This window comes from Silene latifolia, chromosome 2 (assembly GCF_048544455.1).
Source record: "Silene latifolia isolate original U9 population chromosome 2, ASM4854445v1, whole genome shotgun sequence".
Classification (NCBI taxonomy): Eukaryota; Viridiplantae; Streptophyta; class Magnoliopsida; order Caryophyllales; family Caryophyllaceae; genus Silene; species Silene latifolia.
The window spans coordinates 171,395,902-171,467,990 of record NC_133527.1 but is presented as its reverse complement, the minus strand read 5'-3'; the positions used below and the strand labels follow the sequence as shown (position 1 = coordinate 171,467,990).

General features: G+C 38.2%; 4 protein-coding genes across 5 annotated transcripts; 2 read left to right on the top strand and 2 right to left on the bottom strand.

Annotated features, from left to right (window-relative positions):
* Positions 1–22,644: 22,644 nt before the first annotated feature.
* On the bottom strand, positions 22,645–25,118 carry LOC141641622 (uncharacterized). Its single transcript, XM_074450277.1, has 3 exons — positions 24,430–25,118; positions 22,941–23,503; positions 22,645–22,811 (listed from the first exon to the last, which is right to left on the bottom strand). Exons 1-3 carry the CDS (start codon positions 25,116–25,118, stop codon positions 22,645–22,647), a joined length of 1,419 nt encoding a protein of 472 aa, XP_074306378.1.
* Positions 25,119–25,620: 502 nt separating this feature from the next.
* LOC141643359 (transcription-associated protein 1-like) lies at positions 25,621–50,935 on the top strand. Of its 2 annotated transcripts, none has more exons than XM_074452492.1 (24): positions 25,621–25,988; positions 26,482–29,321; positions 29,943–30,911; positions 31,045–31,380; positions 31,744–32,002; positions 32,384–32,606; positions 32,701–33,076; positions 34,030–34,179; positions 34,294–34,515; positions 34,638–34,859; positions 34,989–35,636; positions 38,857–39,117; positions 39,212–39,559; positions 39,683–40,092; positions 40,210–40,639; positions 41,619–42,914; positions 43,128–43,388; positions 43,465–43,755; positions 43,860–44,288; positions 46,168–46,599; positions 48,012–48,290; positions 48,700–49,251; positions 49,736–49,942; positions 50,485–50,935. In XM_074452492.1, exons 1-24 carry the CDS (start codon positions 25,931–25,933, stop codon positions 50,602–50,604), a joined length of 11,619 nt encoding a protein of 3,872 aa, XP_074308593.1. In that variant the 5' UTR covers positions 25,621–25,930; the 3' UTR covers positions 50,605–50,935. The 2 variants fall into 2 exon arrangements, with proteins under 2 accessions (XP_074308593.1, XP_074308594.1); XM_074452493.1 differs by lacking the exon at positions 25,621–25,988 and having other exon boundaries at positions 26,685–26,772; positions 26,868–29,321.
* Positions 50,936–52,208: 1,273 nt separating this feature from the next.
* Positions 52,209–54,117, top strand: LOC141643357 (pentatricopeptide repeat-containing protein At3g42630). Its single transcript, XM_074452490.1, has one exon. It carries the CDS (start codon positions 52,535–52,537, stop codon positions 53,774–53,776), a length of 1,242 nt encoding a protein of 413 aa, XP_074308591.1. The 5' UTR covers positions 52,209–52,534; the 3' UTR covers positions 53,777–54,117.
* LOC141643358 (uncharacterized) lies at positions 54,090–55,886 on the bottom strand. The gene is made up of 3 exons (XM_074452491.1): positions 55,576–55,886; positions 55,034–55,470; positions 54,090–54,698 (listed from the first exon to the last, which is right to left on the bottom strand). The coding sequence occupies exons 1-3, from the start codon at positions 55,655–55,657 to the stop codon at positions 54,276–54,278; spliced, it is 942 nt and encodes a 313-aa protein (XP_074308592.1). The 5' UTR covers positions 55,658–55,886; the 3' UTR covers positions 54,090–54,275.
* Between the last annotated feature and the right edge of the window lie 16,203 nt (positions 55,887–72,089).

The following is a 72,089-nucleotide window of genomic DNA, read 5'->3' as shown; positions in this document are numbered from 1 at the left end:
ATGACTAGAATCCATTCCATTCCATTTCAAACCTCCCAAACAAACACCCCCTTAAGAGTGTTACAATGATATGAGTATCAAATTAGTAATTCAAAAAAGTCAATCATGAAAGCGTGTGTACGTGTATTAAGCATTAAAAGTGTGACACCCCATACTCCAAATGCCTTACCAGGACCACTTAAGGTATGAAAACGCCACCATCTCGGTTACCCGAGTCAATGATAATCATAAGACAATAACGAAACATACTTAAAAGCAAAGTACGGTTTAAAGTGATTACATGTCAACTCCAAAACTGTTAAACTGAAATACAAGATTCTCAAAACGGTCTACGGATAAAACTATCAAAACTACAAAACATCGTCTGACACAGCGGAAGACACTTCTAACTGCCACGTGATGACTCATCCCAGCTATCCCAGACGCGTCATATCATATCTGCTCAATAACTGCTCACCATCCCCGAATGGATCACCACAGTTTTTAAAATAATTAACGGGGTCAGTACTAGTTACATAAAACAAAGCCACAACGAAACAAATGCCAAAACAACTCAACAACACAACAATTTTCCAGTCTCCATAATCAATCTCCACACAACTGACTACACACTAAAGTGTGTAGTCCTGCCAGAGTACCCATCGCAACAAGTACTCCACACCGCTAGTGGGGGACCGCAGCCGTACCCACCAAATCCTCGCTCATCACCACTGAGTGATAAACCAAGTTTCCTTAATGTGCACATCCTCTCCTGTGGCGGGTTCCACAGAGGGCGAACCAAGGGCGTGAAGCCACTCCCGCAAGTGACTCCACTCAGCCAGGGACGCGCCCCGAAGATCACAGACAGTTATACAACAACAATTATACTACACTATCAACAACCACCAAATCAGAATCCAATGTCAATAGGATAAACAAAAACAACAGTAATCACCAACCACACTTATGTAATTAATACTGAGTAGGGAAAGCCCTACCTGGAAAGCAAACACCACAGACGGTCTTAGCAGCTAATCAGAATCTTTCCTCAACGAAACCTCCTCCTACAACATACATGTATACAATTACTACCATAATCACATATACCACCAAAACCCCAAATTACCCAATTAGGGTTTTAAAGGAACTCAACGAATCCCAACATAAAAGGTATAAGGAACTTACTCTCGACGCAAGGATCGCAATAACGTAAAGAACACGATGATCCGACTCTCATAGCCTTGGGAATTTGCTAATGATGCGATGAATCAACTTACGTAACTTGCTTCTCTCAATTTAGGTTTTTAGAATGATAAAAAGGTTTAAGAAAAGTAACAGACGTCTTTATATACCAATATCGCATCATTAACAACACCCGTCAAAACTCAACCCGTAAACTCACTTACTCGATCGAGTAAGGCACTTACTCGATCGAGTGCCCCTTACTCGATCGAGTACCCTACAGACAGACTACTGTTTTGCGTCAAAAACTACTTACTCGACAGAGTAAGCCCCACTCGATAGAGTACCCCAAGACACATAAAACCGTAGTATTACAGTCTTCTCTCCTTAAAAAGAACTTTGTCCTCTAAGTTCAAACCACAAACAAAACACAAACACACAAACACCAACCCGACACAACAACATAAACAAAATTCGACACAAAACTCCAAAACACACCTCCAATACAAAACACAACCCGACTTAAGGCAACTACTAACTATACCAAAACCAACATAAAACATACAAAACTCTATGAAAACATGCAAAAAATCTATGCGACCATCTCCTACCCCCCCTAAAAGAAACAAGTTACGTCCTTGTAACCATATATACCTGATCAAAAAGAGACGGGTACCGCTTCCTCATAGCCTCTACCGCCTCCCATGTAGCCTCCTCAACCTCATGGTTAGACCAAAGAACCTTAAGCAACACTGTCTCACCATGTCTAGTTTTCTTAACCTTCAGATCAAGAATCTGTTTTGGCACCTCAAGATAAGACAAGGACTCATCCAGCTCGATGTTCTCAACCTCTAACACATGTGATGGATCACTAACATACTTCCACAGCTGCGACACATGAAACACATTATGCACTCTATCCAAAGCAGACGGTAAAGCTAACCGATAAGCAACCTCACCCACACTATCCAAGATCTCATATGGTCCTATAAACTTCTGGCTCAGCTTCTCTTTCTTACCAAATCTCATGACCCCACGCATATGAGACACTTTCAAAAGAACCTTGTCTCCAACCTGAAACTCTATATCCCGGTGATGCAGATCTGCATAACTCTTTTGTCGATCCTGGGCCGCTCTCATCCTCTGTCTGATCAGCTTAATCTATTCCACCATCTCATGCACCATCTCTGGTCCTAAAACCACTGCCTCAGCACTATCGTCCCAACAAATTGGACTCCAACACCTCCTCCCATATAAAGCCTCAAATGGCGCCATGCCAATACTAGTGTGATAGCTGTTGTTGTAGGAAAACTCGATCAAATCTAACCGCTGTTCCCAGCTACCACCAAAATCCATAACACAAGCTCGCAACATATCCTCTAGAGTCTTGATGGTCCTCTCCGTCTGGCCATCTGTCGCAGGATAAAATGATGTACTCATCTTTAAGGTAGTTCCCATATACTTCTGCAACTCTTTCCCAAACCGTGAGATGAATCTCGAATCTCTATCAGACACTATGTCTTTAGGCACCCCATGCAATCGAACCACGTTTTTCCGATAAGCCATAGCTAACTGTGTCTTAGTCCAAGTATCTTTCATTGGCACAAAAAGTGTGGGTTAATATCCGTATAAAACCCTTTAAATTTAGGACTATAACGTAAATTTAAACATGTGATTATTGTCATAAAACATAAAAACAATAGAAACGATAAGGAACAAGAAATAACCTCGGGTCCTTTGATGCACGGCGTAAAGAACAGAAATCAAACGAGATTCCCTCCTAATTGTTGCACCCAAGACCTTGTCCGAGAAATGCCCTTGTGCTAGAACGTGTTCTCCGATTGCCTTGCAATATTGGGAGAACTTGTTGTGAGGTTTTCGAGATGTGAGATCTCAGTTTCAGAGAGAAAAATTAATCTCTAAAACCCTAATTAATTTCACTAATGACGATTAGGTAGACATCAAGGAGGAGGCTCTCCTTTTTGTTCTCCTAATTCGGCCAAGCCGAGTCCATGGGGAGGAAATGGGCTTTTCCATTTCCTCTTCTATTTGACTCGTAGTCCGAACCCTAATGGCTAGATGTATATGATGCGGTCTGATTATAAACTGTTATCGGTTATCGGAAATTAAGGCATCAGCTAATAATACGGGTTAGCTAAATTATTAATACGTGTCCGACAAAAACAGTATTGTATAATTATATTCAATATACATTTAATTAAATATAAATCATTTATATTTAATTTTACGAATTAACTGGTTTAATTCGCTTAGCCCATGATATTTAATCCGTATTAAATATAATATCTCAACATCACATATTTGACTAATTACTAGTCAAATAACTCGACTAACCGGTTAGTCAATTTTGGCATCTACATGAAAGTATTTTCATACCGTCACATCTCTCGAACGTATCCTATAGGTGTGACTTTTAGGGACCAGTTGATCACCGCCATCTGTATGACAATAACGTCAAACTTATCTAGCAAGCCAACCGTTATTGATAAACGTGGATCAACTGATAATAATACCAAAAGTATGCCCTTTGATCCTTTTAGAGGTTTATAAGTCCTTGCACTAATTGTTAAGGACACCAACCCCAACAAGCTCCCACTTGTCCGTACAAGTGTATGTGCAATGACGTTATCCGCACTAACTGGAGGACACAAGCTCCAACAAACTCCCACTTGTCCGAACAAGTGTATGTGCGATAACCGATTCTCATATTCATTTAAAATTTCTCCCACTCAATGTAAAACAATTTGCAGATCTGGATCCACAAAGGTCGTATTTTACAATCGATCTGTATCAAGAGTGGTTTCCCCGACTAGAGAGTAACTTAACCGATAAAACGAATCCGTATCCGAGCATGGCCATGCATTTCGATTCTGACTCCTCGAGTGGCCCTGAGAAATATCGAGTACCCGATAAAGGCTGAATATTTCCTTCAACTCGACTCCTTCCGATCTAAGCACAAAGCATGAAATGACCCGAAAAAAATCTACTTGGCCCCCTTGTTACGGATGACCGTGAGAAAGAAACCAAAGTCACCCAAAATCTGCCGTAGTCTCAAGAGACAATCGATAGTCAAAGAATCGACTCTTAGGATCACCATGGAAGTCCTATCCACGACCGGGCAGCGAATGTTATAAAACATTTAGGACTCCACGTCGATGTCACAATGGTGTCCTACGAAATATCCGTATAAATCGCCTCTCGTGATTGGTCGTCAAACCGGTTGACTTATGGCTCGTTGAACCCACCATCAACCAACGTCACAAAATAATTGCCAGAGTTATCAGCTCATGTGGGCAATTAAGGACTAACAAGATATGATGTTTGTTCAGTTCACTTTGTGGTGTTCAAAATTGTCGTACAATTCCACATGAAAAACAAAATATATATATATAATATCAAAACGATGATGTCGTATAGAGTACAAAAGAGAATGAATCTAATCCATAAAAGAGTACTACAACTCAGGAACACGTTTGATTCCCATGGAATTTACGTGCCTTTCATGCTTATCTTGTCGTAATGCTTTAGTGAGAGGATCTCGCTATGTTATCATCTCGTAGCAATCTTTTCTATCACTACTTCCTTTTGCTCCACGTAATCTCGGATTAGATGAGCTTTCCGTTGTACATGTCTAGATTTGTTGCTAGACTTTGGCTCCTTAGCTTGAAGATGGCACCACTATTGTCGCAATAGATGGTGATCGGGTCATTCGAACTAGGCACTACAGAGAGCCCATGTAAGAATTGACGCATCCATATCGCTTCCTTTGTTGCTTCGTGACGCGGCATAGTACTCGGACTCGATCGTAGAATCTGTGTAATAGCTTTGTTTCGAACTCTTCCGGCTGACTGCAGCGCCATTAAGAGTAAAAACGAATCCAGACCGAGATTTCGAGTCATCTCGATCCGTTTGGAAGCTAGCATCTCACAGAATCCGGTTGCGCATAGCTTTTGAGAGCCTCCATAAGTCAATGCCCAATCTTTAGTCCTCCGGAGGTACTTAAGAATGTTCTTGACACCACCAATGTGGTTCACCTGGATGTTGTTGGAATCGACTTGTCATACTCAATGCATATGCCACGTCCGGACGTGTGCATATCATGGCATACATGATTGATCCTATAGCCGAAGCATAAGGAATCCGTGTCATGCGCTCTTTCTCTTCCGGTGTCTCTGGTGCCTGAGACTTGCTCAAATGCACCCCTGGAGCCATAGGAAGAAACCCCTTCTTGGAGTTAGTCATGCTGAATCTCTCTAGGACTTTGTCTATGTAAGACTCTGATCGAGAGATAACATCCGTCGTGATCTATCTCGATAGATACGGATGCCTAGAATTCTTTGTGCCTCTCCCAGATCTTTCATCTGGAAATGGTTTTTCAACCATACTTTCACCGAAGTTAAGAGAGGTATGTCATTCCCAATCAGGAGTATGTCGTCAACATACAATATTAGGAAGACAATCTTGCTCCCACTCGACTTGATATATAGACATGGTTCCTCGATCGATCGAGTAAATCCATTTTCTTTTATCACTTGGTCGAAGCGATGATTCCAACTCCTTGATGCTTGCTTAAGTCCATAAATGGAACGCTTAAGCTTGCACACTTTCTTAGGATGTGCTGGATCGATGAAACCTTCGGGTTGTACCATGTACAACTCTTCCTCCAAAAAGCCGTTTAAGAAGGCGGTTTTCACGTCCATTTGCCAAATTTCATAGTCATGAAAAGCGGCAATCGCTAAGATAATCCGAATGGAACGCAGCATGACTACGGGTGCAAAAATCTCATCGTAGTGCAAACCTGGCACTTGGGTGAAACCTTTAGCAACTAGTCGTGCTTTGTAGATATCTTGTTGACCTTCCACAGAATGCTTTATCTTGTAAAGTCATTTGCATTGAAGGGGACGAACCTTAGCAGGTAAGTCAACAAGATCCCACACGTTGTTCTCATACATGGAGTCCATCTCGGATTGCATGGCCTCAAGCCATAGCTTTGAGTCAGAACTTGTCATGGCACCTTTATAGGTTGCGGGTTCACTACTCGTTAAGAGTAGAACGTCATCTATGTCATGTTCCTCGACCATACCAATGTATCTGTCCGGAGGAATAGAGACTCTTCCCGACCTCCTAGGTTCCTCAGGAATATTCACCGCAGCCGGGATTGAAGGAATAGGTTCCTCCAATAGTTGCTCGGTACTTGGCTCTGGAATCTCCGACAGGTCGAAGGTTCTATCACTCTTTGCATTCTCGAGAAATTCCTTCTCTAAGAATGTCGCACTAGCCGCAACAAAAACACGTTGTTCGGTTGGCGAATAGAAGTAATGACCAAGCGTTCCTTTAGGATAGCCTATAAAGTATGTCTTGACCGATCGCGGGCCGAGCTTATCCTCGTGTCTCCACTTGACATAAGCCTCGCAGCCCCAAACCCGTATAAAGGACAAGTTAGGGACCGTTCCCTTCCATAGTTCATATGGAGTCTTGTCAACAGCTTTAGACGGACTTCGGTTAAGTATTAGAGCGGCTGACATAAGAGCATAACCCCATAATGAATCAGGTAAAACCGTGTGACTCATCATGGATCGAACCATATCAAGTAGTGTTCGATTTCTCCGTTCGGACACACCATTCAACTGAGGTGTTCCAGGTGGAGTTAACTGTAGGGCAATCCCACAGTCCTTTAGGTGTTGATCAAACTCGTGAGAAAGATACTCGCCACCACGATCTGAACGTAGTGTTTTAATCTTTCTACCCAATAGGTTCTGTACCCTATTCTGGTATTCCTTGAATTTCTCAAAGGATTCACTTTTGTGCTTCATTAAGTAGACATAGCCATATCTACTTAAATCGTCCGTGAAAGTGATGAAATATCTATAGCCTTCTCGTGCGGTGATTGACATAGGACCACATACATCCGTGTGTATGAGCCCTAATAGGTCAGCAGCGCGCATTCCAACACCTTTGAAGGAAATCCGAGTCATCTTACCGATGAGACATGATTCACACGTGCCAAATGATTGAAAATCAATGGCCGAGATAGCTCCATGTTTGATGAGCTGTTTTACGCGTTTCTCATTAATGTGTCCCATACGGCAGTGCCATAGATACGTTTGATCTTTGTCACCAACCTTTAACTTTTTATTCATTACGTGTAATATTTCGGTGGTCTGATCCAAAACATAAATTCCATTCATGGAGACTGCCTTGCCATAAATCATATTGTGTAAAGAGAAAATGCAAGTATTATTCTCAATTACAAATGAAAAACCAAGTTTGTCAAGTGCAGAAACTGAAATAATGTTTTTCGAAAGACTGGGTACATAATAGCAATCATATAATGATAACTCAAATCCGCTAGGAAGCTGGATCACATATGTTCCCCTCGAGACGGCAGCCACTCGTGCTCCATTCCCGACACGCAGGTCCACCTCACCCTTTACGAGGGGTTCGATGTTTCGGAGCCCCTGCACATGATTACACAGATGAGAACCACAACCAGTATCAAGTACCCAAGTTCCGTAACTTGCGTGGTTAATCTCAATCATATGAATAAAAGTAGAAGAAGAAGACATACCAACAGGTTTAACACGACCTGCTTTTAAGTCCTCATGATAAACAGGACATGTGCGTCTCCAATGCCCAGTCATGTGGCAGTGATGGCATTCCATGTTATCTTTCTTGCTCTTTGTCGTGCCTGATGAGTTACTCGACTCACCAGGACCACTCTTACCTGAACCCGACTTCTTGAACTTCGGTTTGCCTACTGTTAGGCCTGGCTGAACTTTGCCCTTACCCTTGCCTTTGTTTGACACAACGAGAACATCCTGTTTCATGCTCCCACTGAACTTCATGTCCTTCTTGGTCTGTACGAGGAGGGAGTGCAGTTCATGGGGAGTCTTCTTCAAATCATTCATATAGTAATTCGCTCTAAATTGCGAATAACCATCGTGGAGTGAGTGAAGTATGCGGTCGATAACAATGTTCTCGCTGATGTTACAGTTAAAGGTCTCCAGCTTCTCGACATTCTCAATCATGCTGAGAATGTGTGGGCTAACCGGTTGGCCCTTCTGGAGTCTCGCATCAAAGAAGCGAGTGGTATGCTCATAGGTCACGATTCTCGGTGCTTTCGAGAATTCCTTAGTGAGCGTGGTGAAAATCTTGTTTGCACCATGGGCTATGAAGCGTTTCTGCAAATTGGGTTCCATTGCAAAAATGAGTACATTTTTAATCGCACCCGCTTCCAAGGCGAAATCGTTATACTTGTCGATCTCGTTAATTCCAGCCGTGGGGCCTGGGTTTGACGGCATGGGCTCAAGCAGAAATTTGAGCTTCCCGTCAGCAGCGGCAGCATTCCGTAATGCCGCCTCCCAGTCCGCGAAGTTTGATCCATCATTCTTCAGTCGAGTAGACTGATTCATCTGATTCATGAAGATCCGAAGCCAGGACTCACGGTCCAATGTGGCACTTGGCATTGGGTTATCACTTGAACCAGCCATTTGTTGTTTAGCAGTTTAAAAGTTCGTGATCTACACTGAAAAGAAAGAAAAACAAAACGAAATAAGCAACTCATCGAGGTGATTTAAGTCTATTTAAAATTCATTTTAACGTGTAGACTCAATGCACTTGCATAATTGATCTCCCTCAAGAATGATACAAGTGATCCCAAGACTCAATTTCTGTAAATTGATAAGCCAACTGTTTAGCTAATTCTTCCGGAAGAACTCTTGGTCGATAGATTTCCGTAAATCCTATCTATAGTCCACCATGATCACAGGATCGTACGAGTGACCATAGTGTTGAGATAAAATAGGTCAATCGGTTCCAACTTACCCGACGTAGAAGGGGTCATATTATGCCTACCGACGAAGAAGGGACTCATTGGAGTTTGACCTATAAAGACCGTTCTCAATTTTGGTTTATACGAGGAAGATCCCATCAACTAAGTTTTAATTCATTTTAAGTGAACGAATAACTAGCGTCTGACGTGAACGAATTAATTTAGATGATGGCTTTTAACGTGTGACATGAGAATGTCAATGAAAACTAACTCGTGACCTCTATATGTGTCAGTTTTCATGCAATAATTAGGTGGTTTGGTTTTTAGGCGGAAAATGATGCATATTATCGTAACGATAAAAAATAAAGGAATGCAATACGTAAACAAAAATTCCTAGTGTGGCCTATCCTAGTATAAGAACATAATACAACTTTGGAATCCACCGTTGGACCCGAAAAGCTTGTCTTGATGTTCCATCTTGATCCAAGTAGCGGGAGTGAGCATCCGGTCTCCATCTTTGGTCTTCTCAAAAATTACAATTTAAAATTACAAAATATAAACCTATTTACATTCTAATTAAAACTGTAATTACAAGTGAAAAATCCAAAACGGAGATACAAGATCTCAAAATACAACCAAGACCGTGTTCCATCATTACGGTAACACGTTCTACTAAGGCCACACTAAGTTACAACCGATTGTAAAATTAAATACGTAATAAAAGGCATTCACGGCATTCAAGATAAACGATAAATAAAAATGCATCAACTAAAAACAAATTCATTCGTGACATAATTCCGTAATTATGTTAAATTTATCCAAACCACCTTTTAATGATTAAAATTCATGTGATAAAACCGCTTCTATCATTTAATTTTAATCCATTACAATCCGTTACTTTAAATACGCTTTAAAATAACTTAATGGTACGTGTGTGAACCGTTTCACAATCATAGCGAGTGTACAATATCCGTATAAAGTACATATAAAAGCCAAAAGAAAATTTAAAGCAAAAAGAATAAATTTTCAAAGCTGTCAAAACATAAATCCTTCGATCCAGGGACATAAGTGCTCGATCGAGGGACAAAAGGGCTCGATCGACTGAATTGCAAATCGATCGAGAGGGTTGCCAAACAGAAAGTGCTCGATCGACTAAACTGGTGGTCGATCGAGTACCTTTATCAGCAAATCTACTCGATCGAGTACGAGGACAACTCGATCGAGCAGAAGGGTTTAGAAAAGGGGTCGATCGAGTACAACAGGGACTCGATCGAGCAATAGGTTTTGAAAGGGGGTCGATCGAGTACAACAGGGACTCGATCGAGCAAAAACAAGACAGAAAAACACTCGATCGATTAAAAACTTGTTCGATCGAGCACAAAACTTTCTGAACAACTCCAAACCCTCGTGAAAACAGATTTTCGAGACAAAATCAATTGCAATTTCGATCAAAAACGCATCAAAACAAATTTGACAATTGACAAAACATGACATATTGTTATAATCTCTGTATAAAACAACAATATGCATAAAAACAAGTCGAAAACTTAGATGATAAAACCGTGTAAAACATGTCACGGTTTCAACAAGAACAAAACCCGAAACAGCCGTGTATACATGGCACGGAATTCGAAGCAGAAAATCATCGTTTCAAAAACGTTTTATGAAAAACACATAGAAAATTTACGTGGCCTCGCTCTGATACCACTTGTGGGTTAATATCCGTATAAAACCCTTTAAATTTAGGACTATAACGTAAATTTAAACATGTGATTATTGTCATAAAACATAAAAACAATAGAAACGATAAGGAACAAGAAATAACCTCGGGTCCTTTGATGCACGGCGTAAAGAACAGAAATCAAACGAGATTCCCTCCTAATTGTTGCACCCAAGACCTTGTCCGAGAAATGCCCTTGTGCTAGAACGTGTTCTCCGATTGCCTTGCAATATTGGGAGAACTTGTTGTGAGGTTTTCGAGATGTGAGATCTCGCTTTCGAGAGAAAAATTAATCTCTAAAACCCTAATTAATTTCACTAATGACGATTAGGTAGACATCAAGGAGGAGGCTCTCCTTTTTGTTCTCCTAATTCGGCCAAGCCGAGTCCATGGGGAGGAAATGGGCTTTTCCATTTCCTCTTCTATTTGACTCGTAGTCCGAACCCTAATGGCTAGATGTATATGATGCGGTCTGATTATAAACTGTTATCGGTTATCGGAAATTAAGGCATCAGCTAATAATACGGGTTAGCTAAATTATTAATACGTGTCCGACAAAAACAGTATTGTATAATTATATTCAATATACATTTAATTAAATATAAATCATTTATATTTAATTTTACGAATTAACTGGTTAATTCGCCTTAGCCCATGATATTTAATCCGTATTAAATATAATATCTCAACATCACATATTTGACTAATTACTAGTCAAATAACTCGGACTAACTGGTTAGTCAATTTTGGCATCTACATGACAGTATTTTCATACCGTCACATCTCTCGAACGTATCCTATAGGTGTGACTTTTAGGGACCAGTTGATCACCGCCATCTGTATGACAATAACGTCAAACTTATCTAGCAAGCCAACCGTTATTGATAAACGTGGATCAACTGATAATAATACCAAAAGTATGCCCTTTGATCCTTTTAGAGGTTTATAAGTCCTTGCACTAACTGTTAAGGACACCAACCCCAACAAAAAGAGCTGACTTGGTCAGACGATCCACTATAACCCATATCATGTTATTACCATGTTGACTCTTTGGTAAACCCACGATAAAATCCATAGAAATGGACTCCTACTTCTACTCAGGTACCTCAAGAGACTGAATCTTACCTTGTGGTCGTCGCTGCTCCCCTTTCATTCTCTGATACGTCAAACAACGAGCCATGAACTCAGATGTTTCTTTCTTCATCCCAGGCCACCAGAAGGTCTTCCCAAATCTTTGTATAGCTTGTCACAGCCTGGATGTACTGAGTATGGTGTGCAATGAGCCTCCGTCATGATTATCGTTTTCAACTCTTCATCATTAGGAACACACCACCTCCCATCAAATCTCACACTACCATCTGTATGAATAGAGAATCTAGACACTGTCCTTTTTCTCTACTCCAGCTCTCCACTCTTCAATCTTGCGATCCAACGCCTGTTTACTGCGAATATCATCATAAAGGTCTGGATCCACTGTCAAATCCCCCACATCATCCTCTTTCTGGATCATATGTATCCCGAACTTCCCCACCTCATCTCTCAATCTCATCAAAGGCACAGCCGTGCAAAGAGAATGCAAACTCTTCCTACTCAAAGCATCTGCAACCACATTAACTTTCCCTTCATGGTATATAATATCCATGTTATAATCCCCAATCAACTCCATCCACCTCCTCTGTCTCATGTTCAACTCCTTTTGAGTGAAGATGTATTTGAGACTCTTGTGATCTGAAAACACCTTAAAGGTCGTCCCAAATAGATAATGCCTCCAAATCTTAAGAACAAACACAACTGCACCCAACTCTAGATCATGTGTAGGGTAGTTCTCCTCATAAGGCTTCAATTACCTAGAAGCATAGGCAAACACTTTTCCATTCTGCATCAACACACAACCCAACCCATTCATTGAAGCATTTGTATACACCTCAAAGTTCTCACTCTCTTCAGGCAATGCTAAGATTGGAACTATGGTCAAACGCTCCTTTAATGTCTGGAACGCCGTCTCATAACTTTTATCCCAATGAAACTTGTTCTCTTTACTCATCAAGGCTGTCATAGGTCTAGCTATCTTGGAGAAATCCTTAACGAACCATCGATAATACCCTGCTAAACCCAAGAAACTCCTAATCTCTGCCACATTCTTTGGTGCTTCCCACTTGGTAACTGCTTCAATCTTTGCAGGATCCACAGCTACCCCTTTCTTTGAAATGACATGCCCCAGAAAAACAACCTCCTCTAACCAGAACTCACACTTGGACAACTTTGCATACAAATGGTGTTCTCACAAGGTCTGCAACACAATCCTCAAATGCTCCTCATGCTCCTATTTAGTCTTAGAAAAGACTAAGATATCATCTATAAAGACCACCACAAACCGATCCAAGAACTAACTGAAGACCCGATTCTTCAAATCCATAAACACGACAGGTGCATTAGATAACCCAAACGGCATCACCACATACTCATAATGACCATACCTCGATGTAAAAGCTGTCTTTGGTATATCCTCTTCCCTAATCTTTACCTAATGGTAACCCGACCACAAATCAATCTTAGAAAAGACTGTTGCACCGCTCAACTGATCAAACAAATCATCTATCCTTGGCAAAGGATACTTGTTCTTTACCGTCACTCTGTTCAGCTCCCTATAGTCGATGCACAACCTCAAGCTCCCATCCTTCTTCTTTACAAACAGAATTGGTGCTCCCCACGGTGATACACTAGGTCTAATGTATCCTTTCTCAATCAGATCATCCAACTACTTTCTTAACTCCTCCCTTAGGACCCATACGGTACGGTGTCTTAGGGATTAACTTCGTCCTCGGTTTCAGCTCAACACTGAAATCTATTTCCCTCTTCGGTGGCAACCCTAGAATTTTCTCTTGAAAGACATATGGAAACTCTCTCACCACTGGTATCTGCTCAATTGTCGAACTCTCCACTCTATGATCTCTCACATGGCATAAGATCAACGGGCACCGCTTCCTCAGATAGGACTTCAAGGTCACTGTTGCAATCAACTTAACTTTGGGTTTGACAACAAACCCACGATAAGACACACTGATCCCCTTAGGACCTCTAAGAGAGACCTTCTTTTGATGACAATATATCTTAGCCTTGTACTTTCCCAACCAATCCATCCCAACTATCATCTCAAAACCATCTAAAGGGAACTCTAACAAGTCTACAGGTAGATCAACTTGTCCAACTAATATAGAAACACCTCTATACAGCCGCCCACAAGATACAGACTCCTCCGAAGGTATAAAAACTTCCTCTCTTACAGACTCGTACTCACTCAAACCCAACCGTTTAAGATGACTCGATGATACAAACGACTGTGACGCTCCCGAATCAAACAAAACAAAGGTAAAAACTCCATTAACAAGAAATGTACCGGTGATGACGTGAGCATCATCCTCAGCTGCTTTCTTCTCCATCATAAACAGCTTGTCACTGGCCTTCTGCCCACCTCCCTAGACAGTACTAGCTGAGGTAGTCGGTTTAGCAGCCGACCCCTGGTTGTTGGTGGTGTTCATCGCCGGTCTCTGATATGAATTACCGCCATTGCGGTTAGCCTCACCGTTATTGCTCTGACCTTCCCTATTGTTCCACGACCCAGCCGACCTGTTACTATCATAACTCTGTGTAGGACCCTGTGAGAAACTCCCCTACAATGGAAACCCCTATTCACCGCACAGGTGCACTCATTTCTCTTGTGGCCCACACCGCCACAGTTATGAAAGGTCATACCCAAACTACTACCACCACTACCACGATCACGCCCGTATGAAGCCCCAACACTAAACCCCGAGCCCGATGAATATGCTCTCACCTGATTATGGCCACCCTTCTTGTAGCTGGACTGACCACCACCCTCACTCTCGGCTTTCCTCTTCTCAGCACCCCTCTCCTTGGTCATCTCAACTAACCTCTCAGCCCTCCTAGCACGCTCATAGACCTCCTTCACATCTGTAAGAACTCCCACCGGTAACTTCTCCATAATCTTAGGGGTCAACCCCTTCTCAAATCTCAATGCCAAGTTCTCTTCACTCAGCCCCATATCCTCAGCATACCTGGACTTCTCATTAAACTTGCGGTAGTACTCAGCTACCGTCATCTCGGATGTCATCTTAAAATCATCAAACTCTTCCCTCAGCTTATTACGCACATGCTCTGGCACAAACTCACTCCTCATCGCTTTCCTGAACTCATCCCAAGGTATCGCAGGTAGCCCCTGCTTCATATACATCTCCCGAGCACTCACTTTAACCTTATCCCACCACTCACCGACCGCTTCCCTCAAGTAGAATACAGCTTGTTCCACTTTCAACTCCTCCGGACAATGAACTAACTCGAGAATATTCTCCATCTCTATATGCGAATTATCCAGCAGAATTGGCGCCCTTGTCCCCTTATACTCCTTAGGGCTGAACCTAGCTATGTGAATGCTGATTTTGGAGTGATCAACATCCTTATCCTTTCCCACTCTTTTCAAAGAATCTGTGAGAGCATTATGGTGCTCCAACATCTTTACTATATCATCAATGGTCATACTCTCTGCTCTAGCATACAAAGCGTTCCTCTTTGGCGGCATCTTGTAACTATATAAGAGAAAGGTAAACATAAACACCCATTCAACATCTCAAAACACACATACAACTTGTATAGGACCTACTCGATCGAGCCCCTCAACCTACTCGATTGAGTAGAGGTCACTCGATCGAGTTGCCCCACCTACTCGATCGAGTGCCTCAACTTCAGAGCCTGATCAGAAAACTCTCAAAAACGCATTCGATCGAGCTGAATACCCACTCGATCGAGTGCCACCACCTACTCGATCGAGCGCCCAAAAACTTGCTTCTGCCCAGAAAACGTAAAACTACCTACTCGATCGAGTCAGACCCACTCGATCGAGCATCTCACCTAATCCATCGAGTGACCCCCACTCGATCGAGTCATGCAGACTCGTATACACTACCCGTATGTTCATCTTACTTTCCCAACTTTCTATACTACCAGCATAACGACAACAACAACAACAACAACATATATATATATATATATATATATATATATATATATATATATATATATATATATGTATATATACGCAACTGTTTATATACTCAAACAAAACAACTTTACTTCCGTATTTCTAACATACCACATTATAAATCAAACATAATGCCTTCAATCATCAAACATACAAATCACATAATCATCATCTTTTTTTCCTTAACTCCTATCCTCCACATTCATGCATCCAGCGATTCACACCATATGTTATTATATAGATATTCAAACAAGAAAATAACACATAACGATCCCGACACGTACCCCATGTGACCGATTCAAAATTGCAGGGCGACTTCGCGACTTTAGGACGTCCCCCAAGCCTTTGCATTAGCTCCTACAACCTCTACCCCGGGTTCATTTTAGTTTGACTCCCTATGTTCATTAGGTTCATTGGTTACAGGTTTCAGGATCGTCTCTCTGATACCACTTGATGCCTGTCGTTATGCACCAAAAATAATATTTATAATTTCCAACTACAACTATAGATAGCGGTAGCAGGGTCGAACCACAGAGAGGCAGATGTAATTATCAGTTGTCTAAATTTAGTCCTATGGTAATAATGTGTGGGGGTTTTCTTTGATTTGGTCTATAGCTAAAGGCAATGAAAAATAAATTAAACTAAAGAAATGTATTAAATCAAATAATAAGAAGGGGACTAGGATGGTCGGTTCACTATAGTTTCGGCGGCATCAAACTAAGTAGGTCTAAATCAAACACATGAGGCGGGAAAATAAGAGGTCCTCTCGGTCCACTCTTAACAAGTAGCATCTTTCGATCTTGCTACGGGTCCCTAATATCACTAGTACTGACTCTCGTCCTGAAAAGTGACTAAAAATCTAAACTTTACCTATCTTTCGATCTCAGCATAGTTTAGTCATTTTAATTGGTGGTCTAACAACTTCCCCTATCTTTCGATCTAATGGGTCAGTCAAAACCTAAACATTCAACTAGTCGCGTGCACTCGGTTCGTCAAATATAGAATTAAATCAATTAAAATGAAGGTAACACCTCACGTGGTCGGTCGATCGACCAGGTATGGCGGTCGATCGATCAACACGCGATTTCAGGCCAATTTAATTCTAATGCCGCCTAACTACAGATTCCCTACATCCTAGCACAAATAAATTAGCTATTCATGATTGTTACGAAAACGACAACAAGATTAACGAAATAGACAACTGAATTCATGCTTGAATCAAATAAACAATTAAATAACATAAACGATAAAACGGTTTCGGGAGATCTAACCTAGAAATTCTATACTACGAATGGAAGCAAACAAACTGAGTATTGAAACAGATGAATACCGTGTAGAGGAATTGCAGAAGAGAGATCAAAACCGATTGCAAAACGAACTTTATTAATGAAAGAGTAATAATCTAAGAACCCTAATTATTTCTCTAAAGTTTCTGATAAAAGACTTGATGAATAATGCTTGAAGTCAGTTACGCTATATAGAAAATATATGTAACACTTATTTCTAAAAACCTAAATACAATGGGCTTTGGAAATCTCGATCTTTTAATTCTCGTCAGAACAGCGGTGTGGTCGATCGACTAGGATAGGCAGTCGATCGACCGGTAAGCTCTAAACAGTAGCTTCTGTTTGTCGTGCATTGGTCGATCGACTAAGTGCAGCGGTCGATCGACTGCTATAGCTAACAGTCCGCTTTTAACTTCTCGTGAGTTTGTCTTTCGGGCCTCGAAATGCCCACCAAGCTCGTTCCTTGAGTAAATACTTTACGTCGAATGCAGTGCAAGGTACTCGGGGACGGATTTAGCTCAATTTCTACCCATTTCCGCATAAATCTGCGATATTACATAAAAATACGAAAGTAGACGAAATGGGGCAAATAGTAGCATAAAACTACACAAATGAGCTCTGAAATGCGTGTAAAATAGGGTGTAAAACATCATATAATTGACACGCATCAAACTTCCCCAAACCAAACCCTTGCTTGTCCCCAAGCAAGAACTAGACTCGATCCTAAAAACCTAATGGAACGAGTTCAATCTCAGGGCGAAATGCACATGTAAAGCCTAAACCAATTTAATGCAAAACCGACAATCAATTAGAAACGTGAATCATGCAAACGAGTTACGTAGTCGTCAAAAACTGCTGAACCGTCAACTATAGAGACTTATCAAATTGGACTCTCACGGGTCGCTCAAATCACTCAATAAATACAGGTGAATATATGTGAAAGATAGAAAGAATTCATTTTGTTAGTGACACTCACCTAACAACGACCTATAAGAACATGCCTGCAAAATAATATGAAAGTAATCTCTATAACCGTACATATGCATTCCAACCGAACAAATGACCATGACACATGCCGAGGTATATATGGGATATGTGAGATAAAGGGCAGGAAAGGCAAAACATTTATGGGAATGTGGGGGTACAGGTGATCAAGCTAGTACCGTAACAAAACCATATGACAAAATCTACTTCTTGCTCAAACTTCAATCGACACGGTGCTATAGCAAGCACAAAACTCACAATCTCCGAAATAATTATAATCAATCAACTTCCCATAAGATATAAATGCAACATGGGAGCAAAAATCGCCATTTGAATAAAGACTTGAAACATGCGAATTGATTTCTTTTCTTTTTCTCGGACCCCAGTCGATCGACCAATGATGCCAGTCGATCGACTGCCTCTACAGTACGTATCTTTTTCTTTTTTGAATCATTTTCCTTTTTCTTTTGGAGCTGTTTTATTTTTTTTTCTTTTTCTCGGACCCCTAATTAGGGTTTTCGGTATTTTATATATATATATAGATAATGGGTAAAATGTACTCTAATGAGTAAAGAACATACATCGAAATAAGCTGCTCCCTCTGTCCCGGTCATTTGTTACTATATTTTGGAGTGTTTTAGACTTTTAGTCAGTTGTTTAACTTTTTGTTTTGGAAATACTTTTGATGAACAATTTGATCATCTACACTCAATTTGGCGCACTTGTCACCAGAGTATCCACAATGAAGATGATTGATTATCCTCTTAGATGAAAAAAGAATGCTAAGAGGGTGTCCTCTTTCATGTGAAAACATCCTCTTTGCATCTTCTTTGGAGAGGAAGAGAAAGACATCCTTCATTTATGGAGGATCTCCTTGTCTTAACCCAAGTGTCATTGATACCGTCGTTTAGTACCAAAAATAAATACCTATTACTACTAACAGAAGTCAGCGGTAAGTAGTGTTGATCTCCAGAGGTAGGCGGTCACTATCTACTTGTTAATTCAGTCTGTCTACGGTCACAAGAGAGGGGTTTGAGTATTTGAACTAAACTAATAAGGTCAAAAGAAAGAAAGAGAGCAAATGAGTAGAGAGTAAATAAGTAAAGAGAAAGCAACTAAGACAGTTGGTTCACCATGATTCTCAAGTAATGTAGTCTAAGGTCTCAGGTAATGCAAGTTTAATCTATGGAGCAATGAATATCTCCTTTCGATCTCAATTCGTCCTAAGACACTAATAGCTTAGCTTCCGCCCTCACTAAAGTGTCCTAAAGTTCGCTACAGGTCTTACCCCTTCCAATCTTCCGATCTAGGTCAAGGTGTACCGCGGTTTATTAACTAATGGCGTCGACTCAATTAGACAAGAACAGTTAAATGTAGCGATTAACATAGTAGATCAAATTCGCATTAAACCTAATTACTTATTTCACGATTCCCTTAAAATCATGACTCCCCTATGTCTTAACAAGGGAGAATTAGCTACGCATTATCATTGAACAAGCAACAATCATACATTAGCAATAAATATTAAGCATGATAACAATAGATAAAGAGAGACTAATGATAATAATTGAATATTAAAGGAGAGAAAAATAATAAAGAGCAATAAAATATTAAGATTAAGAAAAGAGCAATAATATCGATTACAAGTAGCCAAATCCAAGTTAGGGTTCTAAGAGAAGAGAAGAGTATTCAAAGTAGAGAGGGAAATCGAAGTAGGGAGAGAGAGTCTTAAACCTAATTATGTCTCTCCTTATATAGGGGAGATATTTATTTTCTAAAAATACAATGACGGGATATTAAAATCTTGCGTCATAAAGAAAAGTACTCGATCGAGGACTTTAGAACTCCTCGATCGAGTAAATCCTAGCAAAAACCTCTCGATTAAGTAGAAAACCTACTCGATCGAATACTATCTAAAATAGGCTATTCGAACGAGGACTTAAACTACTCGATCGAACACTATCTACTCGATCGAGTAGTTTCCAGCGCATAATTCCTGCTTCGCGCACTGAACTTCAGGTGGCGTTGGAAAGCTAAGAGGACAAGCTTTCATTTACAATTAGAATCACATGAAAATAAGTTGTAGAACTCGAGATATGGCTCTTCAAAGTAGGCACTAGTAGTTTGAAGTTCTTTCTTTGTTCGCCTAGCTTCCTTACTTCTTTGCGCATCACAATTAGTAGTTTCCAAGCTCCGAATGAACTCATCTCCTAAATGCATGCATAGGGACATGTTTTAGGCTTGATTATGATCCTTTCCGGTTCATACCTGCAAATAATTCAAGATAAACCAAAGTAGACAATTCGGGGGACATTTGTAGCTAAACACTACTAAATATGCATAAAGATGCGTACAAGTATGGTACAAAAAGTCTATATAAAATGCACGCATCAAACTTCCTCAAACCAAACCTTTTCTTATCCCCAAGAAAACTATATGCAAAACTAATGGAACAGAAAAGAAAACTCAGAGCTAGCTACAAATTGTCCACTTAAACCAATTTAATGCAGCAAACTAACACTTATAGCAAAATGTCAAATGCAAACGAGTTGTAAGATGTTTATAATAAAGTTGAACCGTTGACCTTGCAAGACTTTTAATGATGGACTCTCACGGGTCACTCTTCTCTCATGAAGCAAAGGGTAAGCATATGAATTGTAAGAGAAGAAGAAAATAGTCGCTCACCTAGACTACGACCCACATAAACATGCATACAACTAATATGATGGACAATTCTAATCACCATACATTCCAACCAACAATGTCCATCACAGCCGAGGGCTTACAAATGACATGGGAAAGTGAGGTTACAGGTGAGAAAGGGCAAAACAGGTTATGGAAATGTGGAGGCAAAGCGTCAAGCTAGCACCTAAACAGGACCATATAAAACCATCCAATTCTCAGTTGACTAGAAATCGAACACACGTGCCCTTCTTTTGGCACAAAACTCACTACCCAATACACAATCTCCTCAAAAAGATATAAATAAATCGGAGGAGTAAGACCGTCACAAAATAAAAATGAGCACAAACGATCTCTTTTTCTTTCAGCCAACTCAACTTCTTCTTTTTTTCTTCACTATTCACGTTTTTTTTTTCATTTTCCTTTTTTTTTTCTTTTCCACGTTTCTTTCTTTTCTACCATCTCCGTACAAATATGAATGAGCCAAACTTGCAACAATATGAAATATACCACAAGAATTACACTAAACTAACATGACTGGCAGACTAAATTTGGGTGTAGCTAATGGGTCAAAATGCTATATTTGGCTAATGTGGAGCTAAATGGGTGAAAATGAAAGAAAGGGGAAATTGTAAACACCTCCCTGCATGTGACACCGACCACAAACCCGAATGTATACAAGTGACAAGCAATCGAATTTCATAAAAGTGCAAAAGTGATAAACATGTTATGCAATGAGTACCACTCTCAATCCTACATGAAACCGGTCACAAATGACACCAGTTTATGAGGCTCTAAATCTTTGAAATTATAAGTAGTTTGCCAAAATTTCGGGTCAAGTCTATTTGTTCAGCTAAATTTTAACATTAACTCGTAGATATGCAGAAGACAAAGCTAAAGATAATTACTTTATGCAAGGCTTAAGTAAAAAGGACAAAATATAGTGCAATTTCATCATTGAAATCTACCGTTCCGACTCGACCTATATGCTAAAATAAACATGAAATTTTTTGATTTTATCAAAAAAAAATTCAATTTGTATGGGATTTTTTGAATTTGTTATAAAAATAAACAAGCAATGCATACAGAACTTAAACGTGATAACAGAAATGCAATAAAAACAATATGCAAACACAAATATGGATGCATAACTTCCCCAAACCAAACCGTACAATGCCCTCGTTGTACTCACAAATAGGGAAAGGAAATGCAAACTAAAAAGGAGAGAGTGGAGATGCGGAAAACTCACAAGAATACGCGAAGAAGGGACCTCCCCAAACCAACCAGCAACATGGGAGGTCGCAGATAGCTGCAGAACAGCGTCACAAGAAGCGAAGCAGAACGAATCTACTCGATCGAAAGGGAAAAGGACTCGATCGAGTAGAATGGGCTGCAACAGTGTTCGATCGAGGAAACAGAAGGTCTCGATCGAATGGTCATTAATTGTGGTCGCTCGATCGAGGAAGATTATCATTTGACCAATAGAGGTAAACACTCGATCGAGTAGAATGACACTCGATCAAGAGCTCTCTATTGCGCGCTCTCCTAGGCGACAGTATGACAGCTGCAAAGACGCAAAAGCAACCACAAATACGACAAAAGACCAAGTCTAAATATTGTTCCGCAGAGTCTATCCTTTAAAAACCAATTATTACATGCAAAACTCAAATGTTTGGAAAACAACTAAAAATAATAATTCGGGTTGCCTCCCGGGTAGCGCTAGTTCGTTCAATTCAGCTCCATTAAGTTCGTTCAGTTCAGCTTAATTAAGTTCAGTTTTGTTCAGTTAAGTTCAATTTAGACAATTTCATCCAAAAGAACATAACCAAAATTGAAAAGTGGGGCAAAAAAAAGAGAAAGTATTATGTTTTTTTTTGGTAAAATGTGAGCTTTGATTAATAAAAGAACCATAATTACATCATTTTAGTCCACTTTTGACAATAAATCTAGGCTTAAGAGAACATCAAATATTAAGTCCTAAGCTTACAAGCCAATCACTATCTCCTACTAAAACAGGCCGAGGAACAATTTGTAGCAGCCTTGACTTCACTGTGGTTTTTATCTCATCTGCAACAATACCAGGTCTTCTCAGTTTAAACTCAATGCGACATTTGTTTCTCTCCATCCAGACTGCATACCAGCATGCCAGTCTAATCAATCCATAGACTTTCTTCTGAAGCTTGGATGTACCAGTGGCAGTGCTCAAAGTAACATGTAACTAAGCCTCTAACACAACAACAATCCTAGAGCTATAATCACAGCTCCCAAACAGATGGCCATGTCCTTCTTCTTCCTTCTCACAGAGAACACACCTGTTAGTACTGCACAGGCCCAATGAAAACAGTTTTGCTCTAGTGTTCAATGCTTCATGTTTGATAAGCCAACCTATGAGTGAATGCTTAGGAATAGCCCAGCCATCCCAAACATCCTTAAACCAGGGGACAGGGGGGTGTGCACCCTGCATCCACTGGTAACCAGAAGCAACAGTATATCCAGTGGGACTTGCTAACCACTGAGTGCCCTGAAAACCAGCAGCTAGCATAGTCCTAACTTTACAGATATTCCTCCAGTTCCAGTTTGAATCTGGAGGAGGTTGATAACTATTCCAATCTGCCCCTTTCATATATACATGATCAATCCATAGAACCCAAAGACGATAAGCTTTTGTATAGATCCAGTTGACAAGTTTACCCACAGTTGCAATATTCCACACCCTAGCATCTTTCACACCTAATCCTCCTTCCTTCTTGCTGCAACAAACTTTCTGCCATGCAACAAGAGGAACTCTATGATATTCAGCATCACCAGTCCAAAGGAAGTTCCTACAAATCATTTCAATCATACTTATAACTCCTTTAGGAATCAGAAAGATTGAGGCCCAGTAATTATGCAATGTGTTAAGAACTGAGTTGATAAGAATAAGCCTGCCTGCATAGCTTAGAGCTGATCAAATGGCCCAGGCCCGATAGCCCGACCCGGCCCAGCCCGCTTTTTTGTCGGGCTTGGGCTTGACCTCAGGCCCAAAAAAGCCCATGGCCCGGTCCAAAGAAAGCCCGATGTAAATGTAGGGCCGGGTTTGGGCCATGCCCAAGGCCCGAATTTTAGCCCGGCCCGACCCGAAGCTAACATAAAATAAGAAATTTTTGAGCTACCAATTACTTTATACTTCATCTCACTACTGCATTCCTTGTTCCAATAACATGCATATCTAAATTTCTCTTAATGTACTAAAGATTAACTCCTAGTGGCCACTTTAGATAATTATGTCTTTGAGAATTGTGAATTCAAACATGTCCTCCTGTGTTAATTCATACATAGTCCCTTACTCCCTTGCTCCCTACAATTTTTTTGTTTCATCTTCCTCACTGTCCAAAGTATACAGTAATAGTTATTAAATACTACTACACACTACTGTCAGTTTGTCAAAGGCACAAAGCTATGCTCTCTAGATTTAGTTTTAACGTGAGCTGCTCACTGGTACAATAAAACTGGGTATAATTATTAATTTAAGTGCGATTGTGTTTGAAACTTTTGGAAATTATCGTAATCGAGTTCATGCGCAATTTCACTTACCTTTCTCTATAGTTGTTAAATTCATATGGGATAAAAAAAAGCCCGCTTTAGCCCGAAAGCCCATTTGAGCCCGACAGGGCCGGGTTTGGGCTCACCAAACCGGCCCATAATTTTGGCCCGGTCCAGCCCGGCCCGCCATTAGGGCCACAATTCCAAACACAAACCCGGCCCAAACCCGGCCCGGCCCGGCCCATGATCAGCTCTAGCATAGCTTAACTTTCTAGCTCCTATTCCCCTGATTCTGTAAACAATTTTATCAATCAAAACCTTACAGTCACTTCTTTTTAACCTTACTGCCTGCACTGGAATACCCAGGTATTTGAAAGGCAAAGAGCCTTCCTGAAAGCCTGAGACTTGAATAATATCCAATTTGAGGTTAACAGCTACACCATTGAAAACAACTTCGGATTTTGAGGCATTAACCCTCAGTCCAGAAGAAGCAGAAAATGTAGATAAAGCCCTAAGAAGCAGCATAATAGATTTCACATCACCTTTACAGAACATAAGGAGGTCATCAGCAAAGAGGAGGTGAGTTAACTTCAAACTTTTACATAGAGGATGGTATCTAAAAAACCATCTACTAGTAGCATAGTCCAGAATCCTTGATAAGTACTCCATACAAATACAGAAAAGGAGAGGGGAAATAGGGTCACCTTGTCTAAGCCCCCTCCTCTCCTTAAAATATCCAAATTGTGCTCCATTTAAACTCAAAGAGTATGTAGGAGAAGAAATGCAACACATCACCCATTTCTTAAACTTGCTAGGAAAATTCAAAGCATCCAACATTTGTTCCACAAATTGCCATTCAATTGAATCATAAGCTTTTTGAAGGTCTAATTTGAATAAGCATCTAGGGGAAACCATACTTCTATTATAGAGCCTTACCAAGTCTTGACAAATCAGAATATTCTCCCTTGTGACGGTCACAATTTGCGACGGGCAAATGTGACAACTTTTTGATAAAATGTAACCACTCAAGTACTGTTCATAAAATGTTACTTTTAAAAAAATGGTCGCATTTTATCACAAACTGGTCACATTTGACCCGTCGCAAATGTGAATAGTGTTTGTGACGGAATAGTACCCATCACAAATGAGAATTGGTGCCTCTTCAAAGTGTGCTCTCAAATTGATCATCTTCTATTTCATTGGTTTTTGAGCCATGATTAAAGATAAACAAATAATCAAGATGGAGAAGTTTTAAGAATCGAACCTAATAAGAGAAGCTCCTACCATTTTTTTTTTTTTTTTTTTTTTTTGGCATTTCTTTCATGCTCAATTCTCGAACTACTTTCCTTCAAAAAAAAAAAAAAAAAAAAAAAAATCTCAAACTACTTGAATTGTCCATTCTCCTTCTTCTCGTCTTTCCTTCTCCATCTTCCTAAAACCACACTCATCTTCTAACTCACAACTTGACAATTCCTAATTTTTGTTCAATTTCATCCGACAAATTCACTATCATACTTGTAATTCCTCCATTTAATCCCAAACTTAATCAACATTTTCAGTATATAATACTAATATAATACTATGATGATTAACTTCACCCCTACCACACTTCCCTTTGCATGGTTTACAACATTGCACTTCTTCTTTACACTTTAAAACCCTAATTTAATCAATTCCGAGTTTTTTCGGGGAATTTTTAGGGTTTTGTCGATAATTTCTTCGCTACAATGAGTCCTATTCAGAATTTTGAGCAGCATTCTACGCACCTCATCGAACCTGACATCCGTATATTTCTCTCTATTTCTATTGCTCTGCATTTTGTTAATTTTTTTAATGTTTTTGTTGATTATTATGGTGTTGCGTCGGTATCGATACGAAGCTTAGTAGTAGTTTGTTTCGGTTATGTTTGTGTTTCTTTGATGAAAAGTTGCTTGTTTAGCTCATTGTAGTGTGGAAGCCATTGTAGAATTTGTGTTAGTTCTTAAGGTGGCGGCATTTATATTTGTATTTGAACTTTCGAACTAGCGATTAGTTGATATCTCTATTACTTGTAGAATCGAATACGGTTGTTGTTAGTGATGAAGACTGCTGTGTTTTATGGACATTCTACATATTGTCCTTGATTTAGATAGCTAATTGGCGCGTTAGTGTTAGGGTTTCCATGGGGCGTCTATGCCGAGTAGATTAACATTTTTGGAGAAACATGGTTTGATCCCTATGATATTTGGATCACCAACTCCTTTTGATTTTTTTTTTTTGTGCTTGTGGGTGATCACAGCAATACAAACAAGGCTACAATTGGCAATGGAGGTGAGGGATAGTCTAGAGATAGCACATACAGCAGACTACCTGAATTTCTTGAAGTATTATTTTAAGGCATTCTCGGTGATTCTTCTTCAGATTACAAAGCCACAGTTCACTGATAACCATGAGCACAAGCTCCGGAACATTGTGATTGAAATATTAAACCGTTTGCCTCATAGTGAAGTGTTACGGCCTTTTGTTCAGGACCTTTTGAAGGTTGCGATGCAAGTGCTCACCACTGATAATGAAGAAAACGGGTTGATAGGTATTCGTATTATTTTTGACTTGCTTAGAAATTTCCGTCCTACTTTTGAGACTGAAGTACAACCGTTTCTGGATTTTGTATGTAAAATATACCAGCACTTCAGATTGACAGTGAGCCATTTTTTCAAGAATCCGGCAACTATGGCACCAGTTCCACCTGTTGGGACACCTGGAGGAGTTGATGATATTAAGCAAATGGACACGCCTGATCAACTCACTCCTTCATCTAGTGGTAGTGGGATTAGTGGTGCTATGACTGTTTATCATGGATCTGGACAGCTTAATCCTAGTACAAGATCTTTCAAAATTGTTACAGAGAGTCCACTAGTAGTTATGTTTTTGTTTCAATTGTTTAGCAGGCTTGTGCAGACAAACATACCTAATTTGTTACCGCTCATGGTGTCAGCTATATCTGTTCCTGGTCCTGGTCCTGATGAAGTGCCCCCACATTTAAAGACACATTTCGTTGACTTAAAGGGTGCACAAGTTAAAACTGTTTCTTTTTTGACCTACCTATTGAAGAGTTTTGCTGATTATATTAGACCTCATGAAGAGAGCATTTGTAGAAGCATTGTTAACCTGCTAGTTACCTGTTCAGACTCGGTTTCCACAAGGAAGGAATTGCTTGTAGCACTTAAGCACATTCTTGGGACAGATTTCAAGAGGGGTTTGTTTCCCTTGATCGACACGTTATTGGAAGAGAGAGTTCTTGTTGGAACTGGTAGGGCATGTTATGAGACGCTGAGACCACTGGCTTACAGTTTACTGGCCGAGATTGTTCATCATGTTCGAGCAGATCTTTCTTTGTCACAACTGTCGCGAATCATTTACTTGTTCTCCAGCAACATGCACGATGCCTCATTATCACTGAGTATTCACACTACATGTGCTCGGCTTATGCTAAATCTTGTAGAGCCAATTTATGAAAAAGGGATTGACCAGACTTCTATGGATGAAGCACGGATATTGCTGGTTCGAATACTTGATTCTTTTGTTGGCAAGTTTAGTACCTTTAAGCGCACAATTCCGCAGCTTCTGGAGGAGGGTGAGGAAGGAAAAGATAGGGCCTCATTGAAGTCAAAACTAGAACTTCCAGTTCAGGCTGTTCTGAATATGCATTTGCCAACTGAGCATTCCAAGGAAATCAGTGATTGTCGACACCTGGTGAAGACCTTGATCATGGGAATGAAGACTATATTTTGGACCATCACTCATGTTCATACTCCACATTCACAGGCTACACATGGGGCACATCAACAGATGCTAGTTTCACCTTCATCTGGTTTGCCTACGTTTAAAGGCTTGAGGGAAGATGAGGTGTGCAAAGCATGTGGTGTTCTGAAGAGTGGTGTGCATTGCTTGGTTATTTTTAAAGATACGGATGATGAGAAGGATATGCTTGGACATTTCTCACACACTTTGGCTATTTTGGAGCCTCGTGATCTGATGGATATGTTCTCACTTTGCATGCCAGAGCTTTTTGAGTGCATGATTTCCAACAATCAATTGGTTCTCATATTTTCCACTCTCCTACAAGCGGCAAAGGTTTTTCGTCCATGTGCAGACGTGTTGATTAATTTCTTGGTGAGCAGTAAGCTTGATGTTCTGAAACACCTGGATTTGCCACCGGCTAAGTTAGTTTTGCACCTCTGTAATTTACTTTTCGCTGCTGTTACAAAGTTTCCTTCCGATTCAGAACGTATACTTCTGCCTCATGTGCCTGTAATCATTGAAGCGTGCATGAAAAACATCACTGAAGTGGAAAAGCCTATTGGTTATCTGCAACTTCTTAAGACAATGTTCCATGCACTTGGGGGTGGGAAATTTGAACTTATACTGCGGGAGCTAATTCCTACTCTTCAACCTTGTCTTAATATGTTACTTGCTATGCTTGAGGGACCAGCTGGAGAGGATATGAGAGAACTTCTGTTGGAGTTATGCTTGACGTTGCCTGCACGTTTAAGTTCTTTGTTGCCTTACCTTCCCCGTCTTATGAAGCCTCTGGTGCTATGTTTGAAAGCAAGTGATGAGCTAATCAGCTTGGGGTTGAGGACCCTCGAATTTTGGATCGATAGTCTGAATCCTGATTTTCTTGAACCAAGTATGGCAAATGTCATGTCTGAAGTTATCCTGGCTTTGTGGTCTCATTTGAAACCTGCACCCTACCCTTGGGGTGGGAAATCATTACAACTACTTGGCAAGCTAGGTGGACGCAACAGGCGCTTTCTGAAGGAACCATTGGCACTAGAATGCAAAGAAAATCCCGAGCATGGAATTCGTGTGATTCTTACGTTTGAGCCAGGAACCCCATTCTTGGTTCCTCTAGATCGTTGTATAAACCTTGCTATAGCCACTGTTATGCAGAAAAATGGGCCTGTAGAATTTTTCTATAGAAAACAGGCTTTGAAGTTTCTTCATGTGTCGCTATCTGCACAGCTGAACTTGCCAGGAAACGTTTCTGACAAAACCTCTACGACTGGCAACCTGTCGACATTATTAACTTCAATTGGTGATTTATCTTGGCGAAGATGTGAGACTTCAGATGTCAAGGTTAGTTTCTTTTAATGCTTATAACTAATTATCAAGGTTAGGTTTCTCGTAATCCTGGCCTAATCTTGGTTGTTGGCTATAAATGCACCTGTGCAAATTGATAGCAATGCAGTGTCACATTCCTTCTTTAATACCATGATCTAGATTCTACGGTAGTAAAGTTTCTGTGGTCTATTCTCCATATTTCTTCTGTAACGAATTGTCCTCCTAAGACGGAATAGAGTAGAACATTTGTCATTTCCACGTTTTGTTGTATGTAATTGTTCAGTTCGTATGCATCTCTTCATTGCCAGTATTCTTATGTTTCTGCGTTTTACTCAAAAAGTCAAGGAACTGTAGTCGTTTAGGGAAGTTGATGCCTTAATTTAGTACCTGATGGTAGGAATCAAGCAAAGCATAGTGCTTGGTTCTTGACTCTGAAAAGTGAGATTAATGTTTAAACTCGTCAACCTTATTTCATAGAATCACCTCAGCATCATAGTTTGCTGTTTAGGCCACTTCGTGTGAATTCCTGGGGTTGGAGGTGACAGTGGGGGGATACGGCATATCCCATAGCATTACCATGTTTTTTTGTGCATGTGTGTGAATTAAGAAGGTAGTAATGGTTACTTGTTACTCCAGGCTGATTTGGGTGTAAAAACAAAGACTCAGCTTTTGGCTGAGAAGTCTGTTTTCAAGAGTCTATTGATGATCGTCATCTCATCCAGTGCGGAAGCGGATCTACTTGACCCAGAGGATGATTTCATAGTCAACGTCTGCCGCCATTTTGCTCTGATATTTCACGTTGATCATTCTTCTACTCACGCTCCTACAACATCTACAAATGTTGGTTCTAAGCCAAGAACAAGTCCAGGCTCTAATCTTAAAGAGCTGGATCCTTTGATATTCTTAGATGCTTTGGTAGATGTTTTAGCAGATGAAAACAGGCTCCACGCCAAGGCTGCTTTGAGCGCATTAAACATATTGGCTGAGACCCTTCTATTCCTTGCTCGGTATAAGCATAATGATGTGTTAATGTCAAGAGGAGGTCCTGCAACACCTATGATTGTTTCCAGCCCATCAATGAATCCTGTTTTCTCTCCGCCTCCTAGTGTCCGTGTTCCTGTATTTGAGCAGCTTTTGCCTCGGCTCCTGCACTTATGCTATGGAGTCACATGGCAAGCTCAGATGGGAGGTGTTGCCGGACTTGGTGCCTTGGTCGGGAAGGTCACTGTTGAAACTCTCTGCCATTTTCAAGTGAAAATTGCCCGAGGCTTGACATATGTCCTGAAAAGGCTTCCAGTATATGCTAACAAGGAGCTGGAAGAAACAACGCAGGTATTGATGCAGGTCCTTCGCGTGGTCAATAATGTCGATGAGGCAAACAGTGAATCTCGGAGGCAAAGTTTCCAAGGTGTCGTTGAATATCTTGCAAGCGAGCTTTTTAATGCAAATGCATCAATTAGTGTGAGGAAGACAGTACAATCATGTTTAGCCTTGCTTGCAAGTCGGACAGGTTGCGAGGTAACTGAGCTGCTTGAGCCTTTGTATCAATCTCTGCTTCAGCCCCTTATCATCCGCCCACTTCGATCAAAGACAGTTGATCAACAGGTAAATGGTTCATGTGAATTGTTGTTTAATATTTATTTTTCTATGAAAGACAGGTAAAGTGTTCATGTGTCCTGAGCTGCTACATTCTATTGGTGATTTTGGTTTATTACGTGTTGGTTCTGCTTACATGTAGGTTGGAACTGTCACTGCATTAAATTTCTGTCTAGCCTTGAGGCCACCACTTCTGAAGTTGACTCAAGAATTAGTTAATTTTCTGCAAGAGGCGTTGCATATTGCAGAAGCGGATGAGACAGTATGGGCTGTGAAGTTTTTGACTTCCAAAGTGGCTACATCCTTAAATAAACTTCGCACTGCTTGCATTGAGCTACTTTGCTCGGCCATGGCATGGGCAGATTTCAAAACGGCAAATCATGCTGAGCTGCGGTCAAAGATTATATCCATGTTCTTCAAGTCGTTAACATGTCGCACACCAGAAATTGTCGCTGTCGCCAAGGAAGGACTAAGACAGGTCTTTTGATTTGTCCATTCTTAATTTTTATCTTCACACATATATATTTCTTAAGAATGGAGAACTTGCAAGCATAGTTTACTATGCGTGAAGTATTCATATGGTCTCACAATATACAACTATACATTAGGTACGACTTTTTTGAAAGCGTAATACGAAAATAGTTGGTGAAGAAGAAAAGGATTGACAACAAAAGTTAAATGGTGACAATAAATATCGTAGGAGGTAGTATTAGTGTTAACTGCTGTGTTTGTGATATGTCTGATCTAGTCGATGTTATTTTTTAACATTTTCGTGATATTAATATAATTATCTGTGTTTGTTAGTCTTAAATCCTCTTTGACAATTGACTTCCACCCTTAGGTTATTCAACAGCAAAGGATGCCTAAAGAACTTCTGCAGACTAGTCTCAGACCCATATTAGTCAACTTGGCATACACTAGAAATCTAAGTATGCCTCTTCTACAAGGTCTTGCTCGCTTGCTTGAGCTTCTATCCACGTGGTTCAACGTAACCCTAGGTGGGAAATTGTTGGAGCACCTGAAGAAATGGCTGGAGCCCGAGAAACTTGCACAAAGCCAGAAAGCATGGAAAGCTGGTGAAGAACCAAAAATTGCTGCAGGTTAATGAAATTTCTCATTCAATGCCATGTTCTTCGACATTTCACTTTGGCTGCATGTCGTGTGTGTGACACTCCGAACTTCCAACACGACTCGACACTTGGAGACTTTATTTTAGACCCATAACATGAAACTTTTGTCACAAAGTAGCCGTGTCGGACACCCAAGAATGTGCTGTGCCTGTCACTCGACGACATGCCATGTCTTACGCTTGTAGCCGAGTCGGAGTAACAAAATCAATGTGATTGCGTTTTGCTTATCTTGGGAAGAAAATCCCGAAAGGACTGGTATCTTGAATGGTAAATTCAGAGTGTTCTTTGTAACAACACCACACACATAATCTTTGTGATGATGTTTTGAACTTGCTGTTCTGCTTGTTGCAGCCATTATCGAGTTGTTTCATCTTCTCCCCAGCGCTGCTGGAAAGTTTCTGGATGAACTTGTGAGTTTAACTATTGACTTGGAAGGAGCACTTGTACCAGGACAATTTTACAGTGAGATTAACAGCCCATACCGTCTGCCTCTTACCAAATTTTTGAATCGGTATTCTACTGCAGCTGTTGATTACTTTCTTGCTCGATTATGTGAGCCTAAGTATTTCAGACGGTATGTTTAAAATGCTGAGTATACTTGCTGATTTGCAGCTGATTACTTATTCAGTTATTTGTTGATGAGCACTTTTTCTGGTATGTTTTTGCAGGTTTATGTACATAATTAAGTCTGATGCTGGTCAGCCCTTACGGGAGGAACTTGCAAAGTCCCCTCAGAAAATAATTGCAAGTGCCTTTCCTGAATATGTTTTTAAATCAGAGCCATTGGCCACTGTATCTACTGCTCAGTCTCGAGAGGAAGGCCTCGCTGCTTCCCTTCCTGAAGGCTCTTGTGTGCCGTCAACTAGTAGTGGAGTTATGTCAGATGCTTATTTTCAGGGTTTGGCACTTGTGAAAACTCTTGTCAAATTGATTCCTACCTGGCTGCAGAACAATCGCGACATGTTTGACACCTTGCTACTTGTCTGGAAGTCACCAGCACGAATTGCTCGCCTTCACAATGAACAAGAACTAAACCTAGTTCAGGTAGGTGCTGATGGATTGACAATTTGATATGCTTGATGCAATTTTCACGATTTTAACAGTTAACACCCAAGCTTTTCATCCACATCAAAAGAATATTCCCTCTTAGGAAATGGTATTCTTTGTCTATGGTTTTTTTTGGGTCATGTAATTATAATCTCTCCTTTTGTTGGAGGTGGTTACCCTAATGGACAAGTGAAGAGTTTGATTATAGTATTATACTCCATGTCACCCATTTGTTTGTTTGCTTTCGAATATGTTTGTATGCAAACTAAAAGTACTTCATCCATATTGAAACTTCCTACTTTCCTTTTTTAGTTGACCATCTTAAAAGTGCATACATTGAAATGTTTCTTTTTTGTTTATTTTATATTTTGGGAACTTTGATGTGAATTAAATGTAGTATCTACAACGTAGATGGACGGAAAAGTGATATTCCCTTTATTCATGAATAATCTTCCTACTTTTCGCTTTGAGTAGTCGATGAATACTCTTCCTACTTTGACACTCTACTTTTTTGTTTATTATTTATTAGGGGTCATTATAGGTTTTAGTTGCATAGTTTTTAGCTCCACATATTTCAGCAACATTATCGTCATCCACAAACTCTTGTTATACTTTGGGCAAGTCAATCTAAGTAGATCATTATTTGACATAGGAAGTATGTAAACAAATGGGTGAGGAGAGAGAGGGAGGGAGGGCCTAACTCTGATGTTTGGCAGTTCTATGATCATTCTTATATTTTACAAGGAACAAATTGAAAGAAAGAATCAAGGGACAAGAGAATATTGCTTGTGGCTGAAACATGGGCATTCCTAAGTCTGATGTTTTGACATTTTATTATGATCATTCCCATAGTTTATAGGGAGCAAATAGAAACAAAGACAAGGGACATGAGCTACTGTTTTCTGCTTTATGTTACATCTGATAAATATATGTGGTATACATTTTTGTAGGTCAAGGAAAGCAAATGGCTTGTAAAGTGCTTCCTGAATTACTTGCGGCATGATAAGAATGAAGTGAACGTGCTCTTTGACATTCTTTCCATCTTTTTATGCCACACTCGCATTGATTTTACTTTCCTCAAAGAGTTTTATATCATTGAGGTGGGCAAACTATGATCTTTTTTAACTTTATTTATTAATCCTCTTATCTTTTTGCTTTTTATATTGTGATTTCTCATGTTTGTTTCTACTCAAACATCCAAAATTTCTATGCAGGTGGCAGAGGGGTATCCACCTAATCTGAAGAAAACGCTCCTTGCACATTTTCTCGATATTTTTCAGTCAAAGCAACTGAGTCATGATCACTTGGTGGTGATTTTGCAAATGCTTGTTCTTCCAACGTTGGCTCATGCCTTTCAAAGTAGTCAAAGTTGGGAGGTTGTTGATCCTAGCATAATTAAAATGATTGTTGACAAACTGCTTGATCCTCCAGAAGAGGTGGTTGCGACCTTGAACTGTTGGATATTAATTTTTTTTTGTTGTGCTTTAAGAGATTTGATATCATAAGATGCTAATAGCTGATTTTTTGTAGCAACATTTTCATTTTGTATTTTACGCAGGTCTCTGCTGAGTATGATGAACCATTGAGGATAGAACTTTTGCAACTGGCCACACTGCTTTTGAAGTATCTTCAGAGTGATCTTGTACATCATAGAAAAGAGCTCATTAAATTTGGCTGGAATCATCTGAAACGTGAAGATAGTGCGAGTAAGCAGTGGGCATTTGTCAACGTTTGTCATTTCTTGGAAGCTTATCAGTCCCCTGAGAAAATTATACTGCAGGTGCTTTTAAATTATTTCCATTTTTTGCCACTTGTTACGAGGTCATTGGTTTAAAAAGATGAAGTACAATGACCAGTCTCTCTATTTGGTTATAGTGATTTTTATGTCATGCTTGTCGCTTGGAACCAGGTGTTTGTTGCTCTTTTGAGAACTTGCCAAGCTGAACATAAAATGTTGGTGAAGCAAGCACTTGACATATTGGTGCCGGCATTACCAAAGAGATTACCTCCTGGAGATAATCGTATGCCAATTTGGATACGCTATACAAAGAAGATTCTTGTTGAAGAAGGCCACTCAATTCCAAATCTGATTCACATTTTTCAGCTCATTGTTCGTCATTCAGAGCTTTTTTATGCCTGCAGAGCTCAATTTGTGCCTCAAATGGTAAACTCTCTCAATCGACTAGGCTTGCCTCTCACTACAACTGCAGAAAATCGGCGTCTAGCAATTGAACTTGCCGGTTTGGTTGTTGGCTGGGAAAGACAGAGGCAAACTGAAATGAAAGGCGTAACTGGTACTGATATGACCTCAAATACTGATGTGTTAAGTTCTAGTGGGGCTAATATTGATACTAGACATTCAGAGTCATCAACAGTTGTCGAGGATCCAAATAAGCGTGTAAAGATGGAACCTGGAATGCAATCTTTTCCTGTTACATCTCCACCAGGTTCCGCATCTATACCTAACATTGAAACCCTTGGGTCTTCTACTCAGGCGGAGGAAGAGTTTAAGCCAAATGCTGCAATGGAAGAAATGATTATTAGTTTTTTTATAAGGGTAAAATCTCTTCTCGACTTTTAGCCATCTCTTTAAGTTGCCACTAATATATAATAGGGCTGAGCAGAAAAACCGATTATCCAAGCCGATCCGAATCTGATCCGAATTTTTGGATATCCAATCCGAAAGTTAAGTTTGGCTTGGATATCCGATCCGAAATCTTTGGTTTTGGTTTGGATATGGATATTAGAATTAAAACATTTGGATATCTGATCTGATCCGAAAATATAGTTTTCTAGTTTAATTTCGAGAAAATACAATTTTATTTGATACAACAACTTAATTAATGTTTAAAATACTAGAGAAATATGTAAGTCGTACTTAAATTTTATGTCGAGAACATTGGATTAAGAATGCTAAAGAAAATCATCATATAAGACGATGAATATAATCGTGTTTCAAACTTAATTTTAGAGCAAGTTCAAAAGTATAGATATCTGATGGATATCCGCATCCGATCCAATTATTTTGGATACCCGAACATTGGATATCCGAACATTTGGTTTGGATATCGGATATCTAACTTTAGGATTTCTAATATGGATATTCGATCCGAACTAGCACTTTGGATCGGATATCCGATCCGTGCTCTGCCCTAATATATATATATATATATATATATGTAAGATGGTCGTTTAAAATGCTAGCAGCCTAGCACGCTACCAAGTTTTAGTTACTACCCCCCTTACTCTTTGATTCGCAGCAATTGGAATTTGATATCGACTTTTATGCTGACTGCTACCTAATTAATAAATGTGCATTTTTTTTAGGGGGGGGGGGGGGGGCTCTATTAGTGTTAAATACCAAGAAAGTACTATGAATGCCTTGTACCTGGTTCTACCTAAGTGCAGAGTGTGTAGTATGTACTCGCTCCGTTTGGTTGAAATCACTGCAATTGCGTATGACACCATTTCTAAGATACTGGAAAATACGAAGGGTAAAAATGACGAGGTCTCTTATTTTTAGATAATAGTATACAAAGACGTTAAATATTATAGCTTGGTAAGCGGTATAAGAGCGATAATTTGATAGTTTTCACACCAAATAAGATTGATATTTAACTGAAACTAATTATATAAATTATTACTTAATTATTAAAAATAATATTATTATACAATTACCTTTACCAAAAGAATAACCTCAAGTAATGACTTAATTATAAAATAAAATTAGAGTATTTGCAAAATGAGATAGTCAACTTGTAGAGTACCTTTGTAGCAAAAAAAAAAAAAAAACCAGGAAAATAGAATTATGAAAAAAATTGTGGAGAATATTTTTCTCTTATCATTCTCATTATTAATGCAATCCCACATGTATAGTAAATAAAAATATCTCATTAATGTGTTTACAAATTAAAAATTAGTAATAGTATTTATGGTATATAAATAATATACTTTTATGATATAGTGTGAGGAGTGAGGACCAATACAAAACATTTCACTTAAGCGGGAAAAATTGAGAGACCTCTTATTCTTTTAGTAGAAGGGGATGTGTTAAGTTACTTTCTAAATTAATCATTATTGCATTATGAAAAAATTAGCTACTTATAGTCTATAGTTTAATACTAATTTTATTTTATTATAATGAAAAAAATCATAATTTTGAATTTAATTAAAAGATTAGAGTATAGTTATTATAACGGATAATTCACGTGGTATCCTTAAAGTTTGTCACTTTGCACAAAATACCCAAATTTTTGATCCGGAAGACTTAAAGAGGCCAAAACTCGTGTTTACGAAATCAGAAAGTGAAATTTTTTGTTTTCAAATCGATTATATTTCCGAGAACTATGATTTAATAAAAAATTTTGACGAGCTTGGAACTCGTGACCAAGAGATATGATCACTCAAAGTTTGTTCGCTCGGAAAAACTTTGACGCACAATAACTCCTAGCAACGGATCCAAATGCGACAATTTTTTTTTTCCAAATTGTAGTTCTCGGAAAGATAAGCAATTTGGAAAAAAAAACGTCACTTTCTGAACTCGTAAACACGAGTTATGACCTCTTTAAGTTTTTCGGATCAAAAATTTGGGTATTTCGTGCAAAAGTGGCAAACTTCAAGGGTACCGCGTGAATTATCCGTTATTATAATCAAATTATATTTTAAGGAAAATATAGTAGTTTATTAAAAGAAAGTCTTAATTGTTTCCTTATTACGGCAAATACATTTTGGAGGGAAAACTAAGAGAATTTTTATTCTCTTAGTAGTAAGGGGGATAAGACCGTTGGTTGTGATGTGCATTTTTTTTGTAAATGTCGCGTTGGTTGTGATGTGCATTTTTTTTTTTTGTAAATGTCACCTGTAATCAAACCAAGTTTCCCAGCAGCAAAGCCCCTACTTGGTATACTAATGGCTGTTGTGATTCTAGTATGCCATATGGTGTATCGAATGTTTTTTAGTGAAAGATCAATTCATAATAATAGGTCTAGAAAAGATATCAAAAGTAACAAAATACAAACTTATAGAAACTGAACAAAATATATCTTTTGGAAAACAAAGATCATTATTAGAATATGACGCCTTGCATAGTCTTTGTATGTGTTGTTTATTCATACACTCTTCTGCTATGGGGTCTACAGACCATCATGCATCAGACATTGTTTTGAGAAAGATTCATATTGCATACGATAACCCAACATCCATTGTACCACCATACGAAGAGTCTTAGGAGCAATAATCTTATGTATATTTCTTGAACCTTCCGTATGGAGAAAAGAAACCAACCAACAAATGGGAAAAAAACTCCTACAAAGAAGAGGCAAGAGTTATTTTAACCATAAACCTACTACGAATATTTAAATATAAAATAAAGAATAAGCGATAATCACAACGTTTGGTAGATGATACCTATTATTTGGTGATTTTGGGAGCAAGGTTTTCTTTCTTGGAGTCGAAGAGGGGAGCTTGCTTGTATCTTAGGGATTAGTAGCAGGTGCAGGTTGGAATAGCCTTAATATAAAACTGGTCTTACTCGGTTTTGACAAATTGTTACTTGATCTTAATCAATATGGTTAACAACTTAACATTGGCTGATTCGCACTATTCAGATAATGGTCCCTTTTTCCCTTTCATTCATGTAACTATTTGGAAATGATAGTTTTAATCTACCAATCACTTAGGATCATGAGTGGCACTCTAGATATGTCTAGAGTTGTTACCATCTATTTATTTTGTAGTTGTATTTTCATTTTATCACTGAGCTTTACTTGCTTGATCAGGTGGCTTTGGTGATAGAGCCCAAAGACAAGGAAGCAAGGTTTATGTATAAACAGGCTCTGGATCTACTCTCACAAGCTTTGGATGTGTGGCCACATGCTAATGTGAAGTTCAATTATCTTGAAAAGCTGCTCAGTAGTATTCAGCCCTCTCAATCGAAAGATCCATTCACTGCTCTTGCTCAGGGTTTGGATGTTATGAACAATGTTTTAGAGAAGCAGGCGCATTTGTTTATTAAGAATAATATCAGCCAGATTTCTCAAGTATGAAATAGGTTCACTCTATTACAGAATACAGACTCATTGTCATATTGCTCTTCTTGTGTTATTAATATATTTTTGTTGTATACTTTTGCAGATCCTGGAACCATGTTTCAAGTATAAAATGTTGGATGCTGGAAAATCACTGTGCTCACTTATGAAGATTGTATTTCTTACGTTTCCTCTGGATTCTACTGTTACTCCCGGGGAAGTGAAGATTTTATATCAAAAAATTCAAGATTTAATAGAAAAGCAAATTGCTGCAGTCACTGCTCCGCAGACATCTGGTGATGATACCTCTACCAACTCAATTAGCTTTGTGCTTTTAGTGCTTAAAACTCAGATGGAGGTTCAGAAAAACCTCATTGATCCATCTATGTTGGTCCGGATCCTTCAACGCCTAGCACGTGATATGAGCTCCCTTTGTGGTACTCAATCGAGACTGGTACTTTTCGACTCGATTTATGTGCCAGTTACGTGTTTGCTTTCGCATTATGAATTGATGAATGTAATTGAAATATTGAATAGTTCAATACTCGCATATTAGTTAGCCTGTTATTCCACGCAGGGTCAAAGACCTGATCCAGATTCTGTAACCTCGTCCCGTCATGGCGCTGATGCAGGAGCGGTCATCTCTAATTTGAAGTTGGTCCTGAAACTCATTGGTGAACGAGTCATGCTTGTGCCCGAGCACAAAAGATCTATGACACAAATCCTGAATGTGCTGCTTTCGGAGAAGTTCACTGATGCTGGTGTTCTTCTTTGTATTTTAGATGTGATAAAAGGGTGGGTTGAGAATGACTACAGTAAACCCATTGCAGCTGGCACGCCAACTACTTTCCTTAATGCAAAAGAAGTTGTTTTCTTCCTTCATAAGCTCTCACAAGTTGACAAACATCACTTTTCACCTACTATACAAGAGGAATGGGACAAGAAGTACCTAGATCTTCTGTATGGAGTATGTGCTGACTCTAATAGGTATTTATTTAAATTTTCCCTAAAAATTAGGTACTCTGTCTATATTTAAGACTTATATGTGGGTGGGCCAGTATAATATCTAATTTTCTTTCATCTGATTAATTCATCATCATGCAGGTATCCTCTACCCTTACGTCAAGAAGTATTCCAGAGAGTGGAAAGGCAGTTCATGCTTGGTCTGAGGGCAAAGGATCCTGAAGCTAGAAATAAGTTTTTTTCGCTTTATCACGAATCTCTGGCAAAGACATTATTTGCTCGGCTGCATTACATCATTCAGATTCAGGATTGGGAGGCTCTGAGTGATGTTTTTTGGCTTAAACAAGGTCTTGATCTTCTTCTTGCTATTCTTGTTGAAGATCAGTCTATCACACTTGCTCCTAACTCCGCAAGATTGCCACCTCTTGTCTCTTCAAGTTATCCTCCTGATGTCCCTGCTATGAACTACCAGGCTACTGATGTCCCTGAACCTCCAGATGCTGTTCCACTGACATTTGAAGGGCTTGTTCATAAGCATGCTAACTTCCTGAGTAAGATGAACAGATTAAAGGTGATTCTCCCTTTCTCTTTGATGTACTTCACTTTTCTTTTAATTCCTCCCTCAATGAAAATTCCGAGGACCTTCTTCATTAACTTCCGGAGAGGTATCGGATATTAGTTATGAACATACGGTTTAGCATTGTTCTAAATTTTGTTTTTATTTTTGATGGCCTATTTAATAAAAAATGATAAGGGTCGAATTGCTGCCTTAGAACAAAGTCAGAGGTCTACTGCATGTCAGCTTCTCACCTATATTTTGTTCCCTCATTCTCCCTAGTCTGCTTTACATCCTCACACTCAAGGACTCTGGCGTTATGACCATTGCTCTTTCGCACCACTTAAGTTTGTCCACAATCTATATTATTTCTTCTCATCAGTTGTTTTATGTCACTTTCTCTCCTCAATTGTTTCCCTCCTGTCTCCTCGCCCTGTCATCACCCGTTCTTTTATGAGTGATTCATTAGGCCTAAGCTGATCATGACCTCTGATGCCCTATGCTACTCGCACTTACTAACACACGGCGATGCAACATGTTGCTGAGAAATAAGATCAATGTGTGGTTTAGGCTTAGGCAAAAACTTTATCATTTACGTTATTTGGGGCTACATTTTAGCTATCCATATATGATATTAATGGTGTAATTGCTTGACACCTGTATTCTTGATTTGTTTGCCACACATGTGCTATATGTCCTATTGGTCTTGCTTTTCTATTGCATGTTCTCACTTTTTGAGGTAACCTGCTGACTTCGAGTTTCACAATGTTTTGCCCAAAAAAAAAAAAAAAAAATTGTCGCAATTATATTTATATTGAAAATTATAGTCATAATAGTATGGGTTTATAATTTCAAAGTTGCACTTGTATATTTCGAGAGAGACGGGACTTGGGAGTCCAAGGTAGTCTTTCATCTTATTGAGAACAACATATAATAAGAAACAACGAGAGAAGTAAACAAGAAAGTGGACTAAAAATTGTTTCTTTTCTTTTAGGTGTCTGATCTTCTCGTGCCATTGAGAGAGCTGGCTCATACAGATGCGAATGTTGCATATCATTTGTGGGTATTGGTATTTCCCATAGTCTGGGTGAGCTTAAATAAAGAGGAGCAGGTTGCACTGGCTAAGCCAATGATTGCTCTCTTATCAAAAGATTGTCACAAGAAACAACAAACACAACGTCCTAATGTTGTACAAGCCCTTCTGGAAGGGCTTCAATTAAGCCACCCTCAACCTCGAATGCCCAGTGAACTTATCAAATATATTGGAAAGACATATAATGCTTGGCATATTGCATTAGCTTTGCTTGAAAATCATGTTATGCTGTTCATGAATGATACTAAATGTGCTGAATGTCTAGCGGAGCTTTACCGTTTGCTCAATGAAGAGGACATGAGGTGTGGGTTATGGAAAAAACGATCTGTTACAGCAGAAACAAGGGCGGGTCTTTCACTTGTGCAGCATGGTTATTGGCAGCGGGCCCAAAGCTTGTTTTACCAGGCCATGGTTAAGGCAACACAGGGCACATACAACAACACTGTGCCAAAGGCTGAGATGTGCCTCTGGGAGGAGCAGTGGCTGTGCTGTGCTAGTCAACTTAGTCAGTGGGATGCTCTGGCAGATTTTGGCAAGTCCATAGAAAATTACGACATTTTACTTGATTGCGTGTGGAAAGTCCCTGATTGGGCTTATTTGAAAGATGTAATCCCTAAAGCCCAAGTAGAAGAAACTCCAAAACTCAAAGTAATTCATGCTTACTTTGCACTACATGAAAAAAATGTCAGTGGTGTGGGAGATGCTGAAAATATTGTTGGGAAAGGTGTGGACCATGTCTTAGAGCAGTGGTGGCAGTTGCCTGAAATGTCAGTGCATGCTAGGATACCGCTTCTACAGCAGTTTCAGCAGCTGGTTGAAATTCAGGAATCTGCTAGAGTTTTAGTGGATATTGCAAATGGAAATAAACATGCTGCGAATTCTGGTTCTGGTGGACATGAAGGAGTTTATGCAGACCTGAAGGACATTCTGGAGACTTGGAGATTGAGGACCCCAAATGAGTGGGATAACATGAATGTCTGGTACGATTTGCTGCAGTGGAGAAATGAAATCTATAACGCTGTCATAGAGGCTTTCAAGGAATTTGGTTCAACCAACGCTCAGCTTCACCACCTTGGTTACCGTGACAAAGCTTGGAATGTCAATAGGTTGGCTCATATTACTCGCAAACAAGGCCTGCATGATGTTTGTGTCACTATACTGGAAAAGATGTATGGCCACTCCACTATGGAAGTACAGGTATGTTAATACATATTTAGCTCGTTGGACCTAGGAGTGATATCCTCTCCTTTTTAAATCTCTCTTCGCTGCATTGACGGTCTTTCTGAGTGCTCTAAATCTTAAATCTCTATTTAGTCAATCTGAATGCTTCACAGTCATTGCCGTGTTCTAAGTTGTCAGAAATGAGACAGTACAGACAACTTATTGCTTATTTGCCTTTTATATGTGTAGGAAGCCTTCGTGAAAATTAGAGAACAAGCAAAAGCTTATCTGGAAATGAAAGGAGAGCTCACTAGGGGACTCAATTTAATCAATAGTACTAATCTTGAATATTTTCCAGTCAAGCACAAAGCTGAAATTTTTCGCCTGAAAGGTGACTTTTTGTTGAAGCTAAATGACTGTGAAGCAGCTAATCGAGAATATTCCAATGCCATCAGTCTTTTCAAAAACCTGCCCAAAGGATGGATTAGTTGGGGAAGTTATTGTGACTTTGTATGTATTATTATTTTGACACATGATGTCTGTATTTTGCATGTGGATGCCTGTCTAATTTCCTACTGTTTTTCAGGCATATAAAGAAACGCATAATGAAATTTGGTTGGAATTCGCAGTCAGTTGTTTTCTCCAAGGTATCAACTTTGGTATTCCAAACTCACGAAGTTATCTAGCTCGTGTTCTTTACCTCCTTAGTTTTGACACCTCGAATGAACCTGCCGGGAGGTCTTTTGACAAATTTTTGGACCAAATACCACATTGGGTGTGGCTTTCCTGGATTCCTCAATTGTTGCTTTCATTGCAACGAACTGAAGCCCCTCACTGCAAGCTTGTTCTACTAAAAATTGCTACTGTATATCCACAGGCAAGTTTTATTTTTTGGAATTGAATTGAACGCTCTCCCTTGCGCAAAATAAAAATAAATATAAAAAGTGTGATGTTCCAAGGTTTATTGCCTCTGAATTGCAGGCTTTGTACTATTGGCTCCGAACATATCTACTTGAACGTCGTGATGCGGCCAACAAATCTGAAACAGGTAGAGTAGCCATGGCTCAGCAGAGAACGCATCAGCACCTTTCTGGTGGCCCTGCCTCGCTCAGTACAGTATCATCTGAGAATCAAGTTCATCAGATGTCTCAACCTGGTAGTGGAGGTACTGCTCATGATGGTGGAAGTAGCCAAGAAACAGAGCGCTCTGTTGGTGGAGAAGTTGGCCCAGCATCCAGCGGAGAGCCCTTTTTGCACCAGGGTTCAACCATCAATGGTAGTAGTCAAAATGCATCGGGACGTACTGGTGCATTGAGCTTGATGGCTTCTGCTGCCAGTGCTTTTGATGCCGCGAAGGATATAATGGAGGCCCTTAGAAGCAAACATACTAATCTTGCTAGTGAACTTGAGGTAGGATTTATTTTTCTTTAGTGGTTGCGTTGTTTTCCATATTGATACTCCTTCCTATTACTTGGAATTGCCGCATTTGCTTTTGACACGGATTCAAGAGAGCAAGTAAGGGGTAGAGAATCGGTGAGGGTGAATGATAAATGATTAATTAGGGAACTTCACAAGGGTCGGATGTACGCAACCTTACCCTTGTATTAGCAACAGAAAGAGGTTGTTTCCAAATGACTCCAGATGAAAATATTCATCGAGAAATGCATTAAAGGATCGCTACTTTACAAGAGAAAGAAGCTCAACCACTTTAGTGAGGCATGTTGATTTATTCCATCATGATCCAAAATCAGAGAGTAATGTCTCTTTGGCTCCATTGGAGATATGGAAATATTTTTCGGCCATGTAGGATCGTGGTTTGACTAGGCTACACTGCAACAGGACTTAAAGTCGTCATTTCGCATGCGACTGTGTGTCTAAGTCGCTATTGGCAATGACGACTCTGCACCGGCAAAGAAAAGAACTATATATCTTGTCAAGTTCAAATAAAGCATCACACTAGACTTGGTGTAGTGGTAAACCATATGTAAAGCATACCCTCACGTCTCTGGTTGGAAACCCATTAACAACACTAAACTCTGGCAATTTTGGCTAAGTTTAAACAAAAATTCATGCCTACAACGAGGTTCGAACTCTTGACCTTCGTTGTGTTACATCATATTTTAACCATTTGAACATAGACATTCTGTTGCCACTATCAAGACCTCAATAATAGATATGACGATGTTATTTTTTTTAACTAAGTCATGATTCGCTAGGGGTTACATGAATGTGATAACCCTGATTTACACATTCGAATTTTAACAAGTGCCATGAAAGAATATGGTCGAATCGATTCATGATTCGCCAAGGGTCTGATGATAAACTTCAAAACTTGGTTTACATATTCAATGTTACACCGTCTTAGCTATTAGTTTATGTTTTCTTTATATGCTTGTTTTGTGTGGTTGAGCATGAATTGGACTCCTTAGCCTGTTTGCATATGCTTACATAACAAAATAAATAATAATTCTAAAAGCAAACATAACCTATTTGCAGAGATAGTATGTCTTGCTTTTAATTCAAACTTAACAGGAGTAGCCGGTGCTTGCGTAATTTGCTTGATGTCTGTTTCTCACATACAAATATGTCATCTTATTTGTATTGTGCTGTGTGTGAAGACCAATATCTTATTACCAAGCTTAACATTGTACCATCTTCATTTTCTATTACATGCCTTGGGAAATTTGCGCATAGATCAATGATGTTTATGCTACTCTCATTTTGTTTTCTTAATGCTTGTTATCTTGACTTCTTTTTATTGCGCAAGAGTTTGTATACCCTATTATGAATGAAAAATATGGAGGTTAAGAAAATATGCCTTTGAAAAATATATCTTTAACCATCTCTAAAACATCTTTATAAATGGTTTAAGACAGAGGGAAGTACAACATAATGGTGCTTGTTGCACACTTGCATCTATAAACAAAGCTAGTGCATGTTCTTTCCTTACCCCTATGAGATTGTCTTAGGTGACAAGCTTTGGTCAAAGCTAGAAACCTTTGACTACCTTTTCTCCTATAATGAAATGAATTTTAAAAGTTTGATAACTACTAAAATTTATCATAAAAATCTTGAATTATGCGCATGGAATATTTAAATGACGTGTGTGTGAAATGCAGTTGCTTGCTTGCTTGCTTGTCAAACAATTATTTATGACCGTAAATAGTTTTCAAGGATGATCTTAGATTCTTAGTAGGACAGAGGGTGTACCTTTTAGTTGTGCATTTGTGCTCCTATCTTTTTATCTTCCGATTTGTTAGTACTTGTTAAAGTTTCTCTATTATTGCAGATTCTGCTGACTGAGATTGGATCAAGATTTGTCACACTGCCAGAGGAGAGACTTCTTGCAGTTGTTAATGCTCTTCTTCATCGATGCTACAAGTATCCCACTGCCACCACAGCCGAAGTTCCTCAGTCTCTTAAGAAAGAGCTTTCTGGTGTTTGCAGGGCATGTTTCTCAGTAGATGCTATAAATAAACATGTTGAATTTGTGAGAGAGTACAAGCAAGATTTTGAACGAGATCTTGATCCAGACAGCACTGGCACCTTTCCGGCAACACTATCTGAACTCACCGAGAGACTGAAGCACTGGAAAAATGTTTTGCAGAGTAATGTTGAGGATAGATTTCCTGCTGTGTTGAAGCTGGAAGAGGAAAGTAAGGTGCTACATGATTTCCATGTTGTTGATGTCGAGGTTCCAGGACAGTACTTCACTGATCAGGTAAGATAATGCTCATTGATATTGATTGAAGAAGCATACCAATAGTTGCGTTGCACTTGGCAGGACTCATTTTTAGATATGTGGACTTCCGTCCTAAATGAAGATACGGGTGCGGGGACATGTCTTCAAAACATAAACTTACTTATTGGCAGGTTTAGTGTATTTTTATAGTGAAAAAAATGAAGTGTAATGTTTTTGAAATAAGGCTTACAAATATAGAGCCTCATTAAATATTGCACAAAATGGTAGTCCAATCCAAATGCAGTTTTTTAAAACCCACACCCAATCCATTGTTGTAAACCCAAATAATAACTGTTACAGAACCATGTCCTGTCCAAATCCTACTCGATCTAAAATTCATGATTTTTAGGCTCTGCATTAGACTTTTGAAATTTCATTTTCGTCATGCAAAATAATTTTCCATTTACAATGGTTTCTGCTCGGGTTTTGATGAGATTGGATTGTGTTTGAGGATTTTAGAGCCTTAGAGGTATGGTTTAGGATCGAGGTTGGATTTGAATTGGTGAGAAATTGGATGTCTTTCGGATTATGCTAACCCGATCCAAACATGTCCATTGGCATCTCTAAATGATACTCCCTTGGTCTCTTGAGAAGCTTCTCATTTCCCTTTTAAGGCTGTCTCTAAATAAGGTTAACATTTTTGGACATTGTTTTAGAGAAATGATACGGGTGAACGATGGAGTTTGATTCTTAAATGTCTTATTCATATATCTCTTTTTATTCTACTCTTTCAATTTTTCGTTTTTATTTTGTACTTCTATTTTTAAAATTTGGTTTACTTATTATTTTATTTTCACAATTATTTAATACACTACTATGCTTTTTCTAACTCTGTTTACTTAAATATCTGTATATTATGGGGACTTATTGGATGCCATGGACGGTTTTAGATGATGAGTCATATCAGTCGACCCCAAATCATTTTGGGACCAAGGCTCTGATGTTGTTGTTGTTGTAAAAACATTAAATTTACAAGAAATGCCTTTTAAGTTTTGCGCACCTGCATACCCTTCCCTACTGTCTTACAAGATTTCTCGTCTACTTGTCTTTTTCTTCCAAATTGGACCTCTTTGCATACCCCTATATTTATGTCGTTAATTCTTTGTCCCAAGGGTGTGCGAACTTTATTTTGAGACACGAAGAATACATGCACAGTATACTGTGCTACTTTTATCATGTGGTCCTTACTTTGTTTCTCTTCAAAGTGAAGGTCGGGTATGGATTCCATTCTCATATTCTTAAATGCTGTGTCGGAATCGACCTTAGAAGTGAAACGTCAAAGAACATATGCCCGTTGTCCTTTTGTTTGTTCTACGAAATTTGTCCCAGCTTAAGAGAGGCACATTTGTTTTACTTTTCTAGTTCTATTATAATGTTGGTTGTGCTTTTAGGAAATTGCTCCTGATCATACGGTAAAATTGGACCGAGTTGGCCCTGATATTTCAATTGTGCGAAGGCATGGTAATAGTTTCCGCCGGCTAACTTTGATTGGCTCTGACGGTTCACAACGACATTTTATTGTCCAAACTTCCCTAACTCCAAATGCAAGGAGTGATGAACGGATGCTTCAGTTGTTCCGGGTGATGAATCGCATGTTTGATAAGCACAAGGAGTCTAGGAGACGTCATATATACATTCATACCCCTATTATCATTCCTGTTTGGTCTCAGGTATTTTTCCTATTGATCTTTTTTTATATAGCACAGCTAATGTGACTTCCTATGATGAGATATATATCACTGCAGAACCTACTAATGGCCCAGAACTCCAGATCTTGTGTAAGAGGTTATCTTTTTTTTCCCAAGGGAACAAAACTATGTTGTTTCCCTTAAAAGGGCCAACTTATATCATCATTTCAGATGAGTAAGTCAATGACTTTCAGCCCGCGTTGTAAGAGTAGGGCATAAATGTCCCAAACCAACCATAAAGTCGGCTACTTTAGCGGCCTCGTGAATGCAATGTGAAATTTCTACTTTTTGAAAAATGGAAAGTTCTATTCTAATGTTTGTTTGAATGGTTGCTAAATAAACACAGCTTCTGTTCTTCATTCTGAATTCAATATTGTTTGCCTTGAATTAGGTTCGGATGGTAGAAGATGATGTGATGTATAGCACATTGCTGGAGGTTTATGAAAACCATTGTGCAAGAAACGACCGTGAAGCTGATCTTCCCATAACTCTGTTCAAGGAACAGTTAAACCCTGCTATGCCTGGTCAAATCTTGCCAGAAGCTATTCTTGATCTTCGTCTCCATGCGTACAATGAAGTAATAAGAAGTCGTGTGCCTGATAACATATTATCCCAGTTCATCTACAAGACACTTTTAAATGGCAACCATATGTGGGCTTTTAAAAAGCAATTTGCAACGCAGTTAGCTCTCTCTTGCTTCATTTCATACATGTTGCAAATTGGGGGAAGGTCGCCCAACAAAATTCTTTTTGCTAAGAACACTGGAAAGATATTTCAAACAGATTTCCACCCTGCATATGATGCTAATGGAATGGTTGAATTTAATGAGCCCGTGCCCTTCCGTCTTACTAGGAATATGCAGTCATTCTTTTCCCATTTTGGAGTAGAGGGACTCATTGTCTCTGCCATGTGTTCTGCAGCACAAGCTGTTGTTTCACCTAAGGTGAGATCTCTTTTGTTTTGTAGTTTTTAGTTCTGACGTCTTCAAAGCAACATAGATTCTCCAATACTCAATCGGTTACCCTATCAACAACAAAGCCTTGCCCTAAAATGATTTTCCCAATGGCTCAGCTGGTTGAACTTCCTTTTGATTCATTTAATGTAGTCCTTGACGTTATATCATTATGGGTCATTTGGAAACCTCTTTGGCATCTTTAAAACAGGTGTGTGCACCCGATCTGCCTTACCCGTGAATCCGTGATGCCCTTTATGTACTAGGGTAAGGTGGTTGTGCTTCATCTCTCCCTTCTGTGATGATTATGACCAATATGAGTGTGTGGATTACAGTGATTGGTAGTTCTAAGATTAGCTGGATGACTAATGGGTAAAAATTATCTACATGATACATATTTACAAGTATCAAATTTAAAGTGCAACTATATACAACTTTTTTCTTTTTTTACTCAGTATCTACGTTTAATGTACAGCAAAACCAACATCTATGGCACCACTTGGCCATGTTTTTCCGTGATGAGTTGATGTCTTGGTCATGGAGAAGACCTCCCGGAATGCCATTAGCTCCCGTACCTGGAGGATGTCTCAGCCCAGCTGATTTCAAATACAGGGTGACGGCCAACGTTGAGCTTGTTATCGAACGAATCAACGGAATAGCCCCACAGAGCTTGTCTGAGGAGGTAATGCTCTATTCTCTATTTCTCTTGCTTTTATCCCCCCTTTTTGGGGGTAAAAGCTTAAATGAGACAATCTTACATGTGAGACAAACCCATTTTTCCGTATTTATATGCGGGATACACAAGTCTGTGGGTTAGTCTCACATGCGAGTATCTCCCTGTCGCATGCATGTTTTGTTTGGCGGGTGTAGAAATTTATTTTACCGAATTTAGCTGATTGACTCCTGATATCCAGTATTTTACATGTTGGGGTATCTGACTATCTATTGAAATTGCAAAACTAGATTCCAACACTCTTTAAGATTATTTCCCAGAGTTAATCTAGTGAGAGTTCTGGAAGATGCTTTGGAGTGTCAATTGTGTGTCAGTCCCCTTTACAATTTACTATGTATCTAAATGCAAGATTGTTGGGCAACCCAACAAAAAATGGATTCGTCATTCGGTGGTGTTGGGAGATGTCAGCTCTTTTCAGAAACATGATGGTTAAGTAGAGTACATTCCCCTGTCACTTAATTGTTAATCTCCCTTCTCAACTTTGATTGCAGGATGAGAACGCAATGGATCTGCCACAGTCTGTGCAGAGGGGGATGGCAGAGCTTGTTGAAGCCGCCTTGAGCCCCCGTAATTTGTGTATGATGGACCCAACTTGGCATCCATGGTTCTGATTCTTAGGGCTCAGTTGTACAGTTCGTGTCAAAGTTCCATGTATTGCCTTCTAGACTGTAGACATCCTTGTATATGTGCAGTGCAGCAGTTGTAGTAGCGGTGGAATTAGGTAATCTGTGTAATCTAACTGTTGAACCACATTTGTTGATGATGATGACAAGTCCTTAATCTTTTCTTAAGTACCGGATCCATAAACTCAACACTAACAAAGGCCATTTACAACACCATGCTCAGTTTACCGAGAATGTGTGGTTAAGTATACGGAAAGTTGGAACTGCTTAATCATTAATGATAAAATTACGGTTATGAATGGTGCTTACTAGTTTGTCAATTAAAACATTTTCTATTTCACTCAATTATCTCTCTTTCACAGTTTCATTCCTGTATATAATTCTAGTTTGTCAATTAAAACAATATGTATGCTGCAGGCTGAACTAAAATTAGGAATTTGTCTCGAACAAAACTCTTAAAACATTTTTTCATTATTATTCTAACTTGTTATTTCTTTGTTATACATGCAACTTTATATCATTTGTTCTATATATCTGCTTTTCAGGGTATGTCAAATCAGCCCAATTTTCCGTTTTCTTACCTTCAGGACTATTTGGTTTATTATCAGTTTAATCCATGAAATTATCTGCATCGTTGTTGGTCATGCAATAGTAGAATAAATGATCGTCGTACAAAGTTGGAATTGATATCGGAAGTTGGAATTGATTATTAAGGGCTTGACGAAAATTGAGAAGCAAAATTGGTGTTTGATTAGTAGTACACAAATTTTCATTGTAGATGGACACTTGCCCTCCTCCCACTTGCATTTTGTGAGAGAGCCACTACCCGTCTTCAGCTTGTGACGGATAGTGGCATCTTCAATGAGACGGACTGGTAATAGTAAGTCTCCCTAAAGACAAGATGAGCTATTTTAGTCTGAAACAATAAGACGTGGTTTTGTGTCCAGTTGATGTTGGCTAAATGTGACCACTTTTAAAAAACAAGTTATCATAAGGTGTAACATTGACTGAGCACAAAATTCCGTCTCATAAGGTGTTTTAGCCGCTAAACACTTAGGAATCTTAAAGTTAATTGTGGAGGGGGATAGTTTATGCATTATTAACTCATTTCGTAGTACTTGACAAATTCCTTGGGAAATCTCTAGTATTATCAGGGATGTGAAATTAGACTTTCATTTGTTCGATGAAGTGATAATTAAACATTGCTTTCGTGAAGCCAACAAGGTTGTTGACTTCATGGCTTCTATTGGACATTCATGTCCAACTCTTTCGAGGTGGTTTGAAAACCAGTGGCTTTAACTTAACTCACTTGTTCGAAAGGATGAGATAAATTGGTCCTAATGATCAACCTAGTTTTCTTAGCTTTAAAAAAATAAAAATAAATAAATAAATAAATACTGAAACCAGGATTTGTGTAGTAAATAAGGCTTGAGAAAAATGAAGCCCGGAAATGGACCCATTATTTATGTTTTCTCCTGTTAGATTCTTACAGAATCATTGTTGATAAGAAATGAGTGGTCATCAATTTTCTGCTAAGTCAAGTATTTTACTGGCTAACCCCTAACCCTGCCTAAACATTTTTGGGTGTGTTATGCTCTAATTTTGTATTTTATTTTTTCCTAAAAATCATGGTGAGGACTTAATTTACACTCCTTAAATCCCATCGTTCACAAAAAAATAAAAAATAAAAGTAAACAAATGAACGTGACTTTAGGGAGTTTCATGCAAATCAGAATGAGCAACAGCAACAATGTTTTGGGCCGACATGTGCTAATTCGTGAGCAACCCTATTAACTTGCTAAATTATCTACGTGTTTTTTTTATCACTTCTTGTATAAATTTATATGTTTTCAATTAAGTTATAGGACTGTATTTTTTACACAAGAAATTCCACCCTGTAAATTCCCCATTAACAGAAATGGGAGCATGTCACATTTCTTTTGATTCTTTCCTAGGATGTTTACCCAAATCTATGGAACAAACTCACAAAATTGTTCCTGTTTCTAATAATATCTTACCAACTTTAGCTTTAGCTAGTATGAGGAGTCAACATTACCAAAGGAAAGATCGGAGTATCAGACACGCGACTGTAAGAACTCGACAACTGCTCTTACATGACATGAGCTCTGATGTCGGGTTTTTGCGTATGACTAATGACAAATTGGCTTTGAATATGGTATCATTTGCTGAAAAGGGTCAAATTCAGGAAGCACAGATGTTATGGGATGAATGTGTAAATAGTTCCTTTGTTCCCAGCATTCAGTTAGTTTCGTCTTTAATGATTGCTTATGCAAAAACTAGACATTTTGATCAAATTACCGCGATTTTAGGACAGGTTAGGAACAGGGATTTCAGTTGGCTGCCTCATGCTTACTCTCTCGCAATCTCGTGTTTTGGGATGGGAGGAGACCTTGAAAGGATGGAACATACTTTATGTGAAATGGTTTCGATGGGATTCCAAGTGGATTCTAATACAGCAAATGCATATGTTATTTATTACAGCGCGTTTGGTTCTTTGGCGGAGATGGAAGCTGCTTATGGCCGACTGAAGAAGTCTCGGATACTTTTAGTAGAAGGGGGGATTCGAGCTATGTCCTACGCGTATATGAGGGAAAAGAAGTTCTACAGATTAGGGGAGTTTTTAAGGGGTGTAGGGTTAGGTCGGAGGACTGTGGGAAATCTAATGTGGAACCTTCTACTTTTGTCATATGGTGTGAATTTTAAGATGAAAAGCTTGCAAGGGGAGTTTTTAGGCATGTTGGAGGCGGGATTTCGACCTGATATTACAACTTTCAATATTAGGGCTTTAGCGTTCTCAAATATGAACTTGTTTTGGGACCTTCATTTGAGTCTTGAGCATATGAGGCACGAAAATGTTGTCCCTGATCTTGTGACCTATGGTTGTGTTGTTGATGCTTATTTGAATAAACGGATGGGAAGGAACTTGGATTTCGCTTTGAATAAGATGATAAACTTGGACGAGCGCCCATCAGTAGAAACTGAGCCTTTTGTGTTTGAGGTCATGGGAAAAGGGGAATTCCATTCAAGTTCAGAAGCATTTATGGAGTTTAACAAGCATAAGGATTGGACTTACAGGAAGCTAATTGGTATATATGTCAAGAAACGTCACCGGAGTAACCAAATCTTTTGGAATTACTGACAGTCTGTTAGAATTACTGACAGTGCAGCCGTGCAGGAAGTTTTTTAATTACAGACAGGCAGAAAGTAGCTGCTGTACTGGTTTTTCTTAAGATGCAGTAAGAATTTGACCAAGGAAGCTTTCTGGTTTGTCTTAAGATGGAGTAAGAAACCTCGTCGGAGTCCCCAAATGTTCTTGGATAACTGACAGGTTATTTTAGATGCTACAGGTTTGAGAATTGTATGTAACTTGCAGTTATATCTGTTTTTTCAATTACTGTTAGACTCTGGTAACCAAGCTTATGAAATCAGATTATTACACTCAACTTACAGTGTAATCATGAAATGAAAACTTGTCATTAAGACTTGAATGAGAACTTGTCTTAACATTAAGAAATAGAATTAACATAGAATGCAATTGTAGTCTGCAGGAAACATCGAAGAACCAACTAAAAATTCAGAAACTACAGAAAGTAGGATACTTTCTCAAAAACACACTGAATTCACTGAAACTTTCTGTCTCAATCATCGTCTTCATCCTGAAAGCGGAGATGTTTCCCTTTGGGAGTCGGGAGTCCCTTCAAACGCAGGACATCACCTTCAACCTCTTCCTCAACCAACTCATCATCACTGTTATACACAAACCTTATGTGTTTCCCCATCATCTCCATCTCCTCCTTGACACTTATCTTCTTTATTCCTTCACACAGTTCATCAATCTGCCACACATTCTCATCAGTCTGCGACACATTCTCGTCCTCGTCATGAGTGCTCACATTCACTTGCATAGACCAGACTGACTCATCATCATCATCACCATCATCATTGTCGTCCTCTTCTTTTGATGGCGATGAGGCCGATTTTTCCGAAAAATCCAGGAACAGTGACCTGGTTATTATATCTTTCTCAGATTCTGATCCATTTTCTGATTTCTGATTCACCACCTAATCAACAAGAAACATTCAGCAAAACCCCATAAATATAAAAGTTGATTACTTTTCTAAAATGCAAATACAATTATTCACATTGATGATCAAAGATACTTGTGTAAGGCGGTCTGTCATATGTAATTGGGAATCGTACTTGTGTAAAACCGTCTTATAGAAAACTAATTCATTGATAATAGCTGAGAAACTTCAGCAAAAACCAGGAAACATTCAACAAAGATTAATGGTATTCAGTATTCACCAAACAGCAATCCAATCATTGCATCAATCCGAAAAATGACAAACACCCATTAAAATCAAACCCTAACCCACATCAAAAATCAAGAAATTACCTTAGATTCAGCCAACTGATCCTCAACAGATGACTCCAAAACAGATTTTACTGTCTCAAACCCATCAATGGCAGAATTAAAGCTAAAAAGTAGTGGAGTATTGTTCGGAGTTGGAGCAAGAAGACTGATAGGAGAGTTCAAGAAAGGCCTAAGGCTATGGCGACTGCTAACGACATCGAAAGAAAGGAACTTGGAGATCTCAGCCTCTTCCTCAACCTTCTGCAAAAGGGTTTTCACTTGACTCCTAAGTAAAGCTTCTCCTGAACCTGTTGTTTTCTTGCAACGGCTGCTTCTTTTCGGATTCGCAGTAGAAACTGGTGTTTCACTCAGATTTCCACTTGCTAAACCAATTATTGGTGAATCATTTGTTATGTCAAATAAACAAGTTCTTTGCTTTGATTTTTTTGCACCATTTTTTGCAGATTCTTCAACTTTTTCTGAATTGTGTATATAAAAACAATCACATTAGTAATCAAAATAATCACAAAAATAAGATTAATTAATTCAGAAAATATTAAAATCGAGACAGAAAAAGTAATTACTTGATGATGATTTGGTGGTGTTGGATAAAATAGTCTTAGTATGGGATCGTGTGGTTCTTCTTGTTGATGAAGGGGTCTCCATTGCAAGCAATTTCAGAGAAAATAATCAAGAAGAGTAATTGGGTTGAGGTTTTTCGATACGAAATTTGCGAATACGGGAAGCAAGAAGAAGAAGAAGAAGAAGAAGAAGAAGGGTAGACAAATTAAGAGGAAAATTATGTAAGTAAAGATTAGAGGAAGTGAATCAAAGAGGATTATATATATAATGGTGTGCCATTTTTATTGACAGGGAAAGTTACCGTTGGGGAAACGCTCTTAATTGGAACTAGCCGTTGGAGTTTTGTGGGAAAATTGGGTGGGCTACTATTTTGATTTGGGCTGGGCTCATTAGGTCATACTATCATAGGCTAGCAACAATATCACATATTGTTGTGTAAGATCGCCTTATTTATAAGACGGACCCAATACCTAAAAGTCCAAATAAATTAGTTAATAAACTTGTAAAAATTATTTTATTTTGATAACCTAAAATTTTATATTGATAAATTGTATATTTAGATATGTTAATTTTCATCATAAAATGTCGAGTTGTTAAAATAAAATTAAAATATAAATTAATTTAACTGTTTTGTTTGGGCCTCTGTCCTTTTCGGCCAGTCATATGCTATAGGACGATATTATAGGAGAGTTGCTGCAACAATATTTACTTTCACTTTAACTTGGGATTTTTTCCAAATCGCAATTCGTCGTCAACAACATTGAATCGTCGACAATATCTAATTAACTTTCCAAATTACCTTTACACACTAAATATTTTGATTCAACTATCGATAAATAGAAAGTAACAACTAATATCGAATAAACGATTGAAAAACCTTTGATTTGATCTATGAATCAAAAGATTTTAAACTGATCGGTTTTTCTCAAATCAAAAAGAATGAATAACTAAGTGAAACAACGTAAAACAAATCAATTTTTTAAAAAATCAAAAGGACGAAAACTAATCGTTGTAAAACAAATCGATTTTGATTAAAAAAAACTCGGTTGTGAAGTTCCCATGTTCAAAATTAGGTTTGGACATTGAACTCCGGCGTCCCAACCTAGGTTGAGTCGTGGAACTCTCATGTCTGGACCGTGGGAGTTTCGTGTCCAAAACCTAGGTTTGAACTTTGGACTTGGAACTCTTGCTTCGAACAACTATCACGGGGACCTCGCTAATCGAATTAAACTACGCGAATTAACAAATTACTTACAAAAAATAATACCGATTTTTTAAAAATCAAGACGTTGAATTATTATTATTATTATTTTTTTTTTTTTTTTTTTTTTTTAATCAGCGCAGCTTTCATTAAAAGAATCATAAAAGTTTACATGAAATTGGTGGGGAGCCGAGAGACAATCTGGGCTCCCACACCCTTAGCAACAGCAAAGCTAAGTCTAGTAAAAATGTAAGCGGTCACCCTTACATGAAATTGTTTATTATTATTATTATTATTATTATTATTATTATTATTATTATTATTATTATTATTATTATTATTATTATTATTATTATTATTATTATTATTATTATTATTATTATTATTATTATTATTATTATGACAGTTGGAAAAATTCGAGTTTTACATTACAGTGATATGGCTCATTATACCATACCTCTAAATTCTAAACTACAACATAAAACAACGAAATACAAATTCTTGGAAATAAACTACAATAAAAGAGACGACTTCTTCGGGTATCAGCGACGTGCTGGTGAAGAACGGTAGACTGGGAACGAAATCATCATCCGCAACATCAACAAGCATAGTAACTTCAAGAGACCATTGAAACAATTGAACTCCCTGGCGACGATAACAAGATGCACTTACGCTTAAAAAACGTAGAAATTTTTGGTGGAATGCAAGTCGAAAAAGACCGTGTTGAACCATATAGAATATATGTTTATGTTTTGATGATGTCAAGAGTGCTTTACTTTTTATATACTCGTTGCGCGTAATTGTTTATTTAGTCTTTTAGATTGGACTTATTCATTACGAGCATTAAGGAATTGTGATGGAAGTATATCGTGATCAAGCCTCAACCAAAGATCAAGATCATACAAGTTAGTAAAGTATTATTTAAGCGTACTTGAGAAGATGAAGCTCATTTAAAGATTAATCAAGCTTGAATATTAAAGGAGCCTACATTCGAAGATCTCCTAAGAAGATTAGATTATTGTAGGTCGTTGTCTCGTAATGGTAACTTAAGAATGCAATTCTTAAGTAAGTAAAGTTATAGCTTCACAGCTATAACATTGCTTATAAAAGAACTCAATGTTATAGCTCTTCAACTATAACATTGAGATGTGAAGTTTATAAAACACACGACAAAATAGTTTTTAAATTGTTTTTGGAAAACCGTTTTAAATGTGTTAGTAAAGTATTTGTTTTACATGGGAGCTTATTTTAATATTGAGTATGGTTTTACTATGAGCTTATAATTAGTAATTATGATTGAATCAACTTATGAGTTGATGCATCTTGCTAATTAGGGCTTCTAGTTTCTACATACTCTAAAAAACCCTAAATGTAATTTATCATACCTAGGGTTTTCGTGAAAGAGGATTGGGCTTATGAGTCGTTTCTTCCTCATACACAGTTACTCTTTGTACAAGTTAGGGTTTCATGTAAATCTTTATAATATTTGATTAGAGATTTAATATCTCTTTTATATTATTTTGATTTATTCTTTCCTAACTTATAAGATATTATTTTGCAAAGATAGAAGGAAAAGATTGAGTAAATCTTTAAAATAATATTTGATTAGAGATTTGTTATCTCTTTATTATTTGATATATTCCTTTCTATCTTATAAAAATATTAATGATGAATAGTGCCACGTGAACAGTAAAACGTGAACAGTAAAACGTGAATATTAATTTCTTTCTTGCACAATAAGCCTTTGTTTGGATAAGGGTTAAGGTATTAGGATAATATTTGTTAGAGATTTTTTATCTTCTTATATTATCTTTGCTAATCTCCAAGATATTGGTGAATTGTTAAGATAGGAAGATATTATTTATTAAAGCAAGTATTGGAGAAGAATTAAGGAACATTTATCCTAATTCTTTCTTGCTTTACAAGACTTCCACACGGCATTTAGGGTTTTTGCTAAACCGAAACCCTTGCTCCTCTTTTACTATTAATACTCCATACTTTACATCATTAAAAGTTGAGACCTTTGTGCATAACTTTGATTTATTTCAAAAAGCAAAACCGTGTTTTAAAGCAAGAAAATTGTTTTGTTATTTTTCGTAAAGGTCGTGTGTTTATAAACTTGTGCATTCGTTCTTTAGTTATCATTATAAGATAATAGTGCTTAATCGATTTCTTACTTGTTCATTAACGTGAGCCTTTTGAAGAATCATTAGTGCTTTCTTATTAGCGTAAGTTAGTCACTCGAGTATTTAACGGTACTCACTTGAGTTACAACTAGGGTTAGTTGTACGAGTTGGGTTAGTAAATTTGTAATCCGTAGAAATGTACTAAATTTATCAATCGAGAATAGTGGACGTAGGTTTCGATTTGTGAAACTGAACCACTTCAAAAACCGTGCGTCTCTCTCTTTCGTTCGTTTGTTTATTTCGTTCCTGTTCGTTAATTAGTTAATTAGTTAAAGTTTAATCAATAAACTTTAAATAATTAATTATACATACACAATCGAAAAAGTAGTTAAAAGTTTTTAATCCTCAATTCACCCCCCCCCCCCTCTTGAGTATTTCGGATCGATAGACTTTTCAATTGGTATCAGAGCCTCGTTCTCTTGATTGCCTAACCGCAGAGAGGTTGATCTGTCTATTTTATTTATCTTATCGTTTTATATTCCGCTGCCTATCACGTGATAAATGGATTCTAAATACCTCAAGTGTCCCATCTTTGATGGGAAGAATTATGGGTTATGGAAAAACATGATGACTCACTATGTGAAAGGTCATGATTGGGAGTGTTGGAAGATTATCCAAAATGGACCAGTTAAAATCTTGGTTTCTTCCACTAAAGGCACTACTTACGAGAAAAAGGAAGAGGACTATATCGAGGCCGACTACAAGAAGACTGAAAAAAATTCTAAGGCTATAAGTCTATTGCAGAATGGCATGACTACTAATGAATTCGATCGGTTCTCTTCGTGCACAACGGCCAAGGAAATATGAGATGGCCTTGAATTAGCTTATGAAGGTACTTCCATTGTTAGGAAACACCGCATAAATCTGTTTTGCAGAAATATGAGCTATTCAGTATGGAGCCGAATGAGTCCTTGGATAGCATGTCCGCACGTTTTTCAAGTATCATAAACGAATTGAAAAACCTAGGAAGGAAGTTCAACACCGAAGACATTGCAAGGAAGGTTCTTAAGAGCCTACCTAAAAAGTGGCATGCCAAAGTCACAGCAATGGAGGAATCACGAGATCTTGAAAACCTGTCCTACCAAGAACTCATTGGTGCTCTCATAGCCCACGAACTCACTCTAAATGCCGACGATGCTGAACCAAGCAGAGGTAAAAGTATGGCCTTGAAAAGCGAAGATGTTAACTCCGACATAGAAGATGAAACCGTCTTGTTTGCACGCCGTTTTAAAAATAGAATCTTTCGAAACAAGCAAGCAAAATCATCTTATAACAACAACAAATCGTTTAACAAGAAAGCAAGAGAATCAAAGTCATCTTTTGCTAACAGAGGTTGCTTCAAGTATGGAGAATCCGATCACATGATCAAAGATTGTCTGACATGGGAGAAAATCAAGGACAAGACGAAACGCGAGAAGACAAAGAAGGAGTTCAAACAAGTAATGATGGCTTCGTGTTGGGGTGATCTTGACTCAGAATATGATGAAGGATCCGAAGATGACGAAGTGGCCAACCTTTGTCTTAGCAGCGTCAGTCTTGACCTAATCTCTGACAGCGACGATGATAGCATGAATTCTCAATCAAACTATTGCTTTCTAGGAGAATCAGATGAAGATGACGACAATGAGGTTAGTTATCTTGAACTAAAGAAATGTGTTAAGAAATTGTCCAAAAGTGCCCTAATTGAATTCCTTGAGCAATCCCTCGATAAATGTCATGAATAGGATATGAAACTAAAGGATTTAAAGGAACAAATTCTTGATATTGCTGAGGAGAATCATAGTCTAAAGGCAAAAGCTAAGAAGTTGAAATCTAAAGTTACAGCTGATAAAGTTACAACATCAGATACTACTAATGCTGAAATGAAGGAATTATAATCTAAAGTTATAACTATTGAAGCTATAACTTCGGATCTAAAGCTTAACATTAAGCACCTTCAAGCCAAAGTTATAGCTAATGAAACTATAACTTTAGAACTTAGAAAAGCCAAGGAACTTCTAGTAACTAAAATCACATATGATGAAGCAGTGATTTTAGACCAGAAGAAAGAAATTGTCTCTTACAAAGCAATTGAAAGAATCTAAAACTGAGATGATTAATGTTAAGAAACAACATTCAGATGTTGTGTTTATTCTTAACAAAAGGTTCCAAGACTTTCGTGACAATTATAAAAAGGAGAATGACATAGATCACACGAAATGTCTCGAAGAAATTAAGAACCTAAAGGACTTACTTCTTCACGCAAGGAAAGTCCATGATAAGTGGGAAGGTAGCACAAAGGTTCTAAACTTCCTAACCGAATAATCTGACAATAATATGAAGATGAGGTTAGGATATGAGTTCTACAGCCGTAGAGATCACTCTAAATGCAAATCAACACCTTCTGATTATGATCTCAGAAAAAAAAAATATGTTGATCTTCCTGAATATCTGATTTGCAATTACTGTGGTCATACATGTCACATCCAAGACAATTGTATCAAACGTGTACATGATATACGAAAAAATACCGAATTTGTTAAAACGGTTAACACAACAGTCGAGGACGAAAAACCCCCTTCAAAAGAACCTAACAAATAAAGGAAAAATAACTTTCGTTAGTTCTATAATATGGCCTTCGATCGCACCAAAAAGCCTAGCACCTAACAAACTCCTTGTCAATCCAAACAAAGTAAACCTAAACACAAGGAGAATGGTTATGTGAGACCTAGAGAAATCCCTAAACCTAGAATCCCTCCTAAACAAAACTACCCAAGGTTTAGAAATACAACCATTAGATAAGTTTGGGTACGAAAGGATTTAATATATAGAGTAACTAATCATAAGGGACCCAACTTAGCTTGGATACCTAAAAACTGTATTTAATCCTTTTGCAGGAATTGGTGAAACAAAACAATCAATGGTATCTTGATAGTGGATGCTCAAGACACATGACTGGAGATAAAAATTTATTTCTTTCACTCAAACCTTTCAACGGAGGAAAGGTGACATTCGGGGACAACAAGAAGAGTAAAGTAATTGGTGTGGGCAAAGTTGGAATTTCTAAATCACACGCAATCAGTGATGTTTATTTAGTGGACAGTCTCAAACATAATCTGCTTAGCATATCTCAACTATGGGACAAAGGTAACAAAGTTGTTTTTCATACTGATGGTTGCTGCATTATAATCGAAGGTACAAGCAATGTTATTCTTGAAGGCCATAGGAAAAGGAATGTGTATATGGTAGATTTAAATGCAGTGCCTACTAACTCTTTTACATGCATGAAAGTTACACTTGATGATCCTTGTTTGTGGCACAAACGTTTTGGTCACATTAGTTCATTAACCTTGAACAAACTCAAGAAATGGGACTTGGTTGAAGGATTACCTAAAATCAAGTTCGACCAAGAAAATATGTGTGACACGTGTGCTAGGTGCAAATATGTGAGATCATCGTTCAAACCTAAAAGAGTGGTAATCACGAATCAAGCATTGGAATTGGTGCATATGGACTTATGCGGTCCTATGAAGGTAAGAAGTCGAGGAGGATCCAGGTATGTCTTTGTCCTCGTAGATGACTAATCAAGGTATGTATGGCCTATCTTTCTTCATTCAAAAGATGAGACTTTTGATGAATTTGATTGTCTTATGAAAATTGTTCAAAATAAATATAAGACTAACCTTGTGTCTATTCGTACGGACCATGACACTGAATTTGATAATCAAGCCTTTATAGAATATTGTAGAGTTAATGGTGTAGGACATAACTTTTCTACATCAAGAACTCCTCAACAAAATGGTGTCGTTGAACGTATGAATAGAACACTAGAAGATATGGCTCGTACAATGCTCTTATGTAGTGGTCTACCTCGTAACTTTTGGGCTGAAGCTATTAGTACTTCTTGTTATATCCATAATCGTGCTATGATAAGACCAATCCTTAAGAAAACCCCTTATGAACTTCTAAGAGGTCGCAAACCTAATATCTCCCATCTTCGTTGCTTTGGGAGTAAGTGATTTGTTCACAACAATGGTAAAAATAGGTTAAGTAAGTTCGACCCTAGAAGTGATGAGGCAATTTTTATAGGGTATTCGGATCATAGCAAGGTTTACAAGGTCTTCAATAAAAGAATGATGTCTATTGAAGAAAGTATTCACGTTATTTTTGATGAAGATAACGTGTTTGATAAGCCCTTACAGGATGAGGAAGAAGACTTGAACGAACCTGACTTTCGTCTTTCAAGGGATGATCCCCCCAGAATTGGAAATGGAGGATAATGAGATTGAAGGAATAAATGATGAACTTGATCATTCCTCTAAAGATAAAAAGAAGAAATTTAAAGTTATAGTTGATGATACTATAACATTGGCTCAAAATAAGGATTCTCAATCTAATGTTATAGGTGATGTTACTATAACATTGAATCAAAATCAAGGTAATGAGTCCGAAGTTATACCCGGCTCAGCTACAACACCAGGATTAGATTCAGGGGGAACTTCTTCAAATTCTGAGCCAAATGAAGATAGGTCAAGTTCAAACAATGATGAAGAGTCGAGTACCTCAACTAAAAGGGAATACAAGAGCTCACATTCAATGGATAATATTCTTGGCAGTATTAAGAAGGAAGTTCAAACAAGACGATCCTTGAACAACTTTTGTTCGTTCTATTCATTCCTATCTACGATCGAACCAACTAATATCAAAGAAGCTCTTGCAGAATCAGACTGGATTATAGCTATGCAAGAGGAGCTTCAACAATTCGAACGAAACAAAGTCTGGCACCTGGTTCCTAGACCCAAGGAACGATCTGTAATTGGAACAAGATGGGTATTTAAAAATAAGCTAGATGATGCCGGAGTCATTGTTCGAAATAAGGCAAGATTGGTGGTCAAATGTTATAATCAACAAGAAGGAATAGACTATGACAAGACTTTTGCACCTGTTGGTCGTCTTGAAGCTATTAGACTCTTGATAGCTTTTGCAGCTCATAAAGGAATGAAGCTCTTCAAAATGGATGTCAAGACAACATTTTTAAATGGGTATCTACAAGAAAAAGTCTTCGTAGAACAACCCCCTGGATTTAAAGATAGTAAATTTGAAGACCATGCCTTTAAATTAGACAAAGCCCTGTACGGATTGAAGCAAGCACCAAGGGCTTGGTATGACAGATTATCAAAATTTCTACTTGACAGTGGATTTAATAGAGGATCTGTTGATAAAACCCTATTCCTAAAAACCGAGGGTACTGATCTTTTGGTTGTTCAAATCTACGTTGATGATATCATCTTTGGATCAACCAACCGTAGCTTGTGCAAATATTTTTCGGAGTTGATGACTTCTGAATTTGAGAAGAGCATGATAGGAGAATTAAAATTCTTTCTAGGCCTGCAAATTCAACAAACTGAGGAAGGCATTAAAATTCATCAACAAAAATATATTAAGGAATTAATTAGAAAGTTCAGAATGGAAAATTCCCATGCTATGCCTACTCCGATGGTCGCAGACAAGAAGTTAACCCTAGATGAAGATGGTAAGTCAGTTGATGAAATAACTTACCGAGGTATGATTGGGTCATTGTTATATTTGACTGCAAGCAGACCTGATATCATGTTCAGCGTATGCGCTTATGCGAGATATCAATCATCTCCCAAAGAGTTGCATATGACGGCCGTAAAAAGAATTCTACGATATCTTATCGGAACGGCTAAACTCTATTTATGGTATCCAATGGAGTGCAATTTCGATCTGGTCGGTTATTTTGATGCCGACTACGCAGGATGTTCTTTAGACAGGAAAAGTACGTCAGGTGTTGCCACATTCGTTGGACCTTGCATTATCACGTGGGGTTCGAAGAAGTATAATTCAGTTGCCCTTTCAACAGCAAAAGCCGAATATATTGCAGCAGGACTGGTATGTACTCAATTATTATGGCTCAAGTAACAATTACGTGATTATGGTGTTGACGTAGGTTGTATTCCTATTTTACGTGATAATACGAGTGCTATTAATATTTCCAAAAACCCCGCGCAACACTCGCGTACCAAACACATTGAAATTAGACACCATTTTATACGAGACCATGTTGAGAAAGGGAATATAAAACTTGAATTTTGTAGTACTGAGAAACAATGGGCAGACATTCTGACAAAATCAATAGCTAGAGAACATTTTGAAACTTTACGGTTGGAAATTGGTTTAATCGGTGGCACCTAAACTATCATAATTATTTCCTAACCGTATGACTGACTAGTTAGGACGAGATTGTATGTCTGTGTTCGTATTTTCCGCTGCAAGTACATTCTTATATAGTATTTTATTATGTTATGAGATTATTCCGTTTGCTAGCCTGTTATATTTTGTGTTGTATACAAACCATATCTTTCATTACTTATACATTCTAAGGTTTAGAGCTTCATAAACCAATGACATTCATGATTGGTTTCATTTAGGATGTGAGTATTACTCGTTACATGGCATGTAACATCAAATTGCATAAGCATGAAATTTGTCTCTTATTGCCTGCATACACTTGGTTTGTGGTGGTGACACATGTGGAGAGGTAACCCTTCCTTTACGTTTTACCTACTAACCTCGCATTAGCCAAATTTGTCTTGTTTTGACCTATTTATTCAAACTACATTCCATATGGCCTACCCTTGTCAAGCTAGCCTTGTTGGTAAAGTTGGAAGTCTTGTTGTGGTCAATTTTGTTGGTGTTGTGATGAATATTGGAAGGAAGGAAGAAAAAGATGGACTAAAAAAAATGAAATAAAAAAAAGGAGAAAAATGTTATTATAAAAGATGGAAAAGCAGAAATCTCTGATTACTCCTATTCTTATTCATTTCCATATTACTTGAGGAGAAGTACTTGTTGATCTGAGTAAGTGTGTGCCGTACTTGACATGGTGCATCATCTTTAATGTTGGGTTGGAAAGTTGAATATGGTTACTTTTGGTTGTGATCGGTGCTAGCTTGGCATTTACCTCCACATATCCAAATTATTTTGCCCCTTCTTACCCAATTACCTCTTCTCACATTCATATATAAGTCCTTGGCATGTGTTTTGACCTCACTTGGTTGGAGTGTATATGTACGGTAGATAGAGATATCTATCATGTTAGATTGCATGCATGCTTCTGTAAGTCGTAGTTAGGTGAGTGACTATTTTCCTTCTCTCCTACAAAATCTATACTCAACTTGGTTTGTATTACACACTTTATATTGAGGGCTTGCTTATGTTGAAGTCGTTCTTATGCTATAATATATGCTTTGATTAATATATATTTCTTGCCTCGGCTGATATCATTCTAGTCATTTTATGTCTGTTCTCGTCTTTTTGATGATGTCAAGAGGGGGAAGAAATGACCATGTTTTAGTATTTGTCTAAGCTTGCTCCTTATCAAGACCAATTGTCTCTTAAGGTCCTTAGATGCTATACTTTGTATATAATTGTTTGATCTTGCGTTGATCTTTATCTATAAAGATAACAGTATTATATTGAGGGGAACTATATACTTAGTCACAATTTTAGGACACTTGCCGTCATCAAAAAGGGGGAATTTGTTGAACCATATAGAATATATGTTTATGTTTTGATGATGTCAAGAGTGCTTTACTTTTTATATACTCGTTGCGCGTAATTGTTTGTTTAGTGTTTTAGATTGGACTTATTCATTACGAGCATTAAGGAATTATGATGGAAGTATATCGTGATCAAGCCTCAATCAAAGATCAAGATCATACAGGTTATTAAAGTATTATTGAAGCGTACTTGAGAAGATGGAGCTCATTTAAAGATTAATCAAGCTTGGATATTAAAGGAGCCTACATTCGAAGATCTCCTAAGAAGATTAGATTAGTGTAGGTCGTTGTCTCGTAATGGTAACTTAAGAATGCAAATCTTAAGTAAGTAAAGTTATAGCTTCACATCTATAACATTGCTTATAAAAGAACTCAATGTTATAGCTCTTCAACTATAACATTGAGATGTGAAGTTTATAAAACATACGACAAAATAGTTTTTAAATTATTTTTGGAAAACCGTTTTAAATGTTTTAGTAAAAGTATTTGTTTTACAAGGGAGCTTATTTTAATATTGAGTATGGTTTTACTATGAGCTTATAATTAGTAATTATGATTGAATCAACTTATGAGTTGAGTCATCTTGCTAATTAGGGCTTCTAGTTTCTACATACTCTAAAAAACCTTAAACCTAATTTATCATACCTAGGGTTTTCGTAAAAGAGGATTGGGCTTATGAGTCGTTTCTTCCTCATACACGGTTACTCTTTGTACAAGTTAGGGTTTTATGTAAATCTTTATAATATTTGATTAAAGATTTAATATCTCTTTTATATTATTTTGATTTATTCTTTCCTAACTTATAAGATATTATTTTTGCAAAGATAGAAGGAAAAGATTGAGTAAATCTTAAAATAATATTTGATTAGAGATTTGTTATCTCTTTATTATTTGATTTATTCCTTTCTATCGTATAAAAATATTAGGGATGAATAGTGCCGCATGAACAGTGCCGCGTGAACATTAAAACGTGAATAGTAATTTCTTTCTTACACAATAAGCCTTTGCTTGGATAAGGGTTAAGGTATTAGGATAATATTTGTTTGAGATTTTTTATCTCCTTATATTATCTTTTCTAATCTCCAAGATATTGGTGAGTTGTTAAGATAGGAAGATATTATTTATTAAGGCAAGTCTTGGAGAAGAATTAAGGAAGATTTAACCTAATTCTTTCTTGCTTTACAAGACTTCCACACGGCATTTAGGGTTTTTGCTAAACCGAAACTCTTGCTCCTCTTTTACTATAAATACTCCATACTTTACATCATTAAAAGTTGAGACCTTTGTGCATAACTTTGATTTATTTCAAAAAGCAAAACCGTATTTTAAAGCAAGAAAACTGTTTTGTTATTTTTCGAAAAGGTCGTGTGTTTATAAACTTGTGCATTCGTTCTTTAGTTATCGTTATAAGATAATAGTGCTTAATCGATTTCTTACTTGTTCATTAACGTGAATCTTTGGAAGAATCATTAGTGCTTTCTTATTAGCGTAAGTTAGTCACTCGAGTATTTAACGGTACTCACTTGAGTTACAACTAGGGTTAGTTGTACGAGTTGGGTTAATAAATTTGCAATCCGTAGAAAGGTACTAAATTTATTAATCGAGAATAGTGGACGTAGGTTTCGATTTGTGAAACTGAACCACTTCAAAAACCGTGCATCTCTCTCTTTCGTTCGTTTGTTTATTTCGTTTTTGTTCGTTAATTAGTTAATTAGTTAAAGTTTAATATATAAACTTTAAATAATTAATTATACATACACAATCGAAAAAGAATTAAAAGTTTTTAATCCTCAATTCACCCCCCCCCCCCCCACTCTTGAGTATTTCGGATCGATAGACTCTTCAGACCGCCTCCGATGTAAAAAGATCCCTTACATCCAGTGGACCGACAGATAAAAAAGCCCAACCAGTTGATATACACGAAAGAGGAGCGCCCCATCAACCAATCCCTTAATCCAAAACATCCTAGAGATCCGCTTTAGGAAAAACCCAACACAACCCAAAACTAAAATCATCTTCACCATTACGCAAAAGTCCATCCACATAGACCATAAGCGGTACGCAGATTGAAGCAACACACAAAAGATTAAAGGACATGACACCCTTAACCACCGAAATGGGTTTAAACCGCAAGTGAAATTTATATTAAAACAAAGAAAAACTAAACAACTAAAATAAAGTCTCCTATTATAGGAGTTTAAAAACGAGAACAACAAGGAGAATAAAGTGAAAACAAGCAGCATTGAGTTAAAAAGTGAAGACCACCACAGCCGACCCAACCATCGCCACAACCAACGCCCAAGCAAAAAATCTCGTCCAAATCGCAACCACCAAAAAGACCAAAAACCATTAAAACCCATAAAACAAGCACTAAAGAATCTGATTATCCATCCTTCACACTAAACTGATTACACCCAATTACACCAACAACACAAGAAACAATAGATTAGAGAAAAACTAACTGAGCTATACTGATACACGATCACCGAAAATGCATGCAGGGAAGAACACAATGAAAACCATTTTGAAAGACATTTATGCACGACAGTCAAGGATACAACAGGTGGGGGAAGGGGCGAGAGGAAGGGGGAACACCATGTCGGACCCTCAATCACCGTCCATAAAAGTTTTGTTGTTTTAAAGAAAAATGAAATTTTCATCGTGAATTATTAATCCAACAATGTAACTAATATTTCCTGTTTCTCTCTCTTGTTTCTAGAGAGAGCTTTTCCTCTCTAATTGAGAGCTGGTTTTTTTACGTTCTTCAACAAAAAATAAAAAAACAAAACAAAAAATTAAAAACCTCTTTGTTTTCTAGGAAGTTCATTGGGCATTGGATGAACCCTAGAATTCCTCTGACAAAACTCATTATCAAAAGATTTATTTCTTCAATATCTTGCTATATTATTGCTAATGATTGCCAATTACTTCTCCCCATTGGCATGCTAAGCTTTTGTACTGATCGATATTTAATACCCAACCAAACGTTTCTTCTTTTTGGCTCATTGGGGAAGACGGTTGGCTAGCCTAAATTTCTATTATCACTAGGGTTTTTTTGGGGCTATTTAAAGAGTTGAAATGGGGAAGTTCAAACCATCAAACTTCAGTAAAAACTTCCCTTTTAAACGTTGTTGTAAACATAATTTATCCTCTGATCAATCTTCTGATCAAGGTTCCGTGGAAGATCCTATGGATTTTGAAGCACAGTTTGGACGGTTTGGGGAAAATGGTCCTAGTGGTCCACCTGATGTCCATAATAATTTTTATAATCACCAAAATTATCACCAAACTTATCCAAATGCTGAGTTTAATCTGATGAATCCCTTGCATGCAAACATTTGGAGGTATCCTAGGTCAGGGGGGTTATTAATGTTGATCCTGCTGAGTTGGGAAAGTCGAGGGAGTTTTGGGAAATTGTTGTCTGGGATTCCTTGTAGATTATCGGCTTTTTGAGGCTGGTTTGATCAATGATATGATCAAAAGGAAGTGGAGTACAAATGGTCTTATAATGGTCTTCAGAATGGGTAAGATTTATGTGTTTTATTGTGAGGATATGGATGATCTTGAATGTTTATTGGCTAGGAGCATAGTGACTATTGATGGAGCTCTTATGGTCTTGGCAAGATGGTATCCAGATACTGTTCCACGAACAGTCCGTTTTCCCTGTGCGGAGGTATGGGTAAGGGTATGTGGTCTACCATTTGAATGTTTGAACATGCATGTGGCTCATGTTGCGGGTAAGTTGCTAAGTCATCATTATCAAGTTGAACAGTTTGAGGTTTTGCCTCCAAATGATTATCTTAGGTTGAGAGTCTGTCTTAAACTTAATGAACCTTTAATGCCTGGGTTCTTTTTGGCTATGAATATGGGTCATCTTTTATGGGTTCAGTTTAAGTACGAGGAGGTATTTAAGTATTGCATTAGGTGTGGTAAGATGGGGCACAAAGGATCACAGTGCAGGGAAACTATGATGAATGTGGTTACAAGTATTGGAAGCATGTTAGATCGCTCAGTTGAGAAGGGGTTTGTGGTGTTTCAGGCAAATAGTAACCACACAATGTTTAATTTGGATTTAAGAGCTACACCGTGCATAACTAAGTACATTTCACCGAGGGTTCATTTGGGTGATAGGAGACCTGCTGGTGAGACTTTTCAGAGGAGGGGTAGGGAGAGGTTAGTCAACTTTGATTTGGATACTACCTCTGGTGGGCGGGTTTTGCCTGGAATGAGCTTTGCCATTACTGCTCAGCCGTTTGTTGGGCCTGTGCTTTTTCAGGTCGGTTCTGGTGCGGTGCATTTGGGTTCAGCTGGGGGTCATCAAGTAAATGTTGGGAGAGGGCATCAGGCTGAGGGAAGTGGTCAGGCTATGGATGTGGGTATGGAGGAAGGGACTGAGGGTTTGCAAGGTAATGAAGGGAGGCAAAGAAATGAAGTTCGACACGGTGGGGAAAACACAAATGCTGGTGTGAATGTGGGGGATACTGTAATGGGGGAATCTAATGGGGGGTACAGGGGCAGCAGAATGTGCCAGTTGGGATGGGTGGTTGGTTACCTAGTGATGGGACAAATAATCAGGAAGTTTTCTTTAGTACTAATGAGGATTTTGATGCTCCAGTGAATGCTAATGAGGTATTCTAGGGTAATCTTCATGCTGTACATCCTGGGGATCCATATGTTTTATATGGGGGTTTTGGAAATCAAAGAGAGGCTTTAGACCGTGATTTGAGAATTCAGGAGGCTATCCTGAATCGTGTGGAAGGGGATATTGAATGGACAAGAATGGATGATGATCAACGAGGTTATAAACAAACTTTTGACCCTCCTCCTGGTAAGATTCCTATAACTTATCATTATCCTAATGAGGGGAATCAAGGTATGGAGGGAGTTGAAGGGGGTGTTGGTGATGTTATGGGTGAGCAAGAAGCTGATGATGTGATTGTTATTAGCTCTGATTCTGATGTGGAAGTGGCTGAAGGAGCTGGGGATAGTGATTCTTACCCTAGTTGCTGGATGGTTTTTAGGGATCAGATGGGGGATGAGACTGATGATTCTTCTGCTGTAATACTACGGTTTTATGAGTCTCTGGGTACTCAATCGAGTGGGCCTTACTCTGTCGAGTAAGGGTGTTGTGCGATTTAAAATAGTTTCTGACCTGTTGGGTACTCGATCGAGTAGCCTTGGTACTTGATCGAGTAGGCGGCACTCGATCGAGTACGTTAGTTACTCGATCGAGTAGCCCGGTTTACGGGTAATGTTTTGTCGGGTTTTGTTAATAATGCGAATTAGTATATAAACACTTCCGTCACTTTCATAATACGCTTTTACAAACCTAATTACTTTCAAAAGAGATTTCAACTTACATACTTTGCACTCATCGCATTATTGACAAATCCCGGAGCTTGGAAGGTCGGAATTCATCTTTCTTTACATCTTTGTGATCCTTGCGTCGATGTTAAGATCTACGTACCGAATTTGTTATATTTAATTAAGTCTTGTTAAACCCTAATTTTGGGAATTGGGGGATTTGTGTTAGTTTTGTGTGGTTTGTGATATATGTGATGTTATGT

Excerpts from the sequence above, each read along its gene's own strand:
- LOC141641622 (XM_074450277.1), bottom strand. The coding sequence starts at position 25,118 with ATGGTTTCCCCTAGATGCTTATTCAAATTAGACCTTCAAAAAGCTTAT. Across the intron at positions 23,504-24,429 it reads CATGGGCCGGGCCGGGCCGG|GAACTTCCTTTGGACTGGTG; the intron begins GTTTGGGCCGGG and ends AATGATTTGTAG. Across the intron at positions 22,812-22,940 it reads TGGCCATCTGTTTGGGAGCT|TCTGGATGGAGAGAAACAAA; the intron begins GTGATTATAGCT and ends GCTGGTATGCAG.
- LOC141643359 (XM_074452492.1), top strand. The coding sequence starts at position 25,931 with ATGAGTCCTATTCAGAATTTTGAGCAGCATTCTACGCACCTCATCGAA. Across the intron at positions 39,560-39,682 it reads GTGGTACTCAATCGAGACTG|GGTCAAAGACCTGATCCAGA; the intron begins GTACTTTTCGAC and ends TATTCCACGCAG. Across the intron at positions 49,943-50,484 it reads CACAGAGCTTGTCTGAGGAG|GATGAGAACGCAATGGATCT; the intron begins GTAATGCTCTAT and ends CTTTGATTGCAG.
- LOC141643357 (XM_074452490.1), top strand. The coding sequence starts at position 52,535 with ATGGGAGCATGTCACATTTCTTTTGATTCTTTCCTAGGATGTTTACCC.
- LOC141643358 (XM_074452491.1), bottom strand. The coding sequence starts at position 55,657 with ATGGAGACCCCTTCATCAACAAGAAGAACCACACGATCCCATACTAAG. Across the intron at positions 55,471-55,575 it reads CACCACCAAATCATCATCAA|AAAAAGTTGAAGAATCTGCA; the intron begins GTAATTACTTTT and ends TACACAATTCAG. Across the intron at positions 54,699-55,033 it reads ATCAGTTGGCTGAATCTAAG|GTGGTGAATCAGAAATCAGA; the intron begins GTAATTTCTTGA and ends CTTGTTGATTAG.